General features: G+C 38.1%; 1 protein-coding gene across 3 annotated transcripts; it reads left to right on the forward strand.

Annotated features, from left to right (window-relative positions):
- Positions 1-31,397: 31,397 nt before the first annotated feature.
- Positions 31,398-49,895, forward strand: AADAT (aminoadipate aminotransferase). 3 transcript variants are annotated; one of them, XM_027635481.1, is made up of 15 exons: positions 31,406-31,430; positions 32,549-32,617; positions 33,174-33,256; positions 34,279-34,447; positions 35,395-35,527; positions 36,200-36,274; positions 37,591-37,800; positions 38,316-38,381; positions 39,541-39,623; positions 42,041-42,137; positions 42,961-43,022; positions 45,419-45,483; positions 46,878-46,984; positions 48,091-48,192; positions 48,996-49,895. In XM_027635481.1, the coding sequence occupies exons 4-15, from the start codon at positions 34,287-34,289 to the stop codon at positions 49,035-49,037; spliced, it is 1,203 nt and encodes a 400-aa protein (XP_027491282.1). In that variant the 5' UTR covers positions 31,406-31,430; positions 32,549-32,617; positions 33,174-33,256; positions 34,279-34,286; the 3' UTR covers positions 49,038-49,895. The 3 variants fall into 3 exon arrangements, with proteins under 3 accessions (XP_027491281.1, XP_027491283.1, XP_027491282.1); XM_027635480.1 differs by lacking the exon at positions 33,174-33,256 and having other exon boundaries at positions 31,398-31,430; XM_027635482.1 differs by lacking the exons at positions 33,174-33,256; positions 42,041-42,137; positions 42,961-43,022 and having other exon boundaries at positions 31,398-31,430.
- The last annotated feature ends 22,194 nt before the right edge of the window (positions 49,896-72,089 follow it).

Genomic DNA, 72,089 nt, shown 5'->3' on the forward strand with positions numbered 1-72,089 from the left:
TCCAGTTCTGCATCCAAGTAATTTATGAAGATGTTGAAGAGCACAGGGCCCAAGATGGAGCCCTGTGGAACACCGCTAGTGACAGGTTGAATCAGCCCTCTCAACACATGACTGGCAGTAGAAACACAAGAACCTACAGGGTAAGATGGCAGCTGAGCAAATAGATTCTTTCCTAATACATCTAAAGCATCTGGCTGTTTCAACCCATTTCAATGAGATATTCGATCATGTAAGATTTTACAAAGATAGTCAAACAACTCCTTTCAGAACAGGCTATACTAGTAGGTATCTAGTTGTGCAACCCCAAACTGTCCTTCAAACTAAACCCACAACAGTAAGTTGGGAAACAGTCACTGGAATCACTCAAAACCCCTCTCTCCAAACAAAATTGATAACTGTAGTGCAGCGTGCCAGAATTAGCTCCTAAATTTTCTAACCTTTCCATTTTTACAATCTACAAAGTGGGGGGTCATCATTCTGCCAACCATGTGAGAAAAGATTTATTAATGCCTGTGGCATTATGGGAGTGGAAGACAAATAAATCTAAAAAGACATTTCTTTTACCGTAGATATGGGGGCATTTCCTGTATTCTCATAGCTTTTCCTTTAAATGAAGAAGTAGCTATATTTTACGGTAAGTAGGACTGTTTCAGTTGTATCAGTTACACTTTTATAGCAACTCTAATAATTATAATTCCTCTAAAAAACCCTTTTTTCTCCCTAGAGAAGCCTATCTTAACCATGTAACAAATAGCTCTGAGCAGAAACTAATCATCTTCTATACATTTGAGTCTCATGACTGATTACATTTTTAACAGTATTCCAATAAAGCAAGGTAAAGTTTATACAGAGTTGTAATACCTTACTAGATCAACTGATGCCACTGAAAGAGCAGAACAGTTTTGAGCAAACAAGACTTATTCAACAGTAAAGAATCCAATGAGAAGAGCATGCTCTATTAAGGATTACATCCTCTAACTTCTAATAAAGCACATGATCTAAAAAGGTTAGGTCATTATTAACAATTTCTCTTTATGAATTTTGTGGTAAAAAAATAGGGCTGAATTGACACTGAACTCTCAGTTCCCTGGAACATAAAAGGATGTTTTCATTGCTTAGCTAGTTTATTTCATTAGATTTGAAGGCAATCACTATCTTCCAGCTCTTTACCCTGTCAAAAAATTCAGTCAAAATTCTGGTTTCCTTAGGACAGCAGGTCAAAGAAAATCCTATATAATCCCCAGACAGGGAAAAGTATCCAAGGCTGGATCTATTACCACAAATATAAGTCAAAAGTGTTACTATTTTTAGCATTTCCAAGTCAATTATAGGACTAGAATCTGTACCTAAGCATATAAAATTCTACATCTCAAATTACCATCCAGTTATTACAAACATGTAAAATTAATCTGCAGTGTAATGCAGTTTGTTCTTAATAGTGACAGAAAATAACTAAAGTAACTAAAATCAGTAGTAAACTTCACAACACTTTAATTCCGTAGACAGTTGAGTCTGTTTCAATACTGTTAAATGGGCAAACATGATTTTTGGTTTTGGCTGAGTAAGGACTACAGGATTCAGTTCTTTGCCACCTAAAGTGGCATTTTGAAAAATGATGTTAGTTTGGTTTGCAACCTCAGCTGACACAGGAAAATGCTAAGATGAATTACTAACATTTCTGCATGAGCTCTGGACAGGATGATGCAATATGCTGAAACAACCCAAGCAACAAGATGTGGCCCAAGAGCAAACAAACAGCAAAAGCAGCCCCTGTGATTAACTGCCTGCTCTGATAAAACAAGGAAACTCTTTCAGTGCAAGGTATTTTCTTTAGAAACAGAATCCAAAACTTAACACTCTCAGAGTCTGCCTAATCTTCATTACTGCAGTCCATAAGAATAGGTGTGTCTGTAAGGTACAATGACAGATAAATAGGGACACTGCAGTATGATCATTCAAGGAAAAAAAACAAGTGAAACATTTTAACGTGATTTTCAGTACAATCAAGCCACCAGTTCACAGCAGAAAATAGGTAGGTTTCTCCTTAGAATATCTTTTGTAGCAAACTGAGACAGAAAGTAATATGTTTCCTTTTATCTTCTCATGTTGTAGATTTAACTATCAGCCGTAGACATTGGGATAATTGTAATGACCCTCCTGCCCCATCACACAAATAAGGAAAATGGTCTTGAAAGAATCAAAGGGTATCAACAGGGGATGAAAAAATTAATCAAGGCAAAAATACCAATGAACTCGAGTTGATACTTAGGGTTGAAAGAAAAACAGCAGCTCTGTGTATTCAGAAGACACACAACAACATAGATAAAACTTTGGCAGGAAGCAAAAGAATGAAATTGTTTATTCAATATCTGCTTTTAGTGGTCAGATAATATATGCTTTCCCTTAATAATGGTAAGTGAAAAGTTTTTCTCAAGTGTTTTCGATCAGGACTGGAAATCTTAGATCTAAGACACAGCATGTCCTTCCTAAAAATGTTCCAAAGATTATGTTTTGTTCTTAGATGCAGTGAAACTTGTATAGTCTGTGTTTTCCCACCACTGTAACTAACCTTCAGTGAACACAGGACTTCTCCTTGCCTCACTTGTTTCACACAAATTAAACAAACAATTTGGAGTCAATTTGCTGTTGGGTGTTAAACAAAATTAAAACAAACAAAAGGAAAACAAAGTGAGGTATTATTAATTATGTAACATATGAGCTGCAGCTCTTGGATTTTTACTTTAACTATAAAAACCAATTGCTGTAATATTATTATAGCAAGTATTCTTGTGTCATCAGATTGGAATTTATGTATCCCCTCATGTGTGGAAACAGGACTGCATTATTCCTCGAGCGGTATCACAAAAAGGCATGAAAATTCCAAATCATGGACAAGCATTCAGTTAGGCAAAGAGATATTGTCATCACAGGAAAGAAGGTAATCAAGAAAGAAGCAAGCAGACAGAAAAAAAGGGATGCCTTCACATGTACTTCAGGACTACAGGAATTACATGCAATTTTTTATTGCCACATTTAGAGCTGTCAATGGTAAGTAAAAGAAATTAGGCCTTCCTCTCCACATCGGACATCGGCTGCATTCAAGCAGATCAGTAGATAGGTACCTCATGTCATGATAAAAAGTTTCAGTTTAATGAACTGGCAAATGAGTGCAGACTTAAGCAGCTCCACTAGCTGGTGAACTAAAAGCTCTGACTGAAGCCTGGTAGGTTTTATATCAGTATGAGTAAAACACATCATAATTGCTATCACCTACTTTAAATCAATATGAATAGGGAACTGTGCTCCACAGCACACCAAATATCCTGCTTCCTTCATAATTCAGATGGTAGATCTTGCCAGAAAGGATTCTTGGTTTCTTCTCAGAAAGTATTCCCACATCCACAAAGTTCAGACACATTCTCTAATAAGGTATTGATCCCTTAACCAGCAAGCTAAAAAGTTCTAACAGACTTGTATTTGTAACCATGCCATATTGCCTTATATTTTTCATTATCGCCAAGCCACCATGCACTATTGTCACTTCAATACTACTCTCCCTTACGTTATCCGTGTTTTCATTGTCTTAATACATCTATATTGTTATTTATTAGAGATTATTTCTCCCCCAGCCACACTATCACACAGTCAAGAGTCTCCCAACTTTCCTAGTGCTGCTTTTTTCCTGTCCACTCCACTTTCCTAAAAGCAAACAAAAGCATTCTAAAGCCACTTTATTAATTGAAAATACAATCCTTTTACAATTGCTTACAATGTTGCCTTGCCCCACTATCTCAGAGTTATTTTCTGGATACAGCTTTGTAAAGCAAGCATGACTTGAGTATTGTGTGTACCTTACCTGGGAGAACTGGCTGGCTGGTGTGGAGAACCAGGCATAGGTACATAAGCATGTTTTGTCTCAAACATCCTGATTGTTGCAACAGGAAAGTTATGATTGAAAGAGAGGGTCCTGCAGAGGTGGGGCAGCACTGTCCTGAGTCAACTTCCTTTTCTGCCTTGAGACTTGTGCTCAGTGCACCTGCACCAAGAGAAGGATCAGGTCCTGGGCACCTCACTAAAAGGAGTTCTAGGACCACCACAGACCCCCAGCTCTTCCTGAGTCCCTTCCTGGAGGGCTCTAAAAGGCTGACCACGCATGCATGAACAATATGGCATAAATGACATGAAAAGTCTATTTTACATAAGAGGTATGCACCAGACAAACTATAAAAAGAAGCGGATTCATCCTGTGCTCACTCTCTTTTGTTGACCCCACATCCAGACTATCCACGGCATCAGGAAGGAGGCAGGATCTAAGGACTGGTGATCCTTTCCTTTCTCTTTCTCACTTCTCCATCTTTATTTTTCTCCTCTGTTTTATCCTGGAAAGTTCAGCAATTGTATTCTACACCTCCCTCCATACTTTAAGTCTGTTGTGGGAGCTGGGAGTTTGTTAAAATTAGTTATATAAGTTGAGAGCTTGTTAGCCAACTCTTCTATGACTAATTAGTTGCTGGAGTTAAGGTGATTATACAGTAAAGCATAAGAGTTCCCTGATGCCTGGACTAGTGTCTCTGTTCAACCCAACAAGAATTTACAACAAACACCACACTTCCCCACAACGAACACGAACCACTTCCAGGTCATGCCAGTCGGTCAAATTGTTTCAGATTTTGCCCATTGAGCACTGTATCAGGAAATTCAATAGCCAAGGACTGAGGGGGTTTTTTCCCAATCCCTCAATCTGCCTGGTCCTTGATTAACAACTCAGATGTGCCTCTGGTTAATGGTTTGCAATGCTTCTCTCCTCCTGAAAGCCCAGGGCAGAAGAGGAAGAGAACTGCAGTGGTAAATGGAGGGAACTGAGGCTTAAAAACAAACAGTGTCAGTTGTCAGTGATACAGAGCATGCACATTGTTTATCTTTATCATCTACAAACTCTGACAGCCCATCTGCTAGAAACATAGCGGTGGGTCCAAGTAACAAACTGGGTGCAGACCTAATTTTCCCAGTACCATTTATCTATCTCTTCTTCTAAAGAAGACTTTAGACTGTTTTAAAAAGTTGAGTGTTTTTTAAGTCCTTTCCTTCTAAAAAACACATTCACATAGATCAAAATAAGACAATCTCTCTCATGGTCTAAATGCAACTTGACACATACCACTTAGAACATCCATCACTAATATAGCTCCCCAGCTTCAGTTCTAACACTATCATCAAAAATATTCATTTTCTCATTGAGTGTAGTTTTAAAAAACTAGTAAAACAAGTTCTAAAAAACTTGACTAGATTTCCTGTTCCCATTAACAGGTTTGTCCAACTAATTCTAAATCCATACATGACCTGGAAAAATATAAGTCAGTAATACTAAGCCGTTCTTACCAGAAAGGGAGTCTCTGGCACAGGGTGAATACATTGTGGTTTCATACTGAAAAGATGTAGGGATAGCTGAGGTCCACCTGCTTGGGAAGCACATTTCCCAGTGTCACTTTTATCTATTTATTGCAATGCAACTTCATATGTTAAAGAAACAGGCCAGACCAGAGATACTCAGAACCAGGTCAATGATCAGAATTGAAGAGTGTCAGAAGCATAAATGTGAAATCCTCTCTGGTAAAGGAGATAAGGGGAATATCTACATGAAGAATCTTCAGTATAAATTTTAGAAAGACATACTTAAGGTCTAAGGCTGTCCAGCAGTTGTATCTCATCTCTGGAGAACCACAGGAGACAGCCTGGGAACTGCTTCATTTGGCAGCCTGCTACCTGAAACTAATAAAAGAGACACTTTAGAGTTAACCCTGAGTCCCAAGTAGCTTCTGGACAAAATATTTTTAGCACTCTGAATCTATCCTCAGGTGTAGCTAATGAGAAGAGCTTTGCGAAGGACTATAGAGTGGCATGCATGCCCCCAACACCCCAGTTCAGAGGAAGGATTGATTCTGAATAGGTCCACATTTACAGGATCTGGTACCCCAGGGAAGGTCATCACCATTTAGTGGTAACTCTGCACTGAGCAGCAGAGTGGGAAAAGAGTTTAAGGAAGAAGATTAAATTACAACATCAATATTTAAAGCAAAGTACACCTCTGCTTCCTCTGAACATTATTACCTCTCAATTAGCAAGATATGAGTGATATACCAACTGGAAGTGAACTATGCTATGACAGCAGAGATACAGAGCTACAAATGCAGATTCACAAAAGTCCTGAAAATTAGGATAAATAATTTAATCGGTTCTCTGCTATAGCTTCCCTTCTTGAAGGGACTGATGAGGTGAAAATCCATTCTTCAGAGGCATTAAGCACCTCTGGTATCAAAAAGGGCTGAGGACAACATGGATTCTGATTAACTTCAGACATTTTTGTTACTGTAGAAGTAGCTTTAATGTACACCAATATTGAAAATGGTTCCATTGTTCTGGTATAGGACTACAAGTCTGGATCTTTTCGAGGTTGGGTGTTTTGGTGGTTTTTTCCTCTTTAAAAAAAACAAAAACAAAACCAAACAAACTAACAGTATCTTTGCAATGGAACTTTTGAGCATCAGAAGTACTTTTGGCATTTCTCAAAGCTACATGGTAGCAAAAGGTCACAGGCTGGCTCCAGTTCCCTTGTATTTAATAAAATAATGTGGCTCAGAACAGAAAAGCTCAACTTAAAGGTCACAACAAATCTATTTTTCTTCACTATATTATTATACAGAATATTTCCTTAGAGTCATATTCCATCCTACAGCAGAGTGAGTGGATTTCAAAATATACCTAGGTAACACACCGTAAATGCCATTTTCTAAACACTATCACCTTATTCTTTTTTGGAGTGGGGGTAGAGAGGACACAAAACTTAAGAAGTCAAAAAAAAAATTGTGATAGAAAAGTACCAGAACACTCATGGATGCTAAATATTAGAGCAAACTGAATCAACACCTGTGAAAGTCAGCTGTCATAACTTTAAAAGCTTTTCATATATTTCTGGTTGGACTATTTTTAACAAAAATCAATCAATAGTTATCAAAGCGGTTATTGCATCATCTGTTCCCAGGTCTAAACAAAATTTCCAGATGCAAGTGCAGATGCCATACCAGATGCCATAAACTGAGAGTTTATACAGCAAAAAGCCTGTTAGTCAAGGACAGGATTTCACTGAAGAAGAATCAAAGTGTGTGTCTGAACTTTCACTGTTCTTATCCAAATTTAAAAAGACACAGATCTTGCTATGGGCATGTAACATTGTAAACTCACACCAAAAAGTGAGAGCACTGATGTACAGCACTACTACTTGTAGAAACATACAAAATAAAAGCCACACAACCTGTCTCTAACTGAACAAGTTATGAACTGAACATGATTTTTATTTTTTATCCATAATACCTAAAGAAACCAGAATCTAACCTAGAGTTAGTCTTGGAATAAATGTAAATAGTATAAAAGAAATCAACCCTAGCTACACACAAGACATTTTAGATTGCCCAGGTTTTTGTTTCAAGGAAACTATTATTGATGAAAACACCAGGTATTCCTGCTTTAAAGTTCAGCAGTAAATAATATTAAAGATTTTCTTCCTTGATATCCATAAAATGAAACTTGTAAAAGATTCAACGTTCTTATCAAACCCAAATCTTCTACTAGTAACCTAACTTGAAATATGTGTGCCTACAAATTTGAACATATTTGTCCTTTCTAGCTAAATGTACTCAACTGTACAAACAATTTTTGCTTGCTTGAAGATTTTAACAAATCAAGAACAAGTACTATATTTGCAACCCACTCATTTTTTTTCCATCTTTAGAGGGTTGATCCCTGTTTACCTATGAAATTAAGGTTCCAGAAAACAGTCAATTTTAAAACATGATGGAGATGGGAAATATGAGAACAAACACCAGAATCACCCAGCTAAAAGCAGTGAGAGGTTTTTTCATGTAGGTTTCTGCTAAGCTATAACATATACAGAGTTTAAGAAAGATGAATCGAAAAGCAAATATTTTTCTTCCTTCTCATACTTATACAGCCTCAGCAAAAACTGATTGGCCTCTTTCTACTTGCACACTTCGTACTCAGCTCTATTTAGCATCATGCCATCTGGTCCTAATTTTTTTTCCCTCTGACATCAGCAAGCTTCATAATGTAAAGCAAATTTCCTTTAATGCTAAGGCTAGATCAAGAAGAATAAGCAGGTCAGCATGTTTTTCCACATTTAGACAGCCAGATGAACTCCTACTCATCTTTATCACAAGCTACTGAAGAGTCAAGCTTTCCTACAGAGACTCAATGTATTAAAAGAAAAAACAGATGTAATATTTAGGCATTGTTGTACAGTCAACAGTGGGTAACTTTCAAACTCAGCAACTGTCAGCAAATAAGTAAATAAGATTGTCTGAGCTCCTTTGATATTTACACAGAGTAAGCTATTTCTTTTACTGTTTGTTTTGATTTCTTAAATAAGAAAGCAAAGAAAGTTTAGATCCCAGTCTGTACACCACTTCCATCCTCCTTCATAATCAGCACTGCTTATCAGCAGTTTTGTGAGTATTTCATAAGAGAAAGGTACCAGCAATACACAATCATGTTGTGAAGCCATGAGCTTCTGATAAAGCTCTGCCAGCTTCCAAGGTAATAACATCCTTGATTATTGCCTGAAGTTTTATTTTCACACATAGAACAGACTTATAAAGACACTATTTAAGATCTTTCCTTACCTTCCCTTACCTAAATCATAAGATTTTTTTTCAGTTGCTTATAACTTTGCACATACTTTAACTGCTTGGGTCAAAGTCTGCAATCTTGTCTGAATGCATAAAACATTTATTTTATCTTTTTTATTTCAACTGAAACAATGCAACCACAGCTGAAGTTACGATGCCTTTCCCAAGACAAAAATTTGACACATCAATATTCAAAATCTCAAGCACACATGATCTTTGGAATAACACAGCAACAGGTAACTAAGACAAACATACAGCTTTTGTCTCTATCATTTGTGCACTTTGAAGACAAAAATGTGCCAGAGATTCGGTGTCAAAACTTTGATAACTGGTGCAAGTGGCATCTATTTCAACATAGAGATGATTGAGAATTTCTTTCCAACTGTAGCTGTGAGTTGAAGTGAAGCAAAGAACTAGAACTGAGAACACTGAGAACTTTAACATCAAAGTCAAAGGAACTGACTGAACCAGTACTTACAGAAACACCTTCATGCATACTCCTGCTGTGGAATAAATGTTTGAGCTAAGGCTTGGTTGTCTGAAAAACAATAACAAAAAAACACCCCATGCTTTAGCTGCATGTCTGAAAGGTCAAAGCTTTGCACAAAAGGCAGGCAGAGAATCCTGTAACCCTGAGAGTCCCCTGCCTATCATCTCTTCCCTTTACTTATTCAGAGGAATCTCTCTTCAACAATCCCACTCATCAGATGACAAGAGAAAGACAATCACTCTCAAAGGTCAGTTCTAAGTCCTTCAGTTTAAACTACTGAAGACAGAGCAGTAAACCACATCATTCAGAGTCACCAATGTGGATCTCCAAAAAAAAGACTGCATAATGGATGAGAAATGAAGTTCCCAAAGGCACCGTGTCTATTTGATATGGTCTAGATACCAAAACTGCCATATTTCTATACACTGTTCTTGTAGTTATAAAGGGGTTTACTCTAGAAAATACTTTCTCATTAAATTTCTCACTATATGGTACACATAAGGCTTGAATACCAAGAAAAACCCTAGTCTTCTCACTCCATTAAATAATTCCCTCAAAGAGTTCTTCCCAATACTAAGCAATTGTACTGTGACAGTTCCAACAATTTCTAGAGCACCATTTATAATGTAGCAGCACTCTGCATTCTACATCACTAAGGCTTTTCTTTGAGTATTTTATCTTTTCTTAGTGGCATGCTATCTTTGCTAATACACACATGATTTATGGCATTTCTGAAAAGGAATAGCTTTCCTTCCTGAAAACAAGGTCTGCAGAAAGACATGTATTTTATTGCAACAGTTATTCATCTTACATACCTCCTCCTTAACCAAATAACCATTCTCTTGCACCCTACTTTTCAGTAGAGATTTTTTACCTGTTCATACCAGAGAAAAGATTCGCTCTTTGTCCTAATGTTTTACTTCTTATTCTTATTAAAATCTGGGCATTACTGATAAACATACCAAAATGCCTACAGAAAGGTAAAAATTACTACCAACACAAGTTTTTGTGCACTGCACAAAGAAAACAAAGAAATGACAAGAAACTTGTTGAGCATTACAAATGAGAGGAAGTATGTAAAGAGGTGATGTATCTTAGCTGACTTATTTCATGCCAGAGAGGGCCTGTGAATATGGCCTGGAATTCCATCCATTGCAATGTCAAGGTTAAAAGTACAGTAAGCTGCAAAATGCATACTAAGCAAATTGACAATTCATTTCGAATGGATTCATTCTTTGCTTGCTCTGAAATACTACTTGGGCAGAAATTACTATTTTTAAGATTTATATATGCAAATACCAGTATTTGTTCAAACCAAAAATGGGAATGATAGAAGGATGGTTGCATCAGCATAATGTCATATAAAATTATCAGTCATAACATGACTGTGGACCACATGACACCTGGATCACATCAAAATTATTAGTGAAGTGGCTCTCATCTTTGGTATACAAATAACAGAAAAAAAACCCCAAAAATAGATTGCTTATTTCTCCATATTTTCAGATACAGATTTATAAAAATAGGGTCATTATGGAGTGCAAGATTAAAAACATTTTAATGGTAAGCTTTGAAGGAGGAAAATAACCAAATTAAAACAAAGAAAAGAAACAAAGTTAAAAGGCAGCACACTAAAAGCCTAAGGGAGTTTCTTCTAACCATAAATCACACCAATTCATGATTATAATAAAATGGACAAGCAATAATAAAGTATTTTTCATTCATAAGCTGTAAAATCTACAGGAAAGCTTTCTCAGCTAATAAAAATAGCATTCTCTCGCAAATATGTATGAAATACTTTGATTTGAGGGTATTTAATGCCATTTTTAACATTAAAAGTGATAGTTCTTTGTTGCTCTAAGGAACACACTGGGATCTTGCAGTCATTGTGTCACCTCAGAGCCGTAGGCTGGGGATCACTACCAGCTAAATCACTTACGCATCTTGCTAAGATGCAAGGGGTTAAATTTAGGTGAAATAGAAACAAACCTGAATAATCCAAATTGACAAAGAAGGAAGAAACACCCGAGGATGTACTACTAGTGGTTTATATAGCCTTCCTGGTGACTACAGAAGGTGAAAGCACACTGCAGAAAAGCAATAATCATTTTTTCTGTTAGCTGTGATCCCCTTTGAAAGGCTGTGTGCAGCTCTGGTAATATTCACCACTAGTAACATGAACGATAACACTGAGAAACTGATTAATGGGGAAAGATTAGGAGTTAAACACATGGATTTTTGCTAACAGTGAAGAGCAAGTATGAATATCCATGAATATTTGATAGATGCAACTTCTAAGGAGAAGATCTATCTGGATCTTCAAGATCTAATTCTTCAAGAATTAGAAGTAGAATGATGAAGATCAGGAAAAAGAAATTTTTGTAAGGGTTTCCTTATTGAGGTCTTCCCTGAGTTAAATAATTATATTGTAAAACCATTTCAGGCTATTATAGTTAAGTTTCAAAAGTGTGCTGCAGTGAACATTTTCACTTTGTCAGGGATACAGGCTGGCTAATATGGCCATTTCTCCTAGGCCCCCAGATAACTCTGCTTAAGTTTGAAGGGATAAGAAATAGCTGATGGTTCAAGGGCAATTGTGCCATGACCTATTCTGCTGTCTTCTTGCCTTTCCCTTCACATATGTCCAACAACCTCAGTTGCTGCTCTTGCCTACTCCCTTTACATGCACATAACACAGCTGCTTCTACCCCTGATCTATAAACAATGGACAGATACACTGGTACTGATATGTAGAACAACAGCACATGTGTGTCCACCCGCAAAACAAATAAATGCCCACATGTTAAATCACTTAGTAGCAGTGATAAAAGCTTGTAAATTGAGAAGGAGCAGAAAAAGAAAATCTACATACAATGACTGTGAGCCATAAGCACATCAACAGGACTAGCAGTGCTACATTAATGCACCTTTACTATGCTTCCATGTGCATTTCTGCATGTTTGAGTTCCAACTGCGGAACAGAACTTGCATGGCTCTTGATACTTGTATCCCTAATGATGGATGTCATTGGTAGTACTGCGTATGTCACAAGGCAAGTACAGGTAAGTAGCAGATACTACAGCTGGTGTTCATAGATATACCCTTATAGCATCATAGGCTTTTTACCCCAGTTGTGACCATCAGAACCCTCATAATTCTTAGGCAAGTGTACACTGAAACCTTTCTTGGGAAAACAAAGCTCTTGAGAAAGACAGAAGTTCACTGTCAAATAAGATTATTTGTTCAAACAACATTGCTGGACTTGTCACTCCAGATTTGTACAATGTCAGGATAATGATATATAGTAAGGCTTCTAAAAACATCCTGGTTGCACAGAGACTCTTAAGAAAAACATCTTTCAATTTGTGTTCCGCATCAGTCCAAGTGACTGCTATTAATGAACAGAAAAATAAGGGATAACCTATAATCAATATTGAAGTATTTCTGCTTTTTCCCAAAAAAACCCACATGACTTATCCAAAATTGCCCTTTTAAATGCCTGTCTTCCCTAATCTACGTACAAAATATTTGTTTGGTTTTTTCCCCACTCCCAACAAATGTTACCTAAGTGAGTGGTCAGACAGCTAAAAAATGAGTAATTTTAAAGGCAATTAGAGCAACTAGAGATATGACACAGCTGTTGAACTCAACTCTGGTTAGTGACTATTTCCTCAAAACCAACATTTTAAAACCAATGTGTGTTTTCTCATGTAGCTATCTTCATATACACTGATACGTAAACCTTGATAAAACTACAGAAATAATGGAATACACTAATTTTATTATACTGAGATTTATATTATATTTATTATATATTTATTATATTTATTGTATTGAGATGTAAGCCTCTGAAATCAAGACAATTCCCTAAGTGTGTTGTGGGGTTTTCTAGTTTAATCTTATCACTCCTCATGCACATATCAAGTAGATATCATGGTGTGTCCAGCTCTGTAAACTTACAAAATAGACACAAAAATTGTGTTAGGATTTTTTTTACTGTGTGATTAATGTGTATTATCTTAGTATATATTTCAGTAACATGCACAGATTACCTATGAAGATTTATGGAATATAGATATTTTATAAAATAGCTCTAAGAAAACAAACCAACAAAAACACACACACAAAAGAAACCATGTTACAATGTAAATTTTGGCCGACCAAAGGGGGAAAAACCCATACTTAGTTCTGAAGAGATGTGTCTACTTCAAAATTTTTAAGCTCCATAGTGATGCCAAAAAATGACTACAAGTACAACAGATAGAAAATACTTGTAAACTTACTGGCCCCACTGTATAAAGGGTGTTGTACAAACTCAACTAGTGAAACAAATTACAATATATATTAGATTTATAAAAGGGACTGTATTTTTATGTAAATAAATTCATGCAAAATAAATTCATGAGACTTACTGTCACAGCAGTTCAGTGAAGTAAATAATTCCATAAACAACAAGAAAAATGGATATGAATATGATTCAATGTGTACAGAAACCCCCTAAAAAACTTCTGAAAGGATAACATATTTGGCCTAAGAATAACAATCTCTAATCACAGTTTATAGAAATTACAAGAAGTATTAGATAAGATGCTCTAAGTTTCAGATCGAAAACTTCTTAGGAAATCCATACCTTTTTCCTTATGAACTGTATTATAAGAACCACACAACTAAATTAATTACTACTGGTAAAGACACTTTCCCCAAAACCTCCTATAATAAGCAACTATAAAGAACAGTCCATGAAAAATGTGTGTTACTTTCTTTCCTGGTGGGCTTTTTCTTCATGGTTGCTTTACATTGAAAGAACACTGAAAGGCAAAACACAAACACTGTCTTCCCCAGTGTTAATGTGGTATGGGAAGGAGGAGAACATAATCCTTTCATCATTTAACTTCTTCAGAAATGAAAATGGGAGAGGAAACAGGTGTCACTGGAAGAGAACTGTTTGGTTTTCAGTGGTTTATCGTGCTTGAATTGTTCTCCTAATAGAATTTCTTCATACATTTTCCCTATGGGTATATAAAAATTATGGGGAGCATCTCCGTATCTGGTTTGCCCCAGGGAAGAAAGTGAAGAGCAAAGCAGGTCTCTATTTTTATTTCTGCATGGCTGGGGTTATTCATACATTGTGTCAATCTGTTCATGCAGAAGACACAGAAGAATAGCAGTAGAAAGCATGCCCTTGGGTAAATCTAATGGTTAGAGAGCAGCAGGTCAGAAGGTTTATTGAAACATAGCAGACAAGCTTTAAAATCTACCTTGAATGTCAAGTATCTGAAAACTAAGTAACATTCACATGTAATTCAACATTAAGCATAAACAGTTATGCTATGTCACAACAGCCTAAACATAGTTTTCCAAGATTATACAGGGCAACTGAGGATCTTCCACACTCCTTGCCAATCAGACTTTTCCTTCCAGGGCCCTAGTTACCAATACATGGGAGATAAGCAATAAATCAAATAATGGATATACACAGTTTCCCCATATAAGGTACAGTACTTTTCACATCATAGTCAAAGGTTCAGTCAACATTTGTGTTAAGAGCACTACTCAAAAATACCTAGGGAATCACTAGTGTTACAGTGTCATCACTGAAATCATAGTCATAACAGGAACAGCATTTTTAATGTCATCTAATAAACTTTTTTAAAAGCACAGTTCTTCTACCTAGTTTCACTACAAGTAAGATTCATCTGCTAAGTGAGACTTACTTACATGAGTAATTAATGTTATTGAACAGAACCACTTACCCAAGGACCTTTCACTGATGGCTTCTTTTTTGGTTAAAACTTCTTCACAACTAGATGAGTCAATTATACCAATGCAATTTAATATAATTTTTTTTCCCAGTATCTGTTTTACTCATTCACCTGAAGTCAGGAAAGTGTTAATAAGTCCAAAGTGAAGAACCAAATACATCTCCCATTGGTATTTCAGCCAATTGCAATTCTTGTTTCAAGAATTTTGCTTAATCTGTTCAACCACTTTCCATTGAGATTACCGCTATTATTTCCTATAACTGGAAATAAACTGCAGATTTCACTAACACTTAACTACTGAAACTCCTTAATGTGAAGAAATAAAATTAAATGACATTTTTGCTGAAAGTCTTTGACAACAAGTCACATGATAGATTTCTGGTTTAAAGCACAAAATACAGAATTTCCTGAGTAGTCACTCTGAGGAATAACAAATGCCAGCTGCTCATTAAAGCTGCTCAAAACCACAAAACTTTCATGTGGTCACCTAAAATAGGTAAGCCCTTCTTGGAGCATCAATATTTCAAAGAACATAGTCACTGCATATAAACATGTCTTTTGGTCCTGTCTTCACACAGTGATGTGAGTTTTGTCACAAATTTTATAACCATTTACCTAATTTTATCTTTTAAAGTGTGTGTATATATATGTGGAATATTTTAATATATATAAAATACACATGAGAAACATCTGGCATCAAAATAATATCCTTAAACTTCATGTTAATTAAACACTGAAGTCAACTTCACACAGTAATTTGTTTCCATTCTGACTTACTAAAACTGTGGGGCAAAATTTCCAACTTTATCAGAACCCTAAAACCCAATTATTCACCTAGTTATACTGTATTGGTGTTATTCCCCTGTTCTCAGCACTAAGCTAATGAGCCTTAAGGTTCCAAAATCCACTTGTGGAACATTTACAAATGCTCACATGCTTCTGTATATGGACAGACAGTGTCCTTCCATAGGAGTCAATTCAAAACAAAATTTGCATTTAAGCACATTAACTCATCATCAGAAGGAGCTTGCTGCTTTTCTAGCAATTGAGACTTAACCAAGTCAAGCAACCTCATATTCAATTCGGCCAAAGTGAACCTCTCTTTTGCAGCACCTAAAAATCAACTGGAAGTGTTATGTTATTGTCCTTTAAAACAAAAAAAGAAGACAACTGCTAAATCATTATCCTCACAAACCACAACACAACTGTAGTTCTGAGCAGGCCAGGTATCGTTTTTGTGAAACTATTATGCTTGTGATTCTCATAATAGTTTATTGACTTGTCCCTGACTTCTCTTTAATTCCATTATCTGTGGGAAAATGTTTTCTTACAATTTAATGGTAAAATGAGTTTTTGAATAATGAAGACTATTGAAAACATAAGGGAGGAAGTCACAGGGATTAATTGAAGAGTCTCAGTACAGGCAGGTTTTTCCCCTGAAATTCTACTTGCTGAATATACTGCCTTCTTCTGTGCTGGTAAAAATAAATAAAGTCCCTCTGCATAGTGTTGTAATATTGTCGCTCCTGTAAGTAGCTGAGCAGCTGCTACCCTCATTAAATTAAAGACAGTAGCAAAAAGTAATCGATCTTAATTTGTACAGTGATGAGCTCTGAATAGATTGTTAATTGTTCTACTGGATGTTGATTTTACGTTTCTCCTGTGATTCTTCATTCCTTCCTTAATCTTTTGACAGATGTGAAGAACAGGAGACCAAGAAACTGACATCCTAAGATACAGTGAGACAAGTCTGACTAAATTCAGACTGGTTTATTTTACGTTATAGAAAGCACTCCCTGAAGGAGGAGAAGCATTTCCGTTGTTTTCTTGACAATACCATATTTACACCTCTACAGTGCAAATTCCTTTTAACTGCAGCAACCTGTACTATGCCTCAAAGTATTGCTTACATTAAGAAGTTTTTTTGTTTTGTTATTTCACATTACAACTTAGTGTAACTTATCACAGGTGACCAATTTAGACATTTAATATAATGAGACTGAGCATCTTGGCTTCAAATCAGGTGAAAAAATGTGGAAAATGTGACTGACATGTAAACAGGTCTTCCTACATGAGATACATATTCTTCTAAAGGTAACAGATATTATTCAGGACATATCCAGGGTTAAATGGGATGTCTGAAGCCAATTCCTATCGGTTTCATTGGGGTAGGTATTTTATCATCATGATGCCTGACTCAAAAATGGGCAAGCTACATGTACATCATGTATTTATCAATAAGCAGAAGATGGAGAAGGAAAAGATAGTGACCATTTATCAGTGTTTGTAGCAATGAACTTCCATCTATGTGCAACATGAAAATGGTAGAGTCATTGGGATTCAAAGAGAAGCAAGAGCACTCAACTGTTCAATGTCCTCATGTAAAACTCACATCAATGTCATAAACCCTTTGCCACACTGACTTGCAGCCATCTCCAAGGAATACAATGACAATCACACTGAGCACATCTGTGCACAGAACAGATAATGGGAGAGGGATGAATGGTTTAGCCCTTTAGAAGTAGAAAAAAATCTTCAGGCTTAAGAGGCACAGGTGCACCAGATCAAATATTAATTGAATTTAGGTACTTTGGTCTTTTCAAAGGACCTAGACATAGCAATGCTTTCAACTGTGGTACTCAATTTTTAAGCATCTTGAAACTGCAATAAATCACACAAGCCCCAAGGGCTTTTTATGTTCCTCCCTTAATAGCACAGGTGGCAATTACAAATATATAGGAAGGATTAACAAATCTCCTCACACAGACCAGATTGTCGAAAAAGCGAAATAGATGCCTGTACCCTAAACCCACTTAGTAGTGCAATTCAGGCATCTTGTTTTCGGATTGCTAAAAAAAAGCGGCCTCCCTCACTTGAAATCCACAATCATTAATTGTGAATTATGCTTTGAGAAAGTTCAAACAAAAAAAACATGCAACTCTCTTAATCTGAAGCACAGCTGGCAGGTGGTCTAGCCACTCAACTGCTACAACAATACAGCTTGCAGGGATCTTTCTTACCCACCAATTGCTACAAAATGCAAAACTCTTCAGCTGAAGCTGTCTCAGTTCAGAAGGAAATAACAGCTTCTGCAAGACTAAACCTAGAAGTACACACCTGAGTACCAGTGATCAAGACAGCAAGCTGCGTTCCAGTCCCTGCTTCAGTGCATGCTTGTGTTTCACTAACAAGGATCTATATAACCCTCCATCCGCAAACAAAAACAAATATCCAGTCTGTGCACAACAAACTATATTATTTAGAGAGGAACAGCTTCAAACTGGGAAAAAAACACAAACACTGTCAAGCACAAAACATCTATAACATTGCAGTCAGGAACTTTCACTGAGAAAGGGAACCATCTTCTGTCTTTCAGTATTCCAGAAAGTGGTCTAACCACTGCTTGCTAGGAGGTTTTACAGTGAGAAGGTGAGTTCTGAACAACAGCCAAAAAACCCTATAGGCAGCCCTACAATAGGTAATAATACAAGAAGTACTATTTTTTTTCAATATTTTAGAAATGCCCAAACATTAATAAGTAATCAAGAACAAGCCTCATGGTGTTGCTTTCCTCAAAGGACTCAGTAATAGCAGAAAAAAATAAAACTTCATCAATATTCAAATGTCTGGAGTTTAGAAAGTTTGGACTGCATATCCCACAGTACCTATAACAAGGAAAGTAATGCATTTGGTGGAAGAAACACAGTGTTTGACAGAAATTATGATGTTGAATGAGATCAGTATAAAGTAGTTGTAAATAAGTTGTATAACCCACGAATCCTGAATACAGTGCAGCTTACCATCTCTGACTCCAAGTTAGGAAGATCTGGTTTTAAACATCAGGATACAAGAAAATGTATGACTTCATCAGAAATCAGATAAAACCAGATTTTTCTAGTCAATTCATTACATCAGTCTTCTATAAAGCATCAAGAGCTTTTCTCTCACTGTGAATGAGCCATTGTTTTGACAACATTTTTAGACATGCTGAGAAGCATTTTTTTAAACAGCAAGGACATTTTAATTGTGGATGACATGAATCAACTCTGTGAAAGAACAGCTGCATCTTCAGATGACATGAAGAAAAGCGTGATCTGGATGCAAACTACAATAAAAGAGTGTTTGATCCTCCATTTATTTTTCTTGAGGCTCTACCTCCGAAACTAAAAGGAAAAAAAAAACAAAAACAAACAAACAAACAAATACAACCAAAAAAAAACAACCAAAAAAACCACTTCACAAAAGATAGAAAGGAAAATAAAGTGCTAGGGAGGAAGCTTTTCTGTGCATCTAAAGCCTACGTTAACCTGTTTCAAAGATTACCTAAAAAATTAGTTGTTTTCCATTCACCAAACCACACTGCTTCACTGAAGTCAAGGATGAGAGAATTCAATGTTAAATTACTCTGATTTCATGAGTCTGAAAACTGAGCCTTCTCATTTTATGCTTTATAATTGGAAGCAAACACTGGAGTTCAAACAGCTATGAAATTCAGCCTTTGCAGCTTAGGTATATTCTAATTATTCTCATACAATTATTACTCGTGTCTTATACAAAAGGTCTCAAACACAGGAGGAGACCTCAAGAATTTAGACAGAAAATGAACTACAAAGCATACCTTGAACACAAGAACTGATATCTAGTCTCTGGCATGCTGCTATGGATAGTAATTAGTGCTTAGTACTTCACATACCATGACAAATGCAAAACAAGAAGTTAATGTATGCACTCCAACACAGTTTTGTACTGTGTTCACTGTTGTTCCAGCCACTGCAGACACTGTTCTCTCCTAGGTAGAGAAGTGACATAAGGCCACCATCTCCCATCTTTGACAAGTTATGAAGATACAGGAAAGGGTACAATTTCTGAAGCTTATAGGATCTTTAAAAGCTATTCCTGCATGTACAATTTATAAAACAGTGAGAGCATTTCAAACCTGAAAACTCAGCATTTCCAGTTCAGTCTAGTCTGGGAGCTGACAAATATGTCTATGATCACAGTACAGCCAACAACTGTCTGGTGAATGAAAGAAACAAACAAGTTCAGAGGTATGAAAAGAAATGTTACTCAAGCTGTGTTAAATTTAAATTATCAGATGAAGTTTGTATAAGCTTAAAAAAAGGAGGAAAAACTGTTCAGAAAATTCAAAAATGTCACCACAATAGAAGCTTCTTAGGTGACTTTTCCTAAACCAAGACGTTGCCAGGAAAGTCAGTAGGCAAAATGGACAAATGCAATAGAGATAAATGGCAAAATTTTGAAAGCATCTTGGTCAGGAGAGGCAGTTATATCAAAGCTAAAGTTTCAAAAAGAAACATCAGTTTTGTGAATGGTGCATTTTTGAGAGGAAAAGTATGAAACAGCTCCAGAGCAGCAGGAGAAGAGTCTGCAAAACAGCATTTCAATGAGGATGAGGGAGTTTATCCTCTTTTCATTTGGAGGTTTTCAAAATAATCTTATACTTCACTAAAATCTCAAATTCTTTGATATAATATTGGATTATCCACATAGAAACAGACATTAAGGAAGCCAGTATTTTAACAATTATATTTATTGAAACCTTACTGTCGTTTTTGCAGGAACTTGCAAAACCAAGATTATACCTGGATAGAGAAAAGTCAGTTGACAATCAGGTAAAGGGGAATTTCTCTGTGGAAAGCAGAGAGGCTAACATGGCTGGTAGTATACATAGGACTATAGCTGGCCCATCTTCTAGGGACACTGAAAGCTAGAGAATTACCAATAGATAGGGCAAGAGCGGAAAAACACTTTCTGTACTGTTGTACAAGTCTTGTCTAAAATGTTCAATATACAATCAGTTTCTAAATTCATTCAGCCTGACGTAAGTGCCTTCACAGATCTGTAATCACTTTACAAGTGATTCTCAAACCCAGAAAAATATATTATTAGTGGTCCGTATGCATACTACTTAACAACCAAAAATCTTTATGAGCTATCAGACCAAACTTTCAAAGCAGCTTCTTCCAGTAACATTTGATTTTTTTACTTGAAATTTGGTTTCCAATGCAAATCTCAGCACCCTTTTCAATCTATGCACTCATATGGAAAAATATGGTTAGGCAAGAGGTTTGAATTTGCATTTTCTGCAATTCTTTGTCATGGATGAAACAGAAATAAAAATTACAGGGAGAAAATGAGTAGATTAGGCCTCAGGTCTCTGAATATTAAGCACTATAATGTTCTCTGCCTTGAAACTATTATTTGCAGGTTGGAGAAAGAAGCTCTTCTGCCTTAAGCTTAAGAAGATTCCCTTAAGTAAGGGCAGCTGTGTCTAAAAAAACTGCTTCCCTATCAGTTCCTTAGAGCAGGAATGAAAATCCTATTAGTTGGCTTATGCCTTTCAGATCTTCAAAAGGTATCCTTTGAAGCTGAAGAAAAACTTTTTAAGTGACCAGTTATGCGAAAAAGCTTTTAAAAGAACAAATTGTTATGTAATACTGCATTCATCCAGATATTTTGTAAATTGGGAAATAACCAAAGATGCAAGGGGATTGAGGAATATGCCAGTGAAATTAAGACTTGTTCCACTTCTGCTTCAATATAATAGCTTTTACTAAGTAAGCAGGTGCACTCAGCTGGACTGCTTCCCTCTGAACCGTCCAGCACTCCACAGAACACTTTCAGGCTTTAAAATCTTTCATTAAGCCCATACTGACTTTGATACCCCATGAATTTCAAGGCCTTTCTGCTACTTTCTGCAAGATTCATTTAATATTCAGTCCCAGAATTACACAGTATGCTCACTGCTCCTGGAAGAGACAAAGAATAATTAGGAGAACTAGTTAGGCTTTCAGGTTGTCTCAATGATATCCAAGTATATCTGTAAATGTCATGGTGAATCACGCTGAAATATTATGTGACAAAATCCCTCCCTTTCATTTATCTATTAAGAACAAATAAACCCAAAATATATCAAAATCTGTAGCCATTTAATACTTGACAAAATAAAGAACAGCCACCAAACCACAAGGTGGGATTTGGTAGCTGGAGTGGAGGATGTTAAAATTGTAACTTTCATATGAAACTAAGTTCAAAATCTTCATGCAGCTTTATCCAAATCAAAGACTTCATTTGATGTGGTACTGCCAGACTACAGAGAGGGTTTGGTAAAAATTATGTTTCATGTAGGTAATTTTAAAAACCTTTAGAAGACTAAATAAGCACGCAGACAGGGTATAGGATGTATTATCATAAACAGATCAACATATAGAGTATCATTGGATGGTGGAATAGGCTCCCCAAGGAAGTGATCACAGCACCAAGCCTGACAGAGCTCAAAAAGCATTTGCTCTCAGGCACATGGTGTGACTCTTGGGGATGGTCCTGTGCAGGGACAGGAGTTGGACTCAATGATCCTTGTTGGTCTCTTCCAACTTGGCAAATTCTGTGATTCTGTGATATTTCTCTTTTGAAACTCTTGTTAATTTTCATTTTGAGTGTGACAAACATTTCAAAGCATTTGACAGTGGAACTCATTTAAGAAACAATGTAAAAATATCTCACATATATTCCTCTCACCTCCAGCACTCACATTTATTTCCGCTCCCTGTTGCCCACAACCCAGATATCTAAAAGGAGATGTTTACAGCTCCTCACCTACAACTGTCTCAGTCTGCCATTTTAGTCTCAATTTTTCCACTCTTAACAGGCCCACAGCTTGGCATGCAGAGTATTCATCTTCGCCCTCAAAGTGAAGCTCAGGTACAGAATTTTGTCAAGAGTATTTCACCACCTCTAGTGTCAAGAGACTCACATCATAGAAGTCAGAAGGTGACTAAAAGCTGGAGAAGCTCAAGCATGCCATCCGATAGAAATCCTCAAAACACACCACAGCCCTCGTAGCCTCAGAAGCTCCAATATCATCTGTCAAAACAATGAAGAGATTAAAAATCCTTATATCTTACCAAGCTTGACAAGTCTAAGATCCAACAGCAAATATCCAGCACAGCACCTCAACAGTCTTTCACGAACAGGTAGCCAGGAACTGGACACATACTTCTCTCTTGGAATCATGGGGGTTTTGCAGCATGAAGTAGAGAAAATTTCAAAGTTCCATCAGTATGGCAGTTTAGTTTTCTAGTGACTTCAAAAAAAACCATAAATCCCTAAGACTCACGGATACTACACTATTATGTAGAACATGACAGATGTCAAGAACACATGGGCTAATTCCAAGAACACTCAATAGTGTGATGAGTTTTCTAAATAATACTTTTATATATTTGTATCATCCCTACCTCTCTACCTATGGTAGGTGTAGCCAGAGCAGAACTGGTATCAGCTGAAGTTAGGCAGAAGGCAAGCAGGCCAATACAAGTCCAGTTTCAGCTGGAACTACCTGCATGGGCAATATGTAGCCATCCTAAAAGCAAAAGCACATCCATTCAAATCCTGATCCCAGCTACTTCAGGGAAGCACAGAACATGCATCAATCTTTCCAAACAGCTACAAGTCTCATCCTCATGTGATAATCACTCCTAAGAACTCCTGTACTAATGGGTAATATTGCACTACAAGATCTTCTACATATAAGCATGGGCAACAGACTATTAACCCTGCCTTTCTCCCCAGCTCATGACACAACTAGCCTGAATTACTCTAAAATCATGGTCTAGTTGTATAAACAGTTACTTATTTCCAGTGCTTCAGAAAAATTAAGGAAATTCAGACATATTCTACAGATGAAGCTAAACTGTATTATTATGCCATCTATTGAATTTGTCTTTTGAATATTCTTGTTTTCTACATTTAATTCCATTACTCTAGAGTTCGTCTTACTTGTAGCAGTCTCTGCTTCACTTTTAGTAATTAATCAGACTAATTTATATAACTTAATAATTCCTGTGGAGTTAACTTTCAGAGTTTAATTGCTGAGCCAACAGCTTTAGAAAAGTACTTCCTAAACCCATTTTAAAAGCAGTGATTTATAGCATGAATGCAAACAGGGAGCAAAACAAAAGCAATCACAGAGCTAAGAGCTTTTGATGAATGCTAAAAGGCCATTAAAATGCTGTTCATAGTCTATATGATACAGTCAATTTTATCATTCTTTCTGTGAATGCAATTGCTTCCTCTGAATATGCTGACAAAGAGGTACAAGTCCACGGATTGTTGGTGCTTGCAGAACTGTTTATCATTTTTAAATTTAGTGGTGTATGAAAAAACACAGAAAACTAGTGTGCTTTACAAATCAAGGTCCTAAAAATGAACTTGGCTGAGGCTGTCTTTTTGAGGATTTTGAATCATGCTCCATATAAGCCAGAAGAAAAAAGGATGAGGAACTTGCCTGGAACACCAAGACTGAACTACAAAATATATTAAAGAAAGATAGCAATCTAGACTCACTTGACACAAGAATAAAGATGTTTTACGAAGTGAAAGTGAAGAGCTGAACATCCGAAGAGTCTGGTTGTACTATTTAAAAACAATATAAAGCTATCCCTCTTAGAACTTTTATTATTTCATGATAAATTAATATAACCTTATTCAATTGTAATCTGTCATCACTAAAGGAGCATTTCCAAGATTACCAAACCTGTAGAACTCTTGATTTTGTTTTCATCTGTCCTGTTATTCCAATAGATAATACATCATCCTGATAGTCCTATGGAAGTTACATTTTGCATTACAGCATTAGACATAACTGCAGCAAAACACCGTCACTGCCTAACAGTTCAGTTTTAAAAAAAACCCTCACTCATGACATTTGGTACCAAGCCACACGTACATAACAAAATATACCCTGGTTATAACCCAAATAGTTTGGTTAAGGATCTCCTCTGAAATGAGAGGAGATATTGGATTCCCTTTAACTAGTGGGCTGTTCCATATAATATGAAAGAATACAACACAAAAGGAAGCAAAATGAGACATAAGTTCAAGGAACTAATGACAGAGCTTTAGGTACAAGAGGAAAGCAGGATAGAGAAACAAGGGACTGAGGAACAAAGAACCTGAAAGAGAAGGAAGAAAAAAAATTGATATTGTGCCCAAAGATTCTGCAGCTCTTTAGAATTCAGGCAGACATGAATACACTTCATGAAAAAGGATCACCTTGACCACCTGCAAGGACAGAAGCCGAGGAATGAGAGCAACAATGCACATTTTTCACCCTTTGAATTGCAGGGCTCAGCATTCATTTGAATAAGGATTACAGTGTAGAAAAAAGTGCATAATTAAAACAGACTTTACTTCAACCTGAATTAGCAGATGAGCATTATTAGAACAGGAGCGCATTTAGAAATTTCATTAGGAAAGAGTAGCCACATGTAGCAATTGTCCACAGAAGGGAAACCCAGTGCTTCGAGTATCTTCTGACAATGTTCTCATTTAGGAGAGAGAAAAGGAGGAAATAATGAGAGGTGGTCTGAGGAAAAAATTGATAATACACACAGCACCCCATAAATGGGTGACACTCACGTTGTCAGTTCTCCCCATTCCTGCCTAGTCAGGGGTTTTTCTTTTTTCAAGTATGTTGCAGAACATTAAACCTTTGTTACAGATTAACTTGTTCACAACACTATTATCTCTTTACATCAAAGAACAGACTCCACAGCTTCTGGAGCTTCTCATCTATTTTAGGCTGGAATCCCAAAGGCATTGGCCAACAACAAGGTAAGTAGGATACACCAAATACAACAATACAATATGTCAAAACAAACACACTAGAACAGTAGTCACTAATGAAATTAGGCAGGAGATGGAGTCAGTCCATTTAATAAGTCTCTACAATATAAAACGTGTTTTTCACAAGTTTTCCTAAATTTTTAGAGTCATAGTTACATGCAACAATTGTGAAGTATAACAAGCTGAGACTGGATATTATGGGATACATAACACAGGAGAGAATTTTCACGCTTCAAAGGCAAAGGATACATCACGCAATTTCCCCAGATGCCCTGTCTATTCCAAGTGACAGAAGCACCTTCAGGCTGCTTTAGGAATTCTGTATCATCTCTGGAGCCATGTAATGACTGCAGGCAGATAAGCACTGTAAGACTGATTGATATCAGAATCTTGCTTATCCACACCTGTTCTGATAATACATGCAGACAATGGTTCTCAGAAGTGACATAATTTTCCTTTTACTACAGATGTGATTTGAACATGAAGAAATCTAGTTCTTGAGAAGAAAATACCTAATGGAAAAGAAGTATAATTATATTGCAAGTGTTGGAGGCTTACAGTAGGATACAGAAGAATTGTCTGAATTATTTCTTATGTTTATAGAAGCAAGGCACAGAAATTAAAATTTAATAGATAAATGCCCAACTTACTGTCATGACAAAAAGCCAAATTCTAACCAAGAATTAACAACAAAAAAGTATATTCATCAGTTTGAAGACAACTAGATGCAAACCCAGTAAATTCTTTCATGTTGAATAGAAAAAATTCAAAATACACAAAGAAAGATAACACATCTCTAGTACAAGTTGTCACCACACCTGAGAAGTATATTTTCTCCAGGTGACGATAAGAATGAAGCAACAATTTCACTTTTTCATTATCTCATTCTGCCTTTAGGATCATTCCTTTTTCCAGGCCATTCTTGCACCAGCCAAACATGTGACCTTGCTAGGAACAAAGGAACATGCAAGGCCAGGGGAGAAAAACTCTTTTGTCTGCACTAAATGAAAATGGATAACAAAGGCTGAGCCCAGGGAATAACATATGTTGCAAATAATAGTGAGTACCCACTTCCTGGGAGATTTACACCATAGAGTTCACACGTCAGCAACTGTTTGCCTATAATATAAATTCAAATTGACAAGAGTGAGGTACTATGGAACAGTATTTATCTTGAGATTGTCAGGAGAAGTCATTTCATTTCTTATGATTCATTTCATTTATACGTTAGTGTATTAACTGGATACATTATTGATCTTTGTTCCATCCAATTTCAGCTTCTATGGCATGGACAAAGTGATCTGAAAAATATCACTCCTGGCTTTTTTTTTTCCTTTTTTTTTTTTTAAGCACAGGAGTGTCTGATGCATGTTTGAGGAAAACATCTCACAGTATTAGACACTCTATCAAAGGAACACATTCTGAAACAAGAAACTGCTATTCAGAAATGTGTTACTGTGAAAGTCAGCTTTTCTAGAGGTTTCTACTAGAATCTAGAAAACTATGTTTTCCTAGATACTGTACTCTCCCATCTGCTTGATCGGATAAAAAGGCAAAGATGGAAGCAATGATGACAGTCCTGGTACATTAAAAAAAAAAAGGAAGGGGGGAGAAGGGTTGCCAATCAGTGAGACTGCTACAAGTCTGGGTGAAACCACCGTTCAAGCAGAGAGCTGCTTCAAACATACAAACCACAGCTGTCACTCTGCAGAACTGCAGGTCTTCCACTCTAAGACAGTATCATTTGATAGCTGCTACAAATATTGTGAATACCATGGATGTCCTGTTACTTTCATCTGACAGTCTCTGAATCATAATACAGAGCCAGCTATTACAGAAAAAAAATATTAAAAATAAAATACAAAGGATGGGGGATGTAATAACATGAGCAGCAGCAGAAAGCACAACATCAGGGTGTCCTCCTAAATCTGAGATGGTCAACAGGCATGAAAAGCATATAGGTGAGACTAGGCTGCTGTTTAATTTGTAATTGCATGAGAATCAATCTTCACTGTTCCCTAAGCCCTTCCCCCTTTTTGGAATGCATCAAGTCTTAAAACCCTGGACAAAGATACTATAAACAGGTTTTACTATGCAATCACCTCAAAAGACAGGGAGAAGAGCAAATGGCAACATTCCACTTGTTTCATCTGATTAGAGTCCAGCAAGATCAGGGTCCCACTGAAAAAAGCATTACATAAAGGAAGAATAGAAGTGTTACTTTCCCAAGAGCTTACAATGAAGAGAGACAAAACATCAGGAAATCACTCAAGTAATCCACAAGCCAAAGGGCAACTAACATCACATCTCTTCCACTAATTCTCTCCAGAGCCAACACTTTCCTAGCAGTTTTAGCTTCCCACAGGAAAACGAGACACCTCTGATCTCTGCAGTAATTGTGTCAGTGGATGTTCATATCCTAGATTCAAACTGTTCTGCACTGTTGAGATCTTCCTGATCTCAGTGGCTGCTGCACACCAGTGATGGCTTGCTGCATACAGGGGGTGTTCTGCAAACAGAAGGGTACTGGCAAAGTCAGCATTTTTCCTGGAGAAAGCAGACTTTGGCAGAAACAATTTGCTTCTGATGGTTAAAATGGCTGATCTGACACTTCTCCATTTTCCGGTCTTATGCGATTTTCTCATGGGCAGCCATTCCAATTCGTCATGTTAAAATTCCCACCTTCACACCGCAAGGTTATTTTGACAGCTCCACTTTCCAGTTCTGTTGTCCCCAACCAGCAAGAAGTATTACTGGCCGAAATTTAACCCATTCACTGAAAAGGAGGTAGCCAGCCTGTTCAGGCAGGACTGTTTAATTTCTAGTTTCAGAAGCTGCCTGCAGTGAAGAAATTACAGTCAAATACAACGAGGTAATATGATTTTACCTGGAATTCCTATTCATGCCGAGCTCGCTGCCCGGACTCGCGGTGCATACGCGCCATCCTGCGGCCACCGAGCGCCGGTGCGAGTCCGGCTTTGCCAAGGTAGCCGAGGACCGCTTGGACCACCACCGCCGAGCTTTTAACCCTTCGAGAGCAGCTTTGCTCCCCACTAGGTCCTCTGCAGACAGTACCATATTTTTCATACACTCACATTTAATTGATGTGAAATGAGCCCTTCAAATAGGGCACTCAAATCTTACAGAATAAACATGCTATAAAACTAAAAAAAAAAAAAAAACCACAAAAATTATAGCGTCCCAGGCTTTAGCACAGCTTCTTAGAGAGATTTACACTTCAGACTGGAGTTGATACAGTTGCAAAAACAGCAACTTGGTTAAATTTTGGTGTTTACTGTCTCACCTCCTTGTCCAACTCTTCCTCCTCTTAAAAAAACAAATACCATTTAGGTATTTCTGGAGTCCTTATGGGAGAAGAAAACAGTGCAGTAATAATTTTTACCTAATCTCCTTATTCTTCTTAAATCATATTGCTTTAGGCTTTTTTGTTCTGTTTGCTGGCTTTTTAACACATAACTGAACATAGCTTAGCCTCAGTGTGTAGAGATTTTAGAAAGTGGTAGTATAGTTTCACATACTACACAGTTTCACAGGAGATATTTCTCATTAAGAACAACCATATGTAGGCCTTACTGATGCTTCATAAATCATGCAAGACTTGCAGCAAATCATCATTGTTCTAAGTTTGCATGTAATAAACAAAGACAACAAAGGTATACCTTCTTACATAGTAGGAAAACAGAGCACTCAACTTGTTCTTGCTATGGTGTATAAAAAGTGATGCAGATATCTGCCATATGAATCCAGCTGGGATATGCATCCAAACAATTGCATACTATTTTTTTTTCAATAGGGTGACACCATAATTGGCTAAGGAACCAGACCAAGCCCACAAAAATAAATGGAAAACCTTCTTTTGACTTCTCCAGGCATTGATCAGTGCCACACTGACAACCTGGAAATGAAAAAACAATCACATGAAAAGTAACTGAGATTCAATCAATCTTTCACAGCCAGAACCCCACAGAAGTTCAGTATCTCTCCACGTGTTATTTCACATTTATATACCCATCTTTTACTTTTGTCTGTACATCACACTGTTAGAAGGCAATTACCTAAATTAGAAATTCTTCAGGTCATTAAAGCTAATAAAATTCGATTTTCAGTGTAAGAGCATTCACATGCCAACTAAGCAAACAATCCTTCCTCACTACACCACAAACAGGGTAGGAACTTCACTTCTATTTCAATCTACTACATCTAATTATGGAGCCTTTCAGCAGATCCAAACGCTGCATAAAGTCATCCAAATTAAAGAGGAAAAAACGTGTCTTTTTAAGGCACCTCATCTTTTTTCTCATACCTCAGCTTTGCCTTCAACAGGTTTTGGAATGTGCCAGTTAAAAAGTGCTTTGAGCACTGGCCACTTTAAAGCCTGATGATTTACTAATTTAAAGCCCAGAAATGCTCCTGCCTCCAAGCTATCTACTAAGATTTCAAATCACACCTGATTTGGCATGTCCTTGTATGTTTTTTCAGACTACTTTACACCTAGATCTCTCTCTTCCAACTTGCACTCAGGAGTAAGGGCCATGACAATCCCAAAATGCTGAAGTCTAGCCATGACTAGAAAATGACATTGTGTCTCTTGTGTCTTTCTAAGTAGCACCAGCTACAGCCACCTGTTGAACAAACAACAGCATGTGACACTCAGCAAGGAGGGGACAAATTACACCACATCCTGCTTTTGTTTGCACTGATCCTACTCATCTGGGGGCAAAAAAATTACTTTCAGATGTCCCACTTCAAATTTTAATTTTAATACTGTTTCCTTTTATGAGCAGAAACTTTAGTGGAAACATGATAAAATGGATTAGAGGATAAGTGACCAGAAGGTTGAGGGAGGTGATTTTGCCCCTCTACTTTGCTCTTGTGAGATCCCACCTGGAGTGCTGCATCCAGTTCTGGGGTCCCTAGCATAGCTCCAACATCAAACTGTTGGAGCAAGTGCAGAGGAGGCCACAAGGCTGATCAGAGAGCTGGAGCACCTCTCCTATGGAGACAGGCTGAGAGATTTAGGGTTGTTCAGCCTGGAAAAAAGAAGGTTCTGGGGAGACCTTAGAGCAGCCTTACAGCAGCTAAAGTGACCCTACAAGAGAGTTTGACACAGACTTTTTACAAGTGCATATTGTGATAGAACAAGGGGGAATGGCTTCAAACTTAGGGTAGGTTTAGACTGGATGTTAGGAAGAAATTCTTTATTGTGAGGGTGATGATACACTGCCACAGGTTTCCCAGAGAAATTGTGGATGCCCCATCCCTGTTAGTATTCAAGACAAGGCTGGATGAGACTCTAAGCAACCTGGTCTAGTGGAAGGTGTCCGTGCCCACGGCAGAGGGGTTGGAAACAGATCGTTAAGGTCCCTTCCAACCCAAACCATTCTGTGATTCTCCGTTTTCCCTCATGGCCAGCCCCTGCTTCGCCCCGGCGCTGGTGCCCGGCCCTGGCTGCACCCTGCGGCGGTGCCAAAGCTCGGCACCTGCCTCTCCCTGCAACGAAGGGCTCCAGCCCTCGCTTCACGGGCACTACGCAGAAGGAACCAGCGGGGGAGCCGCGTGTTTCACGGCTTTCGCAGGGATCCACAGGGCATCGGCGTTCGGACCCGGTCCGCCACTCGCCGCCGCGCCGCTCCTGCGGCCGCACCGCCCGCGGGCCCCGCTCCGCCTGCGGCGCTCGGGCGGCTGCGCCGGACGGGGCCCCGTCCCGCTCCCCGCCCCGGGGCCGGCCCAGCGACCGCCCGAGCGGGCCCGCCCATTCCCACCGCGGGGCCGCCGCCGCTCACGGCCCGGCCGCTTCGTGCCCTCCCGCCGGTAGGTGCCTGCGGCCGCCACCGTCCCCTCGGGACAGCGGGGGCGGCGGGTCTGAGCTCGGGGTGGCCCTGGGGGCTCCGTCCTCGCTCCGGGACGGGGCTGGGCAGCACTTGGGTATCTGGGGGTGTGTCGGCAACCACCTCGGGGAGGGCGGCAAAGCGCCTCCTCAGTTATCCCTTAAAACGCAGCCGCAGCCCGCCCGTGTGTACAATCAGCACTGCGCCTCTGCTGGGGGGACGGGCTAGGGGGTGAGCGAAGTTGACGTATTTTTTGAAAGCATGAGGTGTTTTTTTTTAAAGCGGCCTTGCTCGGTAGAGCACTTCTAATAAGTGCCAGCACATGCGTGTTGCTGTGGTTGCTGTTTGCCTGTCCATTTCGTTCCTGTGCTTCCGTTCCCTGCGGAGATGTTTTCCCGTGGCCTTTCCAGGCCTTTAGAGTTCCCGCTGGACTGTAGTTCACTATTCACTGAATCTCTGTGGGGACCAGCGTAAAGGGGGGGGGAAACACTCATCAGACACATTTGAAAGATATTCTGAGTGAACCTTTCTGAAAAAAAAAAAACAAACCACACCTCTAACTTGACAAGTGTTGTGACTTATAACGATGGCTTGCAAATGTAAAAACATTTCAAATGCAATGCTTAATACAGCTAAGTAAAGTTGGATCCTCATTAAATAAAGAAAGAGCTGATGGTTGTTTAAGATCCGTCAAATCTTCAAATTTGTCATCTGCCTTTAAAACTCCACAGCTGGCAGTAAAGAGAGGGGGAAGGTGTTTTTTTTGCTGTTCACTGGCATACCAACAAATTCCTCAGGTCAAAGCTATACTGCTATTTGTGTTTATCAGAAAAGGAGCATATTTCTGACCTAATCTCTCTGTGCAGTTGTCATTGGGAGGCTGTGACGAAAGCTGAGAGTATGAAGTTGAAACCTTTTCCTTCAATTGATTCCAGCGCTAATTTTAACCTGATTACGTCCACATGTAGTTTATGATGGTGCACATCTATGGAGATGAGGAATTGGAAGCATTACTTGTGGGAAACACACATACCAAAAGCACACTTCAGTTCCTATTCACTTTTCTAGCTTCATGTCCAACTAATTACTCTTTCCATATAGCTATGAATTATTCTCGGTTCACCACTGCTGTGAGTGCAGCAAGAAAAACATCTCCGATAAGAGTCCTGAGTGAGTACATGTCCATTCTTCCCAGTTTCTCAGAAAGAGTATCATTCTACGTACTGGTCTTTGCTGGGGTATCATGGCTTAAAGACTTCAAAAGGCTTGAAAGAAAACCATGCTGTAAGCAGACAAGCAAGGCCAAATAACTGCTTTGACTTTGTTTTTCTTTATACCTGTTTGTTGTCTCAACTTGACAAAGTAAATAGCCTTGAACCATTTCAGAAACCCATCCAGAGAGAAGAATTGGTATTATCATTTCAACAAGTGTCTGAAAAATCTCTGCTACTGTCTCTGAGCCAGGGCTTTGACCACAATTTGCTACCGTGTTTACACTGGTTGTCCAGAAACAAGCAACTCCTAATGACTTGAAATTCAGTCCCAGCATAATATTTCTTTCCACCTAGCTTTCCTGTATCCTGTTTATGTCCATAAATTCCTCACCACCATCACCCTCTCAGTATTACTACAATTTCCTTTTCCATATTACACTACCTGGAGGCTACCACATTACAGTCTTCCATGTGACAGATAGAAAAGGTTAACTGCCTACTTGTTTACTCAGTTGAAACCTATGGAGACCTGCCAGAACTGGAGCATGAGACATACATCAGCAGTTAAGCCTTCAGGGGTCAATTTCCTCTCTTGGTAAGGGGCTGGCATTTGCTGTGCTGCTTAAAAAGCTTCACATAGGTACAACTAAGTCAAGTAATTCACTCTAGATAGTCTATTTTTCAAGTGATACGTTGATACACATCATAGCGCAAATTATAAGTAGCACAGTTCCTGCAGAAAGACACATTCAGACTGCAGTTTTGATGACAAAGTAAATCTCTCTTTACCAGGCCAAATATTACAGGCATAACCCATATTGTTGTACTAACTGATAAGAATTAATTCCCCATGTTCTAGTTTGCTAATAGGTAGTGGAGAATAAATTTGAGAACAGGAGGCTTTAAGCCAGATCTGGTGTCATCTCTCCTCTCATGTCTCATGTAAAACTGTCAAGCCAGCATGAATGCCATCTTGTGAGCTCTTAGATTTAATGTAGTCAAGTGCCCTTGCTGGATTAAAGTCCAGTCTGCACTGCATAGATTGGATCTGAGTGATTGTGAAACTCTGACTTTAAAGCAAGAGTTAAGATTTTTTTTCATGGTGAATTACTTATACAGTGGCATTATTTAGTGGCCTCTGCCACTAAAACAAGGCTGACAGAAATGTTTCCACTCCGTTATAGAAAAGCTATAATCATCTGTCAGCATAGCTGCATTACTGCCATGTCAGCTGAAGTGAGACTGAACAAAAAATAAAGTCAGTCATTTCAAATCAGTCTAAACAGATCATTAAGATTTTAAATTCTTGAAGCTCAAAAGATCAGTCACAGAAGTTTTAATAATAGAATAGTCCAGATTGTTTTAAAAGAAATTATAGTTTAACTTCAGATAATTTTTTCTCTTAGTCTTTCCTGCCAGTATCTCCCTCCCTGCCTCCCCAAACACCTTTTTAGTCAAAACAAAGACAAGTTTAAGAATTATCCTTTTTAATTCAAGATAGTGAAAAAAGGGAAATATGGAACAAATTCCTCTGGACTATTATTATATATTGACTAAAGGATAGGATCAGCGTTGCAATAATCAACTTGTAACCACGGTGTTTTCCTTTTAATCTAGCTGAATTGATGCAGAAATCTCCTCCATCTCTCATCTCTCTGGCTGGAGGAGCACCAAATCCTAACCTTTTTCCATTTAAGAGGGCAACTGTTGACATTGGACATGGAACTCCTATTGAGATTGGGGAAGATCTGATGAAGAGAGCTCTTCAGTACTCAGCCTCAGCAGGGTATCTGTCACAGCTACTTGCACTTCAAGATGCCAGAATCAAAGGATCATGATATCATTTGTTATTGCATTAATTCACCTGTGTTTTTAAAACCTGTTCATAAACCCCTTTTTTCCAAAAGCATGTTCTTTCAAAAAACAGGTATCTTACAATTTGCCTCACTCTAAAACCCTAATCCTAGTAATTCTCAAGCCAGAGCATTTCCTGGCTGTTATTATTTGAGAATCCAGACTCCCAAATCAGATATTAATTAAAAGATACTGCATTACAGTACGTAGTTTCCACATTCTGGAGTATTTATGTTCTTTTCATTTGGCACCATATATTAAAGTCAGTATGTACAACTTGTGGTAGTGAAGTGGAGGTATTTGTAGTTGTGTCATTTTTGGTACAAAACTTTGGTAAGAAAATTGCATATTGCTACATTACTTAGTGCTCACGTGAACTCCCCAGCAGGCAGCACTAAGTCAGGCTTGGGACAGGTTTGAAAAAATACTTGGGTACCTACAAAGTCACACAGGGCATTAATCAGTTAAGACTTTTCTTAATATTTACATGAACCCAACCATTTGTGAACATCCTATGGGTTTTAAGACTTTTTTAAAAAAATCTGTTTCAGAAATCCTTTTAATCTGCAGCATTGAGAGCTTTGTCACATTGCCAAATTTGAGTACAGAATGATCACTTGTAGGAGTGGATACTGTTCAACCTCCACCCTGTTTCATCCTTGGCAAATAATTTCTACCAAGACTTCAGTATGATAATTTGGTGTATGGACCACAGATGCCCATCTCATTTGCATAATTTGATAAAGCAGTCATAAAAATCACATCTAAGTGTATCTGTGTGGCAGACTCGGGACTGTGTGCTAGATTTGGCAGTGATTTAGAGAAGCAGCCTAGCTTTGGCTTGTATAAGATGTTAGATCCTTCTTATTCATGTTTCAGGATTCCAGAGCTGTTGTCTTGGCTGAAAGATTTCCAGCGGAGCCTACATGATCCCCCCACAGCCAATTACAGTCCTGAGCAAGGACAAATGGAAGTGTGTGTCACAACCGGCAGCCAGGAAGGCTTGTGTAAAGTAAGACTGAAAGCTTCATATATTAAAAGCATTTCATTCAGAGAGATGTTTATTCCCGCATCAGTTCATTTGTATCAGCATTAAGTGCCACTCTATAAGTATGTGCAGGGTACTTTGTTAAATGAATGTCTGACAGTATTATCAATACAAGATAACGGAACTGAAACAAAATTGGTGTGGCATTCAAATCTGTTGGGACCACATGAATGTTCCAGTAGCCAAAGAGCCTGTCAGAAAATATGTAACATTCCATGTTATTCAAGTGGTGCAGTAATAAGCACGTAGACGCATTATTTGCTTTACCTTAATTCTGTTCTAAACATGTTTCTTCTTTTTAATTCCAGGGGTTTTTTTTAACTTCATGAAATAATTACCCTTTAAAGTCCACTCTCACTGTTCATTTGATCCTTTCTGTAACTTATACAACAGAAACAGTGCTTCAGAGCACTATCTTTCCATGTCAAATCAGTATTCTCTAATTGATTACCTAGCTTAATTTGGCTGTAAAGCAGATTTTTCATCTGTTCACTGCTTTTCTCACAGACAGGATAATTAAATGGTTAGAGAATTACTAATATCTAATCAAGATTTTTAGTCGCACTAAGTAGTCAGAAATATAAGCACATGTACAAGAATGTAGCAATATTTCTAAAATAGACTTTTCTTTTACAGGTGTTTGAAATGCTCATTAATCCTGGGGACAACATCCTTTTGGATGCACCCACATACCCTGGGACACTAGCAGCTGTAAGTATTCATTAGCTACAAAACACTGTAAATGTTACATTTGAACTAAACAGCAATTTAGTACCTGATCTGCAGTCTTATACAGATTGTTTGCATTTACCATAAAAACGTATCTAAGAATCAAGATTTTAGAGTTCAACTCTAAATATTTATAAATATTAATTCATAGAGGGTTTTCTACTGGAAGTTCTATAAAACCTATTCCAAATTCCTCTTCCAAATCTGAGTTCATTCAAGGGCTAAGGTCACATTTGATTGAGTTGGAAAGAAATGACATCAGGACCTAGTTGAATTGAAGCAAGATTGTAACAAGTGGGTGTTTCAACATGTTAGCACAGTCACCTGAAGTATTTCATCACCAGATTATACCATAACTATAAATAGTGTAAGATTGGAATAGGCCTGAAACATTCATATATGAGTATGAAGAAGTGAATTAGTCAGAACTATACAAAAGTAACACAGTTTCCTTCTGACAAGTAACTTAATCAGTATAAAATTAAATGTCAGCTCAAAACGTTTAAAAGCTGTAAGAAGGCTTAGAATAAATAATACACCACAATTTCAGTGTAGTCCCCCCCTGCATTAAAAGAAATTGTTATTGTTTCCTGTGCTAAATTTAAATATATGTTGTCTAATCAGCTGTACTTTGTTAGAAATGTATTTTAACAATGCAGCAGCTTGCATTTTTACTTAAAAATGCAGAGCACTACATGGTACAAATTGAAATTCCACAGAGGATAGACAGCAAGCTTTTTCATCGGTATTTTACCTATATTTTTTCATACTGCTGTCAACATGTCATTGCAGTAGCATCATTTCATTCTCCTTTGTATTGCTGAATATATCTATTGCGAACATACTGTTTGCCCTTTGTCAGTGAAGGATAGCTTATAGTTCTGGCACTTCCACTGAAGTAGAGCATAACTTGTCAGTAGGAAGCGAAGGTACTATGAACTTAACTGTCTGCAGTGAGAGCATGAGGAATCCCAAGAGAACACAGTTCACATTTACAAAATCCCTTTCTGCTTGCAAAACCACATATGATTTCCTAGAAAAAAGCTGCAATTGAACATAGGAGTTACCCATTTCTTCTCAGTTTGCTTAATAGGGCAAATAAAGAGTAATGTGGAAAGTTTGACAAGCTTTACAGCAAATTCAGGCAAACTTTCTTTTGACTTATGAGCAAATGGAGTTTGAGGTAGCTCTAAAATTAGAAAGACAGTCTCTGTATTGATGATATTTTACAACACCAATGACAAAAGGAAGACCTTTGAATTACATGATTGTGACAGTTTTGTTCCTTCTATCAACAGCTGAGACCCTTGGGCTGTAATATAATTAATGTTCCTAGCGACCAACAGGGCATTATTCCAAAAGCTTTAAAAGAAATTCTGTCTACTTGGAGCTCAGAAGATGTAAAAAATCATAGCCATCACCTTCCTAAATTCCTGTACACTATTCCAAATGGGTGCAACCCAACCGGCAACTCTCTGAGCACAGAGCGCAAGAAGGAGATTTACCAGGTATGTAGCTGGGGCCTTGTGAACCTTGTAGGTAGAAATAAATAAATGTCAGTCTCGATTCAGTTGAGGATACTCATGTGGTATTTGGGCCCATTATTGGTCCAGTAGACGTTCCTCCTAGAACTTGTTTCTAGCAGAATCTCTTTCATGACGACTCTCCAAAGGTGGACTACGCATTAGATAAATTGTTTTTCAATAGTAGCCCATTGATGGCTGGTACCTTTTTGCTGTGGGCTTCTAACTGGACTTACTGCAAGCTGCCTGCACAGTTTGCTACATGGAACAGAGCTCCAGTTACATACATGGGTCCTTGTATTACGGATACTGTGTTTACTCTTATAATTGCTTCATGTCTAAAATGGGCACTTGAAAGCTTCTCATGATGGGGCCTTGTATATAATAAATGACCAATCATAATACAGTCCTGGTAAGGAAAAAAAAAAAAACACAAACCAGAATGAATTTACAGTGTCTTTATCTTATAACAGATCTTTACTTTTTATTCGTTTCTGTAGCTTGCAAGAAAATATGATTTTCTCATAATAGAAGATGATCCTTACTACTTTCTTCAGTTTGAAAAGGTAATTTGTCTTCCATAATCCTTACTAACACCTTATTTTCTGGTCCAGGAGAGAACTAAGGTTTGAGCCATGGATGCTCCTTCTTCATGTCCTACCAAGGTAGTTGTAGGCCTCACAGTCATTTCCCCTTTCAGTCATTGTCCCCTTTGTGACATTTTATGTTCTTTTAAGCAGCGGTTCAAATTCCTAAAGCCTCACACAGGATAGAATTTCCTTCAGAAGTCAGAAAGAAAGCATGTCACTGAAGCAGCACTTGAAAATTGCAGCCTCTTAGTGGTCCTTTCAGACCAGTCTATTCTTTCATTCAGCAGAAGACTTCCAAGCCCCCATCTACTGTACCCCATTTCTACCCCTTTGCCTTTTGGAAAACCCAAGAGAGTTTTCCCAGGTACCACAGAAAGTGGTACTGGATAGGTAGCTTCCCTTCTTCATGTAAATTTTCCCCAGATTTCACATGTGAATCTACAGTTGCACCATCTGCAAAAGTGCCTAACATCTAAAATGAAAATTGGTCTTATAAACCAGTAAAACATGGATAGAAGCTAAAGTTCAGTATTTTCTATTTTGAAATACATTTTTATGGGAGGAGACAATAAAACAGTTTCACTGAATAGTATTGAATACTATTGTGTAGCTTTGTTAGAAAGTGTAGGGGAGAAGGTGTAAAAGCAGAATTCTTGATAAGTAAAAAGTATGCTGAACTCAGATCATCACAATTTGGTCACATCTTCTGATTTCATTTTTTAATAAAAGCAAAGGAAAAAGCTACAGGACTCCATTTTAGAAGTCACAGTACCTGTTTACTCCACAAAGAAATCTCGGCAGAAAAATCATTATTTCTCACTCCGTCTTATGGCATCATACCAAAACTTGAACTGAGCACTTGTATGATGAACAGTGGGCTAAGTAAGCATCAAAAAATAACAAGGCTGATTTCTTGAAGACTTTCATAGAATATTGAAATCACATCTCAGACAGCTAGCCTAAACAATCACTTGTCAGCAAGTTACTGTAATATTTTCCTTGGAATGCACATCTGTAAAATATTTGTTATCAAAATATTTCTTTTAGAAATGAACTATGTCTTCATGGTAAGGAAAATAATTCCATCTTAGTCCTTACTAGCACCTTGAATTTTATTTTTTATTTTTATTCCAAGCCATGGGCTCCAACTTTCCTCTCAATGGATGCGGATGGTCGAGTTATCAGGACCGACTCTTTCTCTAAAGTTCTCTCATCTGGGTAAGGCCAACTGCAGACTGCTTAGCATTGCCTATTCAGTTAAGGCACAAGTCTTTATACAAGATGATCAGACATGTCATAGTGGTTTTTCATCTAATAACTATCCACTTGTGGAATGAACTTCTAAATCCACAGCTTTTCACAGTCTGCTCACTTTTCATGTCATCTCTTGGCAGTAATTTAACTCCAGATTCTGTTTCTCTTCTGATACTAATACTTAAGCCTCTGTCCCCAGGCAACCCATTCTTGCAGACACCATCTAGGCAGAAAGACAGATGCTGGATTCTAGCTATGTTCCTGGAACTCCTAGGAGCTTTTCTCTCTTCTTTTTCCATTTCTCTTTCTATCTCTTACCATTCCTGTAGACTCACTGAAGTTGTAATAAGAAAAAGAGATGATGACATCATTCTTCACAAGCTATTCATAGGGTTATACTTATATCTAGCCCTACAGTTCTTTCAGGTTGTTTCCACCTGCCTGAAAAAAATAAGTTGGCTGTTTTCCGTTTCACGCTAGTTGAAATATTTGATTTTTAAACTTTCTTTTGTTTATAACCTCATCCTTGAGAATGTGAGGAGACAACATGATGATAAGTGTGATTACACTTCCAGAAATGACACTATAAAATGGCACGATGCAATTTTATCTTTGCCAAAGACACATGTGAGCTTACTGGTTCTATTTTTCTTCAAAGAAAAACTTCAGCCAATGTGTAAAGATGGGTAGTAAGAATTGAAGTGTAAATAATCTAGTTTATCAATTTAATTCCATTTCTTCTGCAGTACTGAAAGGGAGTGAAAGAGTAAAGCCATTTGCCACTTCTCATCTGTTGTCATAAAGCCTGAGCATTCATGATTTTTCATTGTGTGAGAACCTCTTTCCTTCCCTTTGGTTTATGTAATCTTTATGGTTGCAGAGGAAAGCTTACAAACACAGAATATGTCCAGAAGCCTCATATTTAAGAAGCTACTGTAAGCATTAAAGCCCCTTATTTGTTATTATTTCATAACTTTGACACTCAGCTTCTAAATTGCATAAGCCTGGGGCTTAGGGCAGTATTAAGATACAGAGAAACTTAAATGTGTAAGAGATCCTTACACTATCAATGAAATGGTTACATGTTTTCCTACATACAACTCTGTCATAGTTTGACCTGACCCCCCTGGGGGGGGCTAGAAGTGGTTGGTCCCAGGTGAGTTTCTGATGAGGGGACAATCGGAGCTGTTTTTCACCCCGTGAAAAGCCAGGGGGAAGTTGTTGGCAGAGAGAGAAAGAATGAAAACCATGAGGTGAGGCAGAGGAGACAGGCCTGCAGGTCCCTTGCAGGGAGCCAGGCCCTCTTTCCCCCCCAGCCGGGCTGCAGGGGGGCCCAGAACAGTAATATAATTGGACCGAGTGCCTGTGGCCAAAGGCTAGGGGTTTTTTATCCCCCCCACTGCCCAGGAGAGGCAGTGGCATGGACTTGAGAGGCCAGCCTGCGGGTTGGAGCCAGCCCCCCTGGCAGGCAGGTGCTTCCGTTGGAGCCGAGCCAGAGACGGGTCAAGGGGTGGCCCAGAGCTGAAGAAGCAGCTGCGATCATGCAGAGCTGGAAGAATTCCAGCAGGGGAGAGAGACTGAAGCAGTCTCACTGCCACCTTTCCTCCCCACCATGGCAGGGGAAGAGGCGACTGAAATAAAAACAGAGAGACGGGCCGAGGGGCTCGGAGGTGCCCTACGTTAGGTTTGGACGAGGGCAGCCAAAACCGAAGGACGAGGAATGCTGTGTGGCAAGTCAAGCTGATGCTGCAGCTGAAACAGAGAGAAGCCAAACCAAGCAGGTTTTTTCTGGGTAAGGACTTTGGTGAAACTATTTGGGGTATAAAAGACTGAGCAAAAGCCCAGAAACCCTGCAAGCTGGGGAGGAAAAGTGGACTCAAAGTGGAGAAGTCCCTGAATCTTACCTCCTGAGAGGAACCTTCACGAACCAGGGGAAAAGGACTCAAAAGCCGACTCCCTGTAACTTGTGATGAAGACCTGGTGCAGCAAGTGTTCCCTTGCAGTCCAGGAGGAGACCTCGGAGCTGGTGGGAGTGCAAAAGACCCCTTCCCTGATATCCCAGTGAGAGAGACTTTACCTATTGCCCTGAAGGTTTTTCTTCTGAACTGATGTGGGAGGGCCCTCGGGGGTGGTAGAAATTGTATTAATACTGTGTATTTATTTCCTTTTTAGTTTCTATAGTTTTTATTCTGTTAGTAATAAATTTTGGTATAATTCCCCATGCTGAGTTGTGCCTGTCTGAAAACTTCTCTTTCACGTTGAGGCAAATTGTGGGGGAGCCTGGAAATTGGATTTTTGGAGGCTTTCAAACCACGACAAACTCACACAAAGTATTAGCACATTGCATTTCTGTAGTAACTTTTTTCTATTTTGTCTTCTAGGTTAAGAATAGGTTTTCTGACAGGTCCCAAGCCTCTTATTGACAGAGTTGTTCTACATATTCAGGTTTCAACAATGCACACCAGCACTTTCACCCAGGCAAGTACCAAACTGCCATCTGCATTGTATTTAGAAAAGACAATATATTCCAAGTTATAAGTATATATTTCATTAGCAAATACCTTTGCACTTTCACAGTTGCTCTGCACTTTTGCAGTTTTCTTTTTGCACATTCATTGTCAATTCTGCTAAAGGAAGAGAGACCACCACAGAACTTAGAACCAGAGGCAGAAGGTTGTCTCAGTGCATGGATAACACAGCTAATATCCCTTAACCCTCAGATTGCAAGAATCAAGATTTGAAATACTTTATATCTCTTCCCAGTAGGTTCATTTGGAAAACCTCAATGTAAAGCATACCTTGGAAGAAGCACTCATTTTTTTTTTCATTCTGCTTTGCAATTAGAACAACACTGGCAGCCCAAAAGACATTACAAAGCAGGCTGCCAACTACAGCCCCTTTATTGTTAGTGATAAGGAAAGGAGACATTGAACACAACTAAATATGGCTTCCATCTTCCAGCTCTATTAGTTCATCACAGAGGCACTATTAAAGTGAAGAGGCTGATATGGACAGGAAGGTAAAGCAATATACATTGCCTTCCTCTTTCTCCCTTATTACCATAATTAGCTTTCCATCCATTTTTCCCTCCTCCCACCCCAACCTCCCAATGCTACCATGATCCTTGGATACTGTAATGGCCTGTTGCTGTTGGCACCTCTGTCTTATAAAGGGCTCCAAGAGACACCGCATGCAATTTCATGCCTGAGGAATTTCGAATAGTGTATCTGGCTATGTATTTTTTGATGACTGTGGAAGAGTTCTGTTTAAAACATCGTATTGATGATGTGTTTTATTTTAGATTATGATATCGCAGCTGCTTCATCAATGGGGACAAAAGGGTTTCTTGGAGCATATTGACAGGTAGGGTCATGTCATATGCTTAATCCCATAATCTGTTATTCTGCTACTTGTTACCTACATCAAACATTCTTTGCAGTAAACAAGTCAAAGGACATATATCAGTATTAGGCCAAATAGATAAGGCAGGTCACCAAGATTGTCAAGTTCACGCTAGAGCCCTGAAGAAACTCAGTGTGAAGTTGCAGACATGCAGGTCAGGGCATGTCTCCTCCCACTACAGGCAAACCATCTACCAGTCCAGTGGCACAGGCATTATGCAGCTCCCATCTGAAGAGAACTTGAGAGGATCCTGGAAGCTTCAAGTCAGCGAATAAAGTTTTCATCCCTGCTAAAGTGATAGGGTCTAAAGCAAATGCTAAGATCACTGAGCACAGAATTTTTTGAGAAAGAATCAGCCTCTATAAAGGGAGCTCTTGCCTCACTACAGCAGCAGAGATTCACCTTCTAACATCCTTGATCTCATGACTGTGGATACTGATTGAAAAACCTCTAGAGAGCAGTGAAGTTCATCTACACACACCAAACATTGTCTTCTTCACCACTCTTGGAGACAAGAGTGCTGGGCTACAGTTTAACTCAGTAAGGCATTTCCTAAATACTAACTGATACACTTTTTTTTTCATTTATTATGCAGAAAGAGCATAGTTTCTTTTGAATATCAGTACCTCGTTTTAGATGCTATACTTAGATATCATTAGAGCCTCAACCTTCCTATTTCAGTGGGAGTGTGCTATACTCTGTAAAGGCTTGTAACAGGAATCTGAGCAAAGCATGCAGAAAGTTCTTATATATCACTGTAACAGCCACTTCTGTCCTCTGAGCACCTACCTGATGTTCATACTGTAAACACCAGTACTTAAAAAAAAAAACAAAACCAAAAACTGGCACACCAGCCCTAGCACTGCCTTGTTTTAAGAATTAGGAATATAAAGATAAGTTTCACAGAGAAACTTAAATCACACTTTAGCTCAACTTACAGCAGTTCCAAAAAAAAAAAAAAAATCCCAAATACATCTCAGCACTTACCTTCTTCTTGTGGGCCAAATGGCAGCTTTTCTCAGGCCAGAAGGTTGTTCTTCCTCTTGAACTAAGGAAAATAGGATTGCAGTAAGGTAGCTGCAATGCTTTAAAACCTTTTAAAGGCAGTTGTCAGGTGATATTGATGAGGCCTGACAGCTGACTGGAACCTCCTCCAGGTGATTTCATTAGTACAAAGTTGAGTTGTTAGATCATGCTTTTGAGTAGGACCTGGCCTGTTGTATGGAGAAGCTACATTTTTGGGGCAGCATTGTCTTACTAATTCTTATCATTTCATTCCAACATGGAAGTAAAATTGTAACACAAAGGTACAAAGCTTGCAATGGAATTTGCAATTTTGGTAAAAACTGCACAAGTGAGATTTGCCATTTCATACATAATGTAGCAATAGGTATGGTTGAGTTCCAAAGCTATTGGTGTTGGGGTTTGTCTTTCAGGTGTAATAAAATACAGCCAGAAATCAAAGCTATTGGTTCAGACAAAAATTTGTATTTTATCTAAAAAAAACCAAATGTAAAATTATGCAAATAAAATTTGTATTTTATTTTAAAAATACAAATCTGAAATTATGAAAATTACTAAGGATATTTTCAGAGATGGGAACATGTTTACATCTGATTTATGAACTCTGTATCAGGCATTTCTCTTGTGTCTTCCATTGCACAGCTGCATTATTCTATATCAACAAAAGCCACTGCACATGATTTATCCATGTTGAAATTTGGGTTAAGACCATTTTCTCCAGTAAATGATTGAATTACTTGAAAGTTGTACTTGAAGTGTAAAGGACATAGGTTCAAAAGTCTAGAATAGGGGAAGCTGTCAAATAGGTTCAAAAGTTTAGAAATGGGAAAATTGTCGAATAATTATGGCAGGTTTATCATATGATTTGCTTTTTACCTTGTCAAATGCCATTTCCATGGGTACCTGTTACACAAATTCAACACAAATGCACAGACACTGAGTCTGTGCTTATGCATATGTTTAAGTCCTTTGTTTTGTGCAGTAAATATTGCTAGCAGGACTTGTATCTACTGTTATAATAGACAGAATAGTATAATATATAACACCTTCCCATGCCATATATATAAAGCTTAAGAAGCAGCCACAGAGGGCTGCTTCTGTCTGGTTGATCAGTTCTTTGTTGGAGGTGTGCTGTAGCATTGAAGATTTCTCTGATACATATGCAAAGTGTTATACACACAGTATACTGTGTTGTGCCCATCTAGGATATGCTTATATTTCTATTAAATGTGCACTTAGGTTGTTCAAGTAGAAAAGTTTTGGTTTTGCCTTTGGAAACAAATGGACTCTGAAACACTATGTGTTCTGACTTTCAATTGATAATTTGCTTTCAGAGTGGTGGATTTCTACAGGACCCAGCGGGATGCAATGCTCGTTGCTGCTGACAAGTGGTTAAAAGGTCAGAGTGCAACAGAGATAATTACTTAAATTTTTTTCCAGCTATATATCATCTTTATGCTCAAGAAAAATCACTTAAGTTCATCTCTTGACTGAAGTGACAGATAAGCACTATAAGCAAATCAACAACATTAAATATTAAGCTTAGGACAAATTATTTATTACTGTTGTTTTTATGCTTTTCTAGTGCAACAAGGAGATGGGAAAAAGCTCACCACATTACAGTGCAAAGCAGTTTTTAAAAGAGCATGTATTTCACTTCATTATGTTCTTATACTTTTTCTATTTAAAATCTCTGTCTTTAAAAAATCGCTGAAATAGTGACCTTAATTTAAAAGGAGATACAAACAATCGCTACAGCAGCAGTAATGATAATTAACATCAGTCAATATCAGATGTCCCCTTTTGTGGTTAACCATAGAGCACAGAAAGAATTTGATCAACAGCAATGCAGTCCTGTTTAGTTGCTCACTGCCTTTAGTCAGTGTAAGTAGAATCAGCAATAACTGCTTAAGAACTGCCCACCTACCCTAGGTGGTACTTCCATGGGGCATGGGTACTTTGGCACCACACAGTCATTAATGTATTTACTCCTGCTAATTCCAGGTGATTTATATGTTTTTCTATATTGCTCTGAACAACCATGGGTTGTTGGCCTACATAGGCCCCCTTTGTCTCAATTCCCCAAGTTCCAAAACTTGGGTAATAGCACAGGATACTGTAAAGTATATTGTGAGAATACACTCTTGTAAAAGACTGCAGGGTCTTCATGTTTTCTAGTAAAAGAAACTGTAATATTATGGAAGACAGACCTTTATTTTGTAGATATGTAATGGTAAAATACATTGAGGAAGAACTGGAGAAGAAGATGTTAAGTCAAATAAATAGTTCTTTAAAAAATATGTCCAAAACCATATAAAGCATTCTAAGTAAATGAAAGGTATACAGTAAGTCTGCAGATAAATCCTTTCTAAACCTCCCATCTCCTCGTAACTCTTAGGCTGTCCTTTCCTTAGGGACAAAATCAATATTAATTGTAACTTAAAACACTTTTGTGCCATATTAAGAGAAACTGCAACAGAAAAATTATTTTAGATTGTTTACTTGATCTGAAAGTAATCAACAAATATAGTTTGCTAATGTTTGGGATATCTATAATTCAGAGGAATCACTTTCACAAAACGTACTGAGGTTACCAGCACAAGTGCAGTAGGCCCTTACAGGTACGAGTACTTTAAATTTGGAAAGTGGCAGCCTGGCTCGGTGGCCTGCATTCCCTTTCAGTTCATTGGAACAAAAAATCCACAATATCACTGAAACTATGTATCTGTTAAAATTGGGGCATAAGTTTCTTCCTTGATTCCATTTTCTCTCTCTCTCTCTTTCTCTCTCCAGGCTTGGCTGAATGGTACACTCCTGCTGCTGGCATGTTCTTATGGATCAAAATTAAGGGTATTTCTGATACACAGCAGCTGATAATGGAAAAAGCTTTGCAGAAAGAAGTATGACCTATGATTTAATGGCTTATGATCTTAAAATGAAAAGTGGGAAAGATAAAATATCTGTCTATCCACACATATATGCACACATAAAAAAGCAGGAGAACTTGTCATGCATCATTATTGAGTCTGCGAGTCAGGCATTGTGGCATAGTTACTTATTAACAAAATCCATTCATGTCTGTTTTCAGATGTTGATATTTAATCCATTTACTTAAACTGTTATAACATTTAGTACAATATGTCCTGTATACAACAGATATATATATATATAATATTAATGACAGAATCATAGACTATTCTGAGTTGGAAGAGACGAACAAGGATCATTGAGTCCAACTCTTGGCCCTGCACACGACCATCCCCAAGAGTCACACCATGTGCCTGAGAGTATTGTCCAAATTCTTCTTGATCTCTGTGAGGCTTGGTGCTGTGACCACTTCCTTGGGGAGCCTGTTCCAGTACCCAGCCACCTTCTGGGTGAAGACCCTTTTTCTAATATCCAACTTAAACCTCCCCTGACACAATTTCAGGTCATTCCCTTGGGTCCTGTCACTGGTCACCACAGAGAAGTGATCAGTGCCTGCCCTTCCTCTTCCCCTCACAAGAAGTTGTAACTGCAGTGAGGTCTCCCCTCAGTCTCTTCCAGGCTGAACAGAACAAGTGACCTCAGCCACTCATCATATGGCTTCCCCTCAAGGCCCTTCACCGTCTTTGTTGCCCATATATATGTAGCTACATGTATGATGGCTCTTTACTAAATCGTTTTAATAAGAGAAATTAATTATGGTTTTATTTCTACAATTTATAAGCACTGTGTACTGAGTAAACTACACCCTACCTCACTGGTGCTTCTAAACATTGTGATGATATGCCTGACCCAGTAACCCACCAGCCTAGGTAACCAAAACCCAAGACCTTTTGATTTTGTTGTGAAAAGTCTGATCACAGGTTGCATATTTTTGTCTCCTCATTTTGAAGAGAAGAAATGTATTATGCCATGTTCTGATATGAGTGTTTAAGCACTGAGCCTTCTCAAATTTAATTTAATGTAGTGTTTTAAAAATGCAGAAGTGGTAATAAATGTGTAGCTAATTAATTTTTCTTAGGTATTACTGGTTCCTGGAGGAGCATTTAATATCAATAGTTCAGAGCCAAGTTCTTATGTCAGAGCCTCCTTCTCTCTGTCTTCTCCTACTCAGATGGATCTGGTAAGTGAGATTTACTATTTTTTTTTACATTCTTAGCAAGACAGTTTCTCACACAATAATACTCCCTTATTTTTACATACTTCTTATACGTTTTCTTGAATGTTACTGCAGGTTTTTAGTCCTTAGGTGATTAAGCAGTACTTCTGAAGCAGTATTAGCTGTTTCTTAAGCAAGATACTCATCCAGATGACATGAAAGGTACCAAATTTTTAGGACCACTTAAAATTTCTCTGTGTATCTCATACATGCAGAGTTTCACACTTAAATGTCCCAGACATTATTTATAAATGCTTTACTGAAGTCAGAGTAAGTAGTAAGTTCTGCTGTTTCCTTAAGCATTAGCAGGCATCATGTATCTTTTATTTTCCAGACTGTCCATTCCCAAGATTCTGAGTTACCTGTTTTCTTTTATGTGGGTGTTGTCAATCTTTTGTAAGAAAGAATATTGTTTTTCTTTCATACAATTTACATATATGTTTTATTTTATTTCTCAATAATTACTCTTGTATGTGTTTTAGGAGCATTTTTTATGTTCTTGGCTCTATCTGTAAAATCAGTGGGAAGAAAGATAGGAGACATCTATTTGTGCAGATTTAATACTCATTTGATTCAGATGCTTGAAACAGTTCAATATTTGTAGTTATAATTTCATTCAGTTGTGAAGTTTTGTAAAGATAAGCACTTCTATTGCTTTTTTATTGTTTGTGTATGGTTAGGGCAGTTTTAGTAGTTTAACAGGTTTGATGTGTTGTCTGTTTATGTAATGCTAAATATAAATGTGAAACACATTTTTGTCATTGCAGGCCTTCAAGAGACTGGCTGAACTTATAAAAGAATCTTTGTGAAAAAGCTAAATAGAGCTCTTGCAGCAATTAAAATCATCTCCAGAAATATTAACATTTGGATTTCATCAGAACACTTTATAAGCAAGCACAATACAGTAGATGTTTCCTTAGATATTTTCAGCTAAAAAAAAGACAAAAAATGGAAGTGAAAAACAATTTGCCTAATTTATTTTGACAGGGTATTTCATTACTAAATATGTTACAATTCAGAAAAATTTAAAATACTCAGAACCAAATTGTTCTACTTCCTGTCGAATCTATGGTTTTGTTAGCCTCAAATAAATTTTTGTTCTGACTTTTATTTTCCATTTGGGTTGGGAAACAGAGAAGTCAGTTACTTAGGAAGTTGCACTTGCGGTGGTCTTAGCCACTGTTACTTAATCTCAACTGATACATTCCTCCAACATCTTACATTGGAATTGTTTTGTGTGTCACTTTCCTTCTTGTCCTACTGTATGGCATCTGGTTTTGAGGATTTGAGAATCTGTATTTAATTTTACTAAAGTTTTGGCAGATAAAACTGATATAATGATGTTAAAAAAAAAAGAAACTGATCCAGCAAAATTAGGCTATGATTACAAATAAAACCGTATGGCCTGAGGTCCCTTGCAGTTTGCATGGGCTTTGCAGCTCATTCTCTGTTTTGTGAAAGGTTTTCTGATTGCTGGCTTTTACCTCAGTCTGTGAATAATTACTCTGTACCTGTGTTAGAAAATCTCTTATTTGCAAAGGCATGTAGATGTGCTAATAGAACAGTTCTTGGTTAATCAGTCAGATGTGTTTCTAAACAGAGTGCGTAAGTAACTGAACAGGGGGCATGAAATTCCAGCACAGAATAAACATGACCCAAAATCCTGGGACAGGCCAATGGTATTTTGCCTCTGTTAATGCTTGATTTTTTGGATGAAACTGCAAGAAAGTATTTTAAGTTCATTATTAACCAAATGCAGAGGAAGTTCAAAGTTTTTTCCAGAACATTTCACAGTATATTCACTTGTTATATCAATCCAGATCTGATTTAATATAAGTTGAAAATAAAAAGAAAATATAATTTTGAAGGTATTCTCCAAATTCTGTTCAGCTATAGGGAATCTTCCAGCTGTGGTCAGATTTGTTAATGTATTTCTGGGTTATTCATTCATGAAACGAGTCAGCAAGACCCTTATTCTTCTCCCATGGTAACATCTGAGCTTTGCAGGGTTACACAATAGCTTCCATAATCACTATGAGAAAAGTGAGATACAGCATGGTATTCCTGGGAGCAATGTTAGAAGAATGAAAATGTATCCTTCTTTGCATTTTTCATTCAGAATTATTACAGTTCGAACACTGCAATTGTTCTGTTCCTGTGTAACACACAGCCTAGAGTGGGCTGTTCAAAACTGTTATTGAATAATAAAGAAAACAAGATGGATTAGGGCATGCACCAGTACAGCTCAATGGAGTTCTTTTACATATTTGCCCCAGTGGATCACAATCCAGATTGCAACAGCATGACTGAAAGTACTGTGGATCTGTAGGTTACAAGATTTTAAAATACAAGGTTCCATACAGAAACAATTTTTAAAGGATGGAGCTTAAAATGGAACTTGCACTCATAATTTAGGGGACAATGCCCCAAAACTAAACCAACTGTTTTCAACAATAACTCTACAAATTGTTATTCACCACCACTGATGCTAAGGGACTGACATTCAGTTAGATGAAATAATTCTCTACATGCTCACAGTTCAACATAAAAACTGTCTGTTTGTATACGCACATATGTTCTCTCTTCTAGTGAATTCCCCATAAAAATCTTTTTTTCCTCAATTATTCATTAATCACAGCTGTGCTGAAGGGCTCTTGTTTGAAAGTAAGGGGGATATTTTCCTTCAGGTCACTGACCTGTGTGAACCTAGAATTTGTAAATGTGTTTTATATATAATAAATGGAATTATGTTGAAGTTATTACCATTAATAATTCCATAAACCTATGGAAAAACTGTTCCCCCTTGATGCATCTGTAAAATTCACAAAGCAGAAGTGCTGTGTGAGTCTCGATGTGTGGAACAACACGTGTGCATGATGTGCATAGCATGGGTTGAGATTTATGTCCCTTGTACAGCAGAATTGTTTGGGTCATGTACAGTGGCTATTCACCCAGAATTTCTACGTGTTTTTTGTCTGCCAAAAGCATGAAGATCCCGTGTAACCGAAGTGTAGGTACAAGAGAAGGGGCAGCTAAATGACAACTCAGAAATAAGTCTGGAGACCCAGCCTGCAGGAAACTGCCCATGTCAGGCAGCTCTACAGCACTGCTGCAGCCTCTTTCCACAACTACCCATTACTGGGACATCGTGGGATGTGCTTACTGCACCAAGCCTTTTCAGTGCTTTGTATCCTCTCTTCCCCATAGGTAAATTGTGTCACTTGCATCAGATGGCTTAAACCCAGCTATGAATGAGAGAGATTTCTTGCTCTTGGATGGATGAAACAGAAAGGGAAAGCCAAAACTTTCATTTGCCACATCATTTCTTTGTATCTGAACCTGTTGCCCACTCTTCCTTTTGTCTCTAAATGGCTTCCTCCAGGAATATCTAATCACAGCGAATTCTCTCTCCCAGGAGACCAAGGTGCATTAAAAGGTTCAGGGAAATAGCATGTGCATATAGGATTTCACTGCCATTGTTCAATTTGCATTGTTCAAGATATTAATTTAATTGTAGATGCTTCATCACAATCAGGGGTAAAAACAAACTCTCTCTAAATTAGCTGATAGCAAAACCACCTAATGTGCTGCAAATGGAATGGCATTTTGCTTACATTTAACTAAATTAACATTTAGATCTCTGAAAATTAAGAGGTATATTATTCGACACATCGCCAGTATAAATCTTGCTTAATAATATTTTGATTATGTTTTTCTAATTCAGGTTTGGCTGAATCACAATATGACGAAAGTATTTGACAATAAAAATAGCATTAACATGAGAACTAAAATCAGCCTTAAATGATGTTTATATTTTTCCTCTATAAAAATATATTATTTTAACTAAACAGACACATCAATTAATTGTATAAAATGATTTTCTAAATTGAGCCCAAGATAAAAATTGCCTTACTGATAGCAACATCAGAGCTTTCAAAATTTCTGCACATGATTAAGAAATTGAGTTGAGATGTGAAAACTTCCTGTTAAACAGCACTGCACGAGAGGCATTGCACATTAGCATCATCAAACAGTGTAAAATGGGAAAAGTTTTTCTGCAAAGACAGTGTTGGCATACTCAGAGCAGATTTGGGACTGTGGGCTCTCATTCTATGGGTCCTGGCTACCCACACCCAGCCTGACTCCTTGGAGGGGCCAAGCTCATCCACTGAAACACCTTGGCTGCCTGTCGCAGTCATTCTCCTGTGGATTTGCCTAAAACCTGCAGTAATCTGGGAAGTAAGCAAAGAATTGATCTTAGATATGCTGCTCAAGAAGCTGCAAAGTGCAGAGATGGCTTGGATGTATGACTAAATTAAAAGGCAGATCCAGCTTGAGAGGCCAGACATAAAATCCTCCTGGTGTCCTGAAATTCAATCTTTTCTGTGCACATCACCAACGGCCTGTCACCAGCGGAGCATCTGTGTGGCTCAACAGAGATCAGTGTCTGCCCCTCTTCTTCCCCTCACAAGGAAATTGTACACTGCAATGAGGTCTCCCCTCAGTCTCCTCCAGGCTGAACAGACCAAGGGAAAAAACATGTTGTCTCTTTCTGCTTCCTAACTGGCATAATAATTTTTCCTGTTATTCTTACTTATAAAGGTCATATAAATTAGGAACTAGTCGTATTTGTCAGAAAACTGACTAATTTGTGTTATTCTGTTTAAACTTTCCTTCTGGATACCTTTAGGAACTCCTTACTTTTACTCTCAAGATGAATTAGGTTACTCAGCAACGGTACTTTTATCAAGCATATTACAATAGCAATCTTTTATGGCGACATTTATATTCCTCCCTAGCAATTCTGCAATAACCCGCAGATGTTAGTTCCCACACAGTAGATGTGCAGAGAGGGCTTTTAGAAAGGAACATGCACAGATGACTCAGGGATTGGACTCTCTGAATATCAATCATGTCTGCAAGTGCTGTTTACTATGAACAAGAATCCCAGGGACTCATGAGTTTCAAAGCCAGAGGAAATAATCATCAGCTTTATAAGGAAGGACATACATTTTCACTACCTCTGAGAAAGATATCCTATCTTGGTTTTAAGGCTTGCAATGATGGAAAACCCGCTAGAATAATCTATTGATTAAAGAACCCTTCATTACGTGGCATTCTCTCCAATTATGTCACTTGTATTAATTCAGCTATTTCCCTAAAGCCAAAAAGTAAGGGATAAAAAGGATATGTTTCAAAAGTCTGGAGCTGCACTCCTAATTAATGAGTTTTCAAAAGACTTGGTAAGTCTCCTCAAAACCTATCCTAATCAAGGAAAAGACATTTCCCTTTTAGACAAGAAGGTTTTGTAAAGTAGGTAAAATAGTGCATGGGAAACACACCAATGGAAATAGCTTCTGTACTGGCACATCAACCTTTGCTGTCTGCTGTCAAAAATAAGGAACTCATATTTTAACCTTTTTCAATTATCATATTATCATAAACAACATGGACATCTGATCAGGAGCATCAGGAGCATTTTATTTAAAAAGGCCATTGGATCCATATGTTTTTCATCCTGACAGTTTAGGCCTTGGTCTATTTTGTAAAAGTGGCATTCAGAAAACTGATTTGGAATTCCTTAGCTGTAGTACCAAAGCCATGAACGTGGGATGGAGTAAAAGGTTTGTTCAATCTCCTAACTCGTTCTAAAAGTAAAACTGATTTTCAGAGTGAGTAAAGTATTTAGGAAGGTAAAGTCCTACGGATTATTTTTGTATATTAGACTCCTGAGTGACCAAGTTAGTTTTTAAAATGGAACTAAAATTCCTAACACGATTACATGGTGTTGGTAAATCCCATATAAAAAGTTTCATGATTTAGAATTATAAGGACAAGAGAAAATGTTTGTAATGTTCTTGTGAGCTTCCTAAACAAAATGTTGCAATGCACATGTACACCCTCATGTTGCCTCTGAGGTCTAATAACAGTGGAAAAGATATTTACAGACAGTTTAATAGCTAGCTCTGACTTCCACTGTTTAAAGTATTGGTGATACTCAAGACAAATGAAGACAACACTGGAGCAAAATCCTACAGCAGAGAAGGAGAGTAGGACAAAGCATGTAAGAAAAGTCTAGTTACAACAGAAAAGAAGAAATCTTCCCCAAAGCCACACAAATTGTTGAAAGAGACTTGCTCTGTTAGACATGGTTCTCATTCACAGTTCTAACCACATTTTCTGATTGTGAAATGGGCTTCTTTATCAAGGGACAAAAAATATTTTACTTCTCTAAAATTTGTATAAAATTGTATATAAAGAATGATAAACATCAGGCTAAAACAATCATATTTTACTATGTAACTACTGACACTTTGAAGAATCTCATAGAAAATACTGCTTATTCTGTTTGTTACCCAGGCTATAATACAATTCTTCTAATAGATTATCTAACATCTCTGCCTCCAAACTTGACATTTAATAGTTGTCACAGCTTGCTACCAGTAACAGCTTTGCAGACCACAGAAGATACAATGCACTGTGGTGAATGAGCTGCACAACCTGCAACAAAACCTGTTCTCTTGCTCCTACACAGCACTCAATTCAGAAAATCAGAACTCCTTCATATATGCACCCCACATCCCAGCATTCAAAAGCATACAAGGATATGAAACAGTTTCCCTAAAGGATGTACAAAATGGACCAGGTGCTGCATCTTGAAAAGAGGTTGAAGGTATGCAAGACAGATTTATAAAACCAGCAACAGCACAGGCAAAACTCACAGAGAGTAGTTGTGCACTGTTCTCATAGCAGAAAAAGTAGTGGGGATTTAATGAGCAGATGCTGATGGAACAGGAAAACTGTTACATGCACCATAACATTACACAGGACTTTGTGTGGGCCAAATATATAATTGGATCTGAAAAAGGGATTAAACACAATGATTGGAAACAGATCCATAAAAGACTATTAAACACAATGATCTGTGTGCTCCATACCAGGAATTCCTAATCCAGTGATTGCCTGAATGGGAAAGGAGCTCAAAGAATCACTAAATATTTCCCCATTTTTTATGCTCTTGCCTTGGCCACTGGCAGAGACACTATACTGGACAAAAAATATTGTTCTAAACTAATATGGCAATATTAGGTGTTTATGTTAGCTTGTCTCTGTTTTTAGCAAGGCCTGTTCAGTTAAGACGTATTATTGCATAGGAAGTTAATGACAGTGAGAATTAAAATCTAGGGCCAAAGTGTAGAGCAATCCTCAATTCATACAGAGGCACTGAGTCAGTTTACTGCTAGGTAAGTTCAAACTTTTCTTTAGGTCACAAGCCTTTCTTTAGACTCCATTGCTCTGAGTCACTCTAGCTACACTGAAGGCAATTGCCCCATCTCCTTTCAGCAAGGACACAGAGGCCTGGGAAGACAGTCTCCTGAACAGCCTCCCTTGCTGCACAATTATGAATGCAGAAAGTGAGATGCATTTGAGATCATCCTGTGTTAAATAAGGCAGTTGGATACTACATGCCTTCTAATTTGCTACAGTGGTTCTTATGTTCTTAAGCAGACTGATTTTGAAGTGGCATTTACTCTAAAAGTCTTGCCATGGCAGAGCATCAGCACTGTCACTGAATCACAGTGCCTGCCATTTGTAGATCCCCTCATAAGCACCTCCTAAAAAACCTTCCCTTTTCTACTTAGCTGATATTTATTAAAAATAAAATCAGGTCTTTTAACTGATCCCAATGCTCTGATTATTAGCACAGTTCCATGAATGCAGATCTCAGAGTATGTCTTGGCACTTTCACACAGATGAGTATCAACGTGCTTTTCCTGCTCTGCTTTCTTGCATGAGATTAAACAGGAGTAGGGTTACAGTACTGTCAAAAGCAGGGCATGTGGAAACAATATTTTGCCAGTAAAGGCAAATTTTAATGAAGAAAAGCTTTTTATGTTGTCTTATCAGCATTAAGAATATGGTCCACACCATCTGTGTTAGAAGAGCATGAATATGTAGAACCTTGGGATGTTCATATAAAAAGATAAAATGGGGTAGAAAGCAATGAGTGGTCTCAAACTAGGGTGTCATTCATCAGTCCAGTGAAGAAGCAGAAAGATACAGTATTTTAGCAAGTCTCCAGGTGATAATATTTATGTAGAGCTTAGCCCATAGAACTACTGTCCTGCCCCTCAAAATGTAGACAAGATCATTAACTGAGAAAGCAGCATTCAAATTATTAAGCAGTAATAATGATACTGCTTTGTTGGGTACCATTATCCCAATCTTCAGACACAAAACTGAGGCTTTCTGAAGCATGCACGTAAATGATGGGTTTGTATTTCTATATAGAATTTTGATTTTCCATTGCTGAACCCAGCATAGGTACATAAAAGACAAAGTAAGAATAAACATGGCATAGTGCTGCTGAATATGATCTGCCCTGAGTGAACTGGTGCATCTGATAATGTTTTTCAGTAGAAGGTGCTTATATTTATTTTGTGTTCTGGGGCCCTATTTTTCCACTCAGTCTTATCAGCAAAATAAGATTTATTTTCTCCACCAGACAGTACCAAACCAGGTCTGGTTTGCTTTGGTTTGAGGGGTAATAAGCCAATTGTTGCAACACCTATGACTTCAGGAAGGTAGTTTTGCACATCTGTATTAATTGCTTTTATTATTCACTGAAATTATGCACTGACCTACTTGAAGGACCACTTTATTTCAGGGGATTTTCAAGTGAACTTACAAGCAGGCGCTGCTTTTTTTAATTCTTATCTTTGTCTGATTTTTGATGGCAAGTATCATCTGTCAATATCTAACAGCACGGTTTTTAACCACAATGCATTTCAGGACCCAAGTTCAATATTTACAAAATAAGTCATCCTTTATCAGCATATATCACTGTTGCCAGCCCAAGGATTATGTTGCTATCTCGTTTATACAGACAGGTGAAGCAGCCAGAAAAAATGATTGAGATAAGAGTGAAGGTAATCAGGGAAAAAGAAAACATAATTAAATTCTTTATGGGAAAGGTTCCAAAACATAGAGCAGAACACTAGCACCCATAGACCAGAAACACTAGCAGTGCTTCTACAGCAGAAACAGATATGATGTTTTTTGCCAGTTGATTTCTGAGCAATGTATCGGGTTTATTAAAAATAAAGGAGTAATTGTCCTATTAACAAGAGAGGAATCATCCTGATGAGAAAGAAAAAGAACAGAACAGTGAGAGCACAGAGCATCCAGGTGGTGGGAAGCTTTGGAAACCTCATCAGTGAGCCATAGTCAATGACATAAAGCCCAAAGTGAGGCCATGCAGGGTCTGTTTCATTAGACTGTTGAAGTGAAAAGATATATACTCTCTAAGCTGTGTAACAAATGAATATGAATTTAAATTCCAGTTTTAATTCTCCAAAATATTTTCAAATGACTTCATGAACTCAAGGACTGGGCCCATAATAAAGTAACGGAACTTATTCCATTAGTTAAAAAGCAATTTACAGGATGTCCAGAAAAATAAGTCAGATTTCTGCCCCCTAAAGCTTTTTCTTACTTCCACAGCAGAAATGAAAATTATCCGCTTTTGCAGTTCTTATGGAAAGCTGTTGCCTTGCATTTCTTGATAAAGCAAGATGGAGAGACCAATTCAGTACACAGTGGTTTTATAATGTATAATCTAGTTTAAATTGCACCATATCATAAGACATGGAAATCCATGTTTTTCTTCCTGTACAAAAAGTAGTCTAGATACAAGCCACAGTGAAGACTCAATCTCTGAACAATAAGAGACTGTAGCTGGCACTGCTGAATGTACAACTTTCTACAGCAAGGTCATGGCCAGGCTGGAAAATTCTGTTTCTATAAATTTTATTGACTTTCAGTTTCTGATAATACTAAGTGAAAGCACACTGAACTCTGGCATTGTGCCACAAGAGACTATTTAATTCTGAGAGCCAAACCCTGCAGTTTGCTGAGTCACAGAAAACTTACAGTGACAAGTTTGTGTAAATGAAAGGCACCTTTTGTCAATGACAAATTTGTAATGTACTTTTGACCAGACTTCAGTTTATTTTCTGTCCCTCCCACAGGGGAATATAATCTGAATATAACTCAGAGAGAAAAATATTGCTTCTGCATGTAAAGCTATTTGAAAACCTTCCAGTTTGCCTGGCTCATAACCCTTCCTCAGTTTCCCTAGTGACTGTGTGGTGAGAGGAACAAAACAGCTCCAGGAGAAATATAATTTAATTCCACTGGTTCTTGTTCCACTGTTACGATCAGACACTGTCAGTATGCTTCAGTGAAATAAAGAAAATGTAGAATATAACTACTTTTTAAATACATTTCCTTTTTTGCTTGTAAGGCTTTGACTTCCTTATGACAGAAGGTGACCCAAATTATATTCTTCAGTAGGAATAGGTAAGTACTTGCTTTTGGTTTTTAGTATTCTTGTCATGAACTATTTTTCTTCCACAATGAACAATGTATTTTCATCTGCCCCAGTTAAACATGCAAATAGCAATATATATTGACAGAATCCTTTGCTTTAAATATATTTTGGCATTTAGAGGCCACCCAGGCTGTCACTGGTCTTCAGACTCAAGAGCTGATTAAATTCACTGGTGCTCATGTCTGGAAAGTACAACTGCTGCATGAACCTGTGCAGAGAAAAGTAGTGGGTGTTGATTATCAGGCCTTAAAACTCATTTTCCCTGGAGCTCTGTTCCCACAAACATTAGCTCAGCATAGTGAGGTTCTTCAATGCTTCACCTGACCCTCCACAAAGATGCAAAGTCAAAAAGGTTGCCTCCTTAAACTATCCCAGAAAAGCCATTCAAGCCATTTTTGTGCCATGTAGGCAATTTTGAAAAGAATATTAAAAGCCTAAGAAACTATCTTTTATCTCTATGAACACTCATGGTAAGTGGTCAGGTTTAATTTTTTTTTCAAAATCATCTCTGCAGGACAAGCACAACTTAAAAATGTATTCTCATATTACCAACTTCCAGAAGATGTTCATTATTTCTGTACTATTCAAACAAGCAAAGAGTCTCAAGTCTTCAGTAGTCTTTGCTGAAAATTTTTTTTAAAGCCAGAATCTCATGTGCTTTATAAACCAAGCCTCTAATTACATAATTGAGATCAGTGGAGAAGCAGGACTTCATCACACAGATCTGAGAACACCTTCCTTCTCTCCCTGAGCATTATGTTCTTTGCAGTGCTTCAAAGTAGTGTGGCTGATTTTGATAGTTCTTCTCCTTTACAAGTCCTTGAGGAATCAAGTGCTGTTCTTTGTCAATTCACCTACAAGTGACCACAGAGTGGCCTCTTACCAATTACACTTTAAAAAACCAAATCTGTAGATTTGTGATTCCTTTGGAGCTTGTCCTTGGCAAGCTGGTTTTATATTACTTAGCAAAGGCAAACATTTAACAGGCATCATCCCGCAGTCTATCAATAAAGCCTTACACTCCATGTGCATGATAAATCCTCCTTAACTTCTTCCTCAATTTTAGTTGTAATGATTAATGACAAAGCAAATTAAGGCAGAGCTCCCTCACATGACGTGCATATGACATAATAGGAGACAATAATTTAATGCACAAAGATCCACTCATCACAAGTGCAGTGACTCACTGACTTCTCAAAACATGATGAAATCTATCTAATAGATTCTAATGAAACAAAACTACAGCAGGCTATAAACTGCTGCAGACTATACATATTGGGTTTTGATGCTTTTTCCTTATATTTCTGCACAACATCAGGGCAAAAGTAGAGAAGAGTACCTGCTTTCTGGTAAGAAAGTGAACTATCCCATGCCAGGGCTCACAAGCCCAGACAGACATTGGCAGAGTCAGGAAAAGCATTTTATTCTAAGGTCCTCTTTACAAAAAATAATAAATTTATCTCAAATTGTCAATATTTTTACTCTATAGTTTGGAACATTGAGACACAAAAATAACAACTTGTCCAAAGTTCCTGAGCAAGTCTGTGGTAAAAGTGGAAACCTTTTGACTTCCAGTTCTCTGATTCAGCCATGAGACCTTCCTTTGCCATGTAAGCAGAGTAGTGTTTACAGAGCAAAGTCTACCATACAGAATTTTACATGGTCTTTCATTTTAATTTTAGATAACACTGTTAGAAACACTATTAGAAACAGCTACTGCCCACGGGTTGTGCAGCTCTATCACCAGATGCCAGCAGGCTGGACAGTTTCTCCAGTGACTGGGTAATAGTTAGCTGCATTTTTTTTGCTTCCCCCCAATACCAGGCATTCAATTAACTCATTAGTTACCACTAATGGGTGCCACCATTAGTCAGCCACCAACTTTGTTCTTTTTTTAAAGCTTTCATGAAAAAAAAAACCCAAAGGACTTTGGAAAAACACAGTTAGAAGAAGCCCCATCTAGGACAGCACTTAAAATCGATTTCCAATTAAATTATGGCTGAACATGACAGGGAGGGTAGTAAGGAATGACGTCTCTATGACTGACTTGTGTCTCTGCTCCTCTTTGAAATCAAGAGCATTGATTTTTTTTTACTTTTACTTGGGTTTGCTTCCAGAGTCCTGGGATTCCCTGTGGCCCAGAAGGATACAACGCTTGACATAAAGGCAAATTGCTGAAAGGTCAGTGTGTTCAGTGCACATTGGTAGTATCTGTGCTGCTGTTATATTTGCCAAGATCCAAGCAAATTCAAAGAAGAAAATTATATTTGAGGAGCATTTTACCTGAAATTTTTCAGCCTCCTGAAAAATACCCATAATTGCTAACTTAATTATATGTTTGTGCAGAGACAGTTCACATGAGTTAAAACAGGCTTGCATCTGAGTTTTTCCACACTTGGTTTTGCAAACTCTAATTCTAAGCACAAGCCTAGAATAAGCTTCCCCTAACCTAGTAACACTGATCAGATCCACATGTACAAACATCACAGTAACACAAACTGGCACTGACACCCAACATAGTCTGGCCAGCTCTGTGTAAACAACTTGTCAGCAAGACTTACTGGCCCTAGCAAAGGCAAATCACAGCTTATATTGCAAGACTAAGACTGACCTTTTCCCCAGCCTTGCAATTAAGCACCAGAGCAAAAGGCGGCTCAAAAAACAAGTTTGGCATAATTTCTTAAGTCAATCTGAAACAAGTCATCACCTTAGCATTAATTCAACATTCACAATATAACCTCTGTCCTTTCACAGTGCCCCCAGCTTGCCAGCCAAAACACAGGCCAGCAGTCCTCTTTCCCCTTGCAGACACTCTCCTTTGCCCTGGAGCTCTGTGAATTCAAGTCCCCAACTCGAGGTCCAGCCATTGAACCCCACTTCTTTTCCCCAAATATGGTTTTGCCCCTTATCTTTTCTAGGCCAGATAGAAATGACAAGCAGGATTATGGTGGAGTTCAGGTAACTTTTTAGATTTGCATAAATCAGATTTACTGAGTCTAACTCCTAACCTTCATCCCAGCCAAAGCTAATCATAACCTAAAAACTGCTTTAGGATCCCAACATAAACACAGCTCAGTGCTTTATGCCTGAACTCTGAAAAGCTTCTCCAGTAACCTGCTATGAACGCAAGTTTTGCATTTTTTCTTGTATCACTGGAGGTCAAACCCTTTACCTACCACGTTACCCACCCTTCCATCTCAGAGCTCATCTCCCAGTGACAGTGGCTTACATCAACTCTCAGTTTAGTTTAACAGGCCCTGTTAGTTATTATATGACTTTATAAATTTACATAAACAAACTCTAATTCCATGCAAAATCTGTTTACTCTCAGAAGGACACATAACTCTAATTTGGAAGCAAATATAGAGCTATGAGTACCAGCCTTACATATCTGCCTATCTTGCAGAAAACTGTGCCTTTTATTAAGGTAGAAGCAGTGCCAAGAGAACTTCAAACGTGTTAAAATGCTCAGTTTGACAAGAATCAGAGTTTTTCTTTGAATTTCTATGAAAATTAACTTATTTTTCTTGCAGTAGGGATACAGTAATTTTTTAGAGATGAGACAACGTCTGCTGTGCACATGCACTGTCTCATATTACTCTGGATGCCACATTTCCACTTACATTATATTATCAGAACACTTTATTGACTAACTTAACAGTAATAATCAGAAAGGTTTTTATGTGGCAAGAGTATTATGATTTGATAACAAATTGTCTTTTGTTTTATTTTCCTTCTATATCTAACAAGACTAAATTATATCTAAGAGCAATTCGTAATAGCTGCAAGTGTAATCCATTAGCTACAGCAGGAAGCCTCATAATCAAATGAGGGAAAGAGGTGATAGAGCCTCTGCCTGCCTTTGGAAATGAGAATCTGCATGTGTATACTTACATACACATGGAGCCAAACTCCGTAGAAAAGGTTTAAATTAGTATAATCATCTCTGGATTTAAACTTGCTGGTCACACTCACTGTAACACCTCATCAGGCTACCAGAAGTTAGCCTGGTAGAGAAGCGCCTCTTCACCTGCAGCACAAACTCACTCCCGCACAGAAGCACAGGGTGACATTGAGGAAGAGGCAGACACTAAGGGTTACACATGGGTGAACTCCAGGACACTTTTCACACCTTTCTGAACATGGGAGTTAGGGAGATTTCAGCTGGGAGCCCATCCTGAAAGGGACACCCTGACGTGTATCTTTAGTGAGCTCCTCACAGAAAAATGTGAGCTGGTGAGAGGCAAAGAGCAGAGAGCCTAAATCATCCAGGTTGTCAAAGATTGTAAGTGATACCTGCAGTTTTACCAGAAGCTTTCAGAGCAGTGTGCAGGCAAGAGCCAGGCATGTGAACCCATTAGTCTGCAGTGCTCACAAAACTGGCAACTCATCTGCTGCAGGAACATCACAGGGATCTGAAGGCAAATCACCCTCAGCTCTGCCAAGGGTTGTCCTGCTGTCTGTCAGAGGCCAGCAACTGGAGGCAGTTCCGGTGAAATCTCTTGCTTAGTGAGGATGTAAAAGATATTCTAAGCACTGCCAAAAGTGAGAGCCTCCCAGAGAGAGCAGCAGCTGAAGGAACCAAACCTTGGAGTCACTGGTGATAGAAGTGACTGCATTCTGCTACATTTACCTCTACCTAGGTAAGTCTTGGCTTTCAGATAAAGCATAAAACATAAACCAATTAGTTATTTGTTTGGTTGGGTTTTTTAATCCAGATTACTGTTTTGGGCAGAGAAAATCACCATTAACTCACAACTCCCTGCAGTTTGTGTGGGAAATAAGTTTTGTGCCTGTTCTGCTGCCTTGGAGCCAAGAGCTTCTTGCCTCAGAGTTGGACTGTGTGATAAGCAGTGCCTCAAACACACAGCTAAGGTCTTCTGGTTTGCAGCCTATAAGCTTTCATACAAGCTGCACAGTAAAGACTACAGTAGGTTCGTTTCCTTTAGGGAAATATTTTTTCACCTGATAAACTGTAAAGGTAGCCTCTGACTGCAGGGTAAATAAGCTATGCAAGGCAAGTGTTGCTAAAACTGCTGGACTTTCTTTTTTAAGAACTACTATAAATATTAAAACACTTTAAAAAGATTTCTAACTGCATCAAACAACTCTGCAGTTCAGATTTACTTTCACAGCCTAATTTTGCCCAAAGGTAATTATACAAGACATGTATGTTCCCAGGAAGTCGCTTTGTTATGCTTTCTGTTTTATTTAAACAATAATTATCATGCAAAATTGACCTCTAATCTGGACTTTCCACAAAACACTTTAGTTTCTTTGACAATGAGCAGAAAACGGACAAGAATGAGGGAATAATTAGTATTCAAACAGCTGCATATGCTGATAATGAAAAAATTGACTCTGTCAATGAGCCTACAGCCCACCACTTGTGTAAAAACAGAGGAAAGCAAATGAAGTTAGCAGGCCTCCCACTGAAAGATGCTAGCTACAAATAGGCTGTCTGCAAGGAGCATTTTTTCAAGAGAACTACAGCTTTCACAGTGAAATACAAACTGGTACTATGGTTTGCTGCAAATATAATGATTTAGCAGAAGGCACGGATCATGTAATGAAATGATGGAAAGAGGCAATGTACCACACTGCACTGAAAAGGATCAAATTAGCATGATCATTACCAGTGAAAATGAAGACAGCATTCCTGCATTTCTCTACCTTTTCTGTCAGTATACATCTGGTAGTAATGGAGGATAATTAAGCTTTTTAAATTATTTTAAAATATTTTATTTAAAACAAGCATTGATTAAGTTATGCTGAACTGTGTACATCACCAATTTGGAATTATGATTGACTGACAAGAGGATACCTAGCCCTTGGCTCAGAAGAAGAGAGAATTTCTTGGTCATCACATAAAACATGGGTGTAAAAAAAATATTGTAAAAAAAAGTAAATTACCCACAGTATTGTAGATGAAATCTTGCCCATCTCGAAGCTACTTTGACAGTGTTAGAGAGTTGCAGGGTCAATAAAACATTGATTTTATATCTTTTCTTTTACCAGGCTTGGCAGAGAAGAACTGCCCTTCCACTGGAATGGTTTTATGGATTACAATTAAGGAAACCTTCAAAATACAACAGCTGATCATGGAAGAAGCCATGGAGAGAGGGGTGAGTATAAACTATCCACTCAAGAGAAAAAAATATTCTGCAAGTAGTTTTGCCTGTGTTGTGAATTTTTGATGGTTTGAATATGCTGTGAGTCGTGATGTTTTCTTTCAGAAGACAAATTTCAAGGATTGTGAAGAGGAAATCACAGGGCTACTATGGTGATTTGGATCTGATCTATTATTTGCACACTGTTTCCTCTGAGAATGTAATATAATACAATTCTGTTAAATGAGATGGACAGAGAAAATGTCCACAAAGAGAAATGTTTGTCTCCCTAGAATGTATAAATGCCTAGGATGGATGAACCTCTGTACCAATCTCAAGACTGGTACCAGCTGCAAGATTAGCAAGACTAGGGTTTGAACTTTTAGGAGTTTTACAGTTTCTATACCAAAAAATGTAAAACACTAGAAGAAGCATGAATATAATATTATAAGAACACCATCAGCCAGGAAGATCTGAGTGACCATACTCTTGTATTCAAAAATGCTGTCTCCAACTCAGCATTTCCACCAGTTTCTTTGAGCCCCAGTGAAACCTGGCCTGCACCTTAGGTATAAGTACGAAAAATGTATTTACACAGACTATAGAGAATTTTGCATGATGTGAGCTTCTTGCTTCTTGTAATCCCAAAAATAATTTACTGAATTCTTTTTCTTTAAGACTACTTGTGTACAGTATGCAATTTACAAACATTGTGCCAAAAAAACCCAAAAGGAAACTAAAAAAACCAACCTCTTAGAGTGGAGAAAAACCCAGTTGTTCTAAAGTCTAAGAAATACCCTGGCAATGGTCTTAGTTTTCTTTCCATCTTCAATTTTTGTTCTAATATCAATTATACTCATTATCAAGCCATTGACTTACTTTTTTTCCAGACCAAAACCAGACACATGTTCCCAATCCTACAGTCACTGTGGAACACTTTTCAATTAGCAGAAAGGACTTTGGAGGAGTTTTCTAGGTCTGCAGTACATCCTCCTTCACTAGAGTATTGGCAAGAGACATTCATACAATAACAAAAGTGGTGCCTAACTGTTTCTCCATTGCTGAACAGGAATGGTACTTCCATAGAGTAGAAAAACCCTCAGTTGTTTCTGTAAATAGTTGTATGGGCTATTTGTCAGAATCCAGCCCCAAACAGTTGCAGTTACTTATCTGAAGCTCTATGAGGCTCATATTAAGCTTCTGACACAAGGAGGCATAATCTCCACAGATGGTGAAGAAGGAATAGCCCTTATACCTAACCTTGTTGGAAAAAAATAGGAGTGTTGTGAGAGAAAGCAAAACTTATGACTGAGATACTTGATTTTCATCCTGCTGAATCCTGTCAAATCTTCATCACACTTGTTTGCCTTCACATGCAAATAGTTTGTTTTTAACAACTGATGAGTGCCCAAGCATATAAACTGATACTTAGCAGTAGTTGTACTGCAACATTGTCAAACATTTACACCCGATCTGCAATAATCTGGCAACTGAAATGTAACTAACAACTTTGGTTCTATGTCCCCACTGGAGTTGGCTTGCACATCTATCACAAATGCATTAATTTAATCTAAATTTGCTCTCTGGATTTAACTCATTTAAATGAAGAAATCATACTCTTTCTCAGCTCCTGTTAGCCATAATCTCTTCTGCCTATCAACCTAGAGGGTCTTGTGATAAATGTTTTGTTAGTTATTGATAGTCTGTAATCACGTTGGACTTTGTAATGACATTATAGCCAATTCTGTTCACTTTGAGCCTGGATCAGTGTAATTCTAGGAGAAAGGAAAGAGATTCCAGATAATGGTGAACTAGCTAATAAAAACTCTCTTAAAGGCCTAAAGCTGGTAAGTGATCCTGAATGTCAGCAATTACTTGAAGTCACAAAGACCTAAGAAGTGGTGTCCTGAAAAAAAATCATAAACAGTATTGCTTCTGCTTGTTGGAGACCAATATAGTATTGGAATGCTGGATAATACACAATGTAGGTATTTTCACAACCTGCCTACCACATAGATAAAAATCTTCATTTTACAGTTGGGAGCTTAGTGAGCAAAATCCAGAGCAGATCATAATTATTATTCACTTCTGGGAGCAAGGCCTCTTTGCTGCACAAAGGGATCTGCAGCTGCATGCTGGGAACCCAAACAGCCTGACTGAGCAGATGACAGCTACAGGGAGCACATCCCCCAATTAGTAAAGGTGGTTTGCCTTGAAACCAGCAATGAAGAAGCTAACATTAGAGTCGTGATGTGCACAAAGGCTCCTTAGCTCAGGAGTGGTACCATTCTAGCAAGGCTTTCTATCTCTGAGGGCTAATCTAGAAGCTCTGCTTGATAGGACTGAAATCTCAAGACTGTTCAGGCAGCTGTTACAGCACACATGAACACAGGCCCTCCTTTCATCTGTCATAGGAATACTCTGAAAATACTTACTGGCCCTCTCCTTGTGGGGAAGGTGCAACAACAAAGTGGTTAGTAGTAGCTGAGTAAAGGCACTGGAGATCTCAGCAGTTCCAGCTGTAGTAGCAATGGACCCATCGACATTCACAGTCAGCTCAGGCAGACAACAGATTTGTCTACACTGACCAACATCAGCTTGAGTACCAAAAAAAGCAAGATAACTGCATACAATTAGCTTTCTCTCTACCAAATGGGCCCATCAGAAAGCCACATATCTTTAACCCCTGACTAATATATGGTTATTCTCATTGTTTTTAAGGAGTTAAATTCATTTTTACCATGGTGGTAAATTCATAATTTTTAGTGCCTCGAAACTTTGAGCTATACAGATTATTATTGGAAAGTTCTCTGAGTTGTCTTGGTGCAAAGCATTAGAGTGCAGGTGAGATGAGGACAGAACCAGTACTTCAGACTTGGTGTCTGAAGTACCAAGCTCTGTTGCTCAGAAAGTACTGAGCAAGATCACACATCTGCCCAAGACAAGGGAGCAAATGCAAAATGACAAATCAGTGCAGTTTTCCCAATAAACTTCAGTGTTTCCATATGTCTTTCTCCAGAGCTGAACCATCTGTCTCTCAGTCATATATGATTTGTGTATCTCACCAGACTGCTTTCACAGACACTGTTGTATTTGCTGATTAGAGATGTTGGAGACTGTCCTAGGCAAGTAGAAGTGCTGACCATTTCTCCCCTGCTCCCTCAGACTGATTACTGGGTTCATTTCAGAGCAGGGTCATCTCAGACACTGAAAAATTGCTGCATTACAGCATAAATTCTGAAGCCTAAGACATCAGCCTATATGCCATGCTAATCAAGTGACTTGAGAGAATAAAGGTTCAAAGTCAAGTGGACCAGCATGGAGGAGAGCAAGATGGAATGTTTGCCTGGGGCTTTTAACATGTGACATGACACTATTGCCTAAAGTTTCTTACTAACACAGTATTCCAGCTTGATATTAGCATTCAGTATGTTAGTTGCTGGTATTTGAATTAAGTCAACTCCAGCTTCTCTTCTTTTAGGATACTTTTTTTATCTGCTTTTTCCTGTATTTTCAAGATCAGGATTTTAGGACATTATCAGGAACTAAAAGATAAGTTGTATGAAGAGATCAAAACAAAACCCAGTTCGCGTGAACTGGAACTTTTAGAAACCTGCATTTATTGATGCATGGAAACTGTGGCTCTAATTTTACTTGGACATTGAAAAAAGGGTAACAATCTTACCTTCAGTAACTATCAAGAATTGCACAATAAGTCCAAATAAAAATACTTTGTACAGCACATGAAAACAATAGAACATCCAGCAATGATGTCCTGAAAGTATCCCTGTAACCTACTCATGAATATACTACTCTCATGTTAGAGGTGTATAAACTGTAGCTCAGGGCGAAAAGTTCAAGCAATTTACTTAAGGACCTTACTGAGAGCCCAGGAGTTCAGAGCATCGAGCCCCTTGGACAAGTAAATTAAGACTATTGTTGGCTCTCTGAATGACAAAAGAGCACAGTTATTTTGTTTCCTTTTTAATAAGTGCATTTATGTTCATCAACAAGCAGCCCAAGAACCCCAAGAAGAAACACAGGCTGCTCAGCAGTATCACTACCATGTCAGCCAAAAGGTTTGTAACCACTTAAGTGGCTGCATAAACCCAGTGGCTTCATATCCCTTTTCTAGCACTCTGAGATCTTGAAATGAGAGAGTATACCCAAAATGATGAATTCTTATTCCCCATGTAAAATCTGAGAGCAGCCTGCATACCTCCACAAAGGACCTAAGCGAGTCTGATGCACTGGCCTTCCATTCCATAAAGAAGTGTCACCAAAGTTAAATCTCTTTCACAGCAAAGAAGAGGCTTGAAAAGAAAATGCTTAGTTTTGAAAATGTCTTCATAACCTATTTACAAATCAAACAAATAATAGGAAATCCCCACTTAGATGAAATGAGTTTGTTTTATCTTTATGAGAATGAATGATATTTGAGTGAATAACCATTAATTTTTATATTTTAAAAGTCTCCATGGACTTTAAAATCAATAGATTTTACAGCTAATTCATTTTACCACCAATTTATATTTTCCAAATAAAATAAGAATACCATTTATTTGTAATACATCTTGATTTCTTATCTTTTTTTTTTAAATATCAGGTATAATATCAAACAATTCTCTCACTTTTTATGCTTAAATACTGTTTGATTCTATGAGCCATGTTGTACACAAGTTACTCTATAGACTCTGATATTTTACAGTGGTTTCATAAATTAGACTTCTAAAGTGATTAAGCTGTTCTCTGGACTCCAGAAATAAACTCCTCAAGCAAAATGACATGTTTTTTATCAAACAATAAACAAGAACAGTGGAAGCACTTTATTTTTCCAGAGCTGCAAATACTTTCAGCAACTACTTGTCATCAATTCATAAACTATATATATATCATGCAGAGAGAAACCAATTATCCACAAATGAAGTGCAGTGAAGAGAAAGACACGTGCTCCTGTTGATGTTTCAATTATCTTGAATTACTTATGTCCTTGAAATGCACAGCTACATCTCCCACCAAGTACCTGATGTGGATTGCTTGAATATGTGTGCCCAACTGGACCCGTGAGGTGCCTGGCCACAGCTCACACCAGCTGGGTTTGTCTAAGATGACTCCTGGCTTGTAAGTGCATGAAGAATGGGGGAAAGAGCACCTCAGGGTGTATTGCCCCTGCCTCTGCATTGCTTCCCTCCAGAGCATCTCCATGGTAAGTGAGAACTGACACCATTCTCCTCTTCAAAGTGGAGGGACAACTCACTCAGCACAAGTGCTGAAGGTGATGAGTATTTGGCAGGAATGAAATTAAAAGAATAAAATTCTGTAGAATGCATGAGAAACACTAAATACACCCTGTTTGTTCTGCCAGTTGGAATTGTTGTGGTTACCCTTTACCAAAAATGCTCAATGTATTCACAACAGCCATTCCCACATTTGGAGCAGTAAGGGTTACTGGTGGAAGGCTGGGCAAATGGATACTCTGCTCTGTTCTTCCTGGTTTTTAAATACATTTCTTACATCTGTCTGTTCTGAAAAGTACATAGATAATTTCCCACAAACAAGAATTATCCTATTTAGCTCTGCAAAAATTAATATTTTGGCAGTTATTGCAATTTCATTTATTCTAGTAGATAATACCACTTTCTCTCTCCCAGGCAATCTGTCAGTATCTGTTAAGATTTCTCCTGGAATGTCTCATTAAAGCAGGCTTGGGAACAATGAATGTAGGCAATAAAATCAACCTCTGTTGCAGACAAAACTTTTATAATGCATAAATATCTCAGCCCTGTGAAAAGGAAGAATCAGTTTTAACGAGCTCTTAAAAACCATCAGAAGAAAAAAGAAGGTATGTATGGAAAAAAATAATATGTTCTGCATAGGGCAGACAGTGGCTGCTCTTTTAGGAGGTGAAATGCAGGGGAGATGGAAGAGATTTTTCCTACTACTGCTGCATACACTACCACGATGTGACAGGAGAAGCTAAACCAGAATATTTTTGGTTCCCTTTAGGATCTAGTCATGACTGAAATTGTCATACTTTTGGTCAACAAATACTTCAGTGTAATATGCAGAGAATGTACCGTAGCTGGAGGAAAAAAATAACCCAACCCACATCATTTGGTTGACTGCATGTAAGAGACATGGTGTTCACAGGAGGGTAGAGCAACATCACAGTACCTTGTCCCACCCCATCCCACCCATCTTTCATCCTAAAGACAACCAGTTCTAGTTCAGTACTGGAGCAGAAAATTAGTACTTATTTCACTGGCAGTCACTCAAATTATGCTTCTTTCTTGGCTTCTGATCATGAATAGCTGCAGCAGTTCCTGTGCCCTCTCCCTGTAAAAGTACCTCTGTTTACGCCTAGTGCAAAGATTCTTCTGCAAAGCCTGGAGCCCGACCCCATTGGTCCCATCTGTGACGCAGTACTTTTTGCACCTCATCTCACTTCACTCCTAGATAAATGATATCCCATATCTAGGGCTTTAAAATCTTGCCATCTAAAACTGCCATCTATTAGAGTGTAGGAGACAATCCTCCGTAAGACTAAATAACCTAAAATGGTTTTGAGATTAAAAGTATTACATAGAATCACAATAAGCCTATTATTGTGCCAAATCTCCTCCCTTCTAATATATGGTGGGAGTAAATTATTTTTTCAACAAAGGTAAAACTGAAATATGATTAATATCCAGACAATATACTGGTACCAATTAATTTTTTCTTTTGATATCTGGAAGTAACACCAACCCTATTCAAGGTCTTTCTGTGAGGAGGTGAGCTGTAAAATGACAATTTTAATGGAGAGTAGATAACAATTTTGGTCTTTTCTGCTATCAAAGAGAAAGTTACATAATTTCCCCCATAATAGAAAGGTCTCCTATCAAGAAATATCATCTCTTTTGAAAAATACTATGTGGAGGAAAGAGAGCCCTAATGAGACTTCTACTACATCTCTGCCATTACACAATAATCTTTAAAATTACTCACCTGTTGTATCTTGCTCTTTAATCTAGTCTTAAAAACAAAACTGAAGCAGATACTTAATATACTTCATTTTCTAAGCTGTTCCCACTGAAAAATTGTTCTGGAGAAACTTCTACTTGCTAATGGGGAGCTGCCACGGTTGCTAGGCCAGTTGTCATTAGGTATAGCTGGCACATGTAACCTAGCTCCTTCTGCAGGGAACTGCATCCAGTGACATAGACAAGATGTCTGTGAGTCTGACCAAGCACTGTGTCCTGCTCAGCGCAGCTGAAGTTGCTGTTGGGTTTATTTTCTGGGATTGAATGTTGTGCAACACATATGGCTGTATCCGAGCTGGTGAAGTTGCTTGTATTGTGTTAAGGGGTACAGAGCCC

The sequence above is a fragment of the Corapipo altera genome, unplaced genomic scaffold, assembly GCF_003945725.1.
Source record: "Corapipo altera isolate COAL_440 unplaced genomic scaffold, ASM394572v1 22b, whole genome shotgun sequence".
Lineage (NCBI taxonomy): Eukaryota > Metazoa > Chordata > Aves > Passeriformes > Pipridae > Corapipo > Corapipo altera.

Bases quoted from the DNA above. Each gene is read 5' to 3' on its own strand.
- AADAT (XM_027635480.1), top strand. From the start codon at position 32,551: ATGAATTATTCTCGGTTCACCACTGCTGTGAGTGCAGCAAGAAAAACA. The intron at 32,618-34,278 runs GTGAGTACATGT...CTTTTAATCTAG, and splicing joins ATCTCCGATAAGAGTCCTGA to CTGAATTGATGCAGAAATCT. The intron at 36,275-37,590 runs GTAAGTATTCAT...TTCTATCAACAG, and splicing joins ACCCTGGGACACTAGCAGCT to CTGAGACCCTTGGGCTGTAA.